This window comes from Danio rerio, chromosome 22 (assembly GCF_052040795.2).
Source record: "Danio rerio strain M-AB ecotype USA chromosome 22, GRCz13ab, whole genome shotgun sequence".
Lineage (NCBI taxonomy): Eukaryota > Metazoa > Chordata > Actinopteri > Cypriniformes > Danionidae > Danio > Danio rerio.
In genome coordinates this window covers 40,693,844-40,754,791 of record NC_141042.1, presented here as the reverse complement: position 1 = coordinate 40,754,791, position 60,948 = coordinate 40,693,844, and the positions used below count along the sequence as shown (strand labels likewise).

At 37.9% G+C, this 60,948-nt stretch overlaps 3 protein-coding genes across 8 annotated transcripts; 1 reads left to right on the top strand and 2 right to left on the bottom strand.

The window, feature by feature from the left end:
- Nucleotides 1-381: 381 nt before the first annotated feature.
- On the bottom strand, nt 382-5,084 carry LOC562053 (uncharacterized). Its single transcript, NM_001386817.1, is given in 3 exon segments — nt 382-755; nt 1,136-1,249; nt 4,332-5,084. Coding segments are annotated over 3 exon segments (804 nt in total). The 5' UTR covers nt 4,963-5,084; the 3' UTR covers nt 382-696.
- Nucleotides 5,085-8,782: 3,698 nt separating this feature from the next.
- Nucleotides 8,783-20,730, bottom strand: LOC147838655 (uncharacterized). Its single transcript, XM_087304674.2, is given in 5 exon segments — nt 8,783-9,475; nt 9,761-9,846; nt 9,969-16,393; nt 16,395-19,443; nt 20,537-20,730. Coding segments are annotated over 5 exon segments (9,699 nt in total). The 5' UTR covers nt 20,598-20,730; the 3' UTR covers nt 8,783-9,397.
- Nucleotides 20,731-23,763: 3,033 nt separating this feature from the next.
- On the top strand, nt 23,764-47,611 carry ttc14 (tetratricopeptide repeat domain 14). 6 transcript variants are annotated; one of them, XR_015521177.1, is made up of 14 exons: nt 23,764-24,312; nt 25,381-25,499; nt 26,941-27,140; nt 29,713-29,797; nt 31,638-31,767; nt 33,286-33,441; nt 33,602-33,673; nt 36,729-36,848; nt 37,880-38,002; nt 38,874-38,991; nt 42,092-42,198; nt 44,286-45,521; nt 46,082-46,386; nt 46,648-47,611. XR_015521177.1 is itself a non-coding variant. In NM_001014314.2 (12 exon segments), coding segments are annotated over 12 exon segments (1,998 nt in total). In that variant the 5' UTR covers nt 23,800-24,178; the 3' UTR covers nt 44,920-45,101.
- The last annotated feature ends 13,337 nt before the right edge of the window (nt 47,612-60,948 follow it).

The window sequence follows — 60,948 nt, the reverse complement described above, 5'->3', positions numbered from 1 at the left end:
AAATGAGGCAAAATGAAATGTGAAAATAAAAATAATTAAATAACAAAAAGTACAATTAATTCAAATTAAAAAAATGAAAATGAAACTAATTAAATAACACAAAGTACAATGACAAAATTAAGTAGAATGAAATAAAAAAATATAGTATAAAATGAAAAATTCACTAAAATTAAAATAAAGTACATTAAAACACAATAAAATAAACAGAACTATTAAACTAAATTTTAGTAAGACGTCAAAATAAAATAAAAAAACTTATTTATACTACATAAGTAAAGAAAAAGTTAAATCAAATAAACATCACTTGGCAAATATTTGAGAAATGATTAAACAGAAGGATGAATGATTCAAGTTCAATGAAATCAGCACAAACTCATGTGATTTTCTGTCAAAGTTCGGTCAAATCAACAGTGTTTTTATTTAAAATAACAGCAATTAATGCATCTCAGTCAGTCACAGTGTTCAGCAGCGCTCACATTAGATTAATTAACCCTAATAAACTCTCTACGTCCCACATATCATATCAATGCATCATGAATAACGCAGCAGCAGCAGATTTTCTTTGTCTTTATTTCTCCATTGTCTGAATCCTCCAGCCGTAGTGCAGGAGTAAATGACCTGTGTAGCACACAGACACGCTCTCCGAGGGTTGTTTTTCCTCCATTGTGCTCTTTTTGTAGTGAAGATAACCTGGCGTCAGTGAGCCACGGCACGCATCTGCAGGGGAATCGCTTCTTCAGCTGGATTTGGATTGGCTGAGAGGGAAAAGAGTATGCGATTTAATCAATAATAGTGAAACAACTGGTTTGATCCTGATCACGGTAATAATTTTCTATTAGTTATTGTATTTACTAACATGGACAATACATTCATTACTGTATTTATTCATCTTAAAGTGATAAAGTGCATCTATGCAGCTGTTATCGCAGATTATTAGACGGCTGTCTGGAATACCTGGATTCTGATTGGTCAATTGTGATATTTCAAGGTGTGTTATTCCCAAATAACAACCACTGCAACTAATAACACAGACTCCTCTGGTTAGATCATCATCTTGGCTGTCAGTGAATACGTCTATAGGCATATTTATATGTTTATCTGTCACGTCAACACGTATGAAGAATAAATGTCATACCTTTTTGCTGATTATTAGTGTTGAAGTCAGCCTGCCCTCTGTGTCCTTTCCTGAAGATTCCTGGTAAACACTTCAGGGGCCAAAACAAACTGCTTTTACTGCCAGCGCCGCTCTCTGGAACCGAGAAAGACCTCATTAAACGCTTTTCTTTCTCTCTTTCTTTCTTTCTAGGGGCTCAATTCATTATAACTCTCCAAATCATGTGACTCTGCCAGAGTTGTGACTAGGGATGCAACGATTATAGATTTTGGTTGTACGATTATAGTCGGAGGAATAATCACGGTTTCACTGTTATTGTGCATTCATTGATTTTAAAATGACTAGTTTCTAAAATCACATGAAAACTCCTTATATTGTAAAGTGTTATTTATTGCTGCTCAGTAACCAAATAATACTGTACAACACTAAATAATAATAATGAACATACAATAGTCTATTTCTCTTTGGACTTCAAAATAAGTGAAAAAAGTTTCTGAGATTTAAACAAGTAATAATCTTAAACTGAAAATAAATTGAAAAAATGAATAAATTAATAAATGAATAAACAAATAAATAAATAATACATAAATAATTCATTCATTCATTCATTTTCAGGTCAACTTAATCCCTTTATTAATCCTGTGTCGCCACAGCGGAATGAACCGCCAACTTATCCAGCACGTTTTTACGCAGCGCATGCCCTTCCAGCCGCAACCCATCTCTGGGAAACATAAACACATTAAAAAAAAATAAAAATAAGCAAACAATTAAATAAACAAACAAACAAACAAATAAATAAAAAAAATAATTGAATACATAAATAAATAACAAATAAACATTAAATAAACAAATAATAAATAAATAAATAAATAGACAAATAAATAAATAACAAACAAACCAATAAATAAATAATACTTAAATAAATAAATAAATAAATGAATAATAAACAAATAATAAATTAATTAATTAATAAACAAATAAATAAATAAATAAAAATGATAAATAATAAATAAACAAGCAAACAAATAAATAATGAAAAAATAATAAACAAATAAATAATTAACAAATAAAAAAAATGAATAAATAAATAAATAAACAAACAAATAAATAATGAATGAATAAATAATAAATAAATAATAAATAACTAAATAATAAATAAATTAATTGATTAATTAATAAACAAACAAATAAATAATAAATAAATAACAAATAAACAAATACATAAATAAATAATAAATTAATTAATAAATAATAAATAAATAAACATTGAATAAACAATTAATTAATTAATTAATTAACAAACAAATAAATAAATAATGAATAAATGAACAGACAAATAAATAAATGAATAAATAATTAAAAGACATAAATAATAAACAAATAATAAATGAATTAATTAATAAACAAACAAATAAATAAATAATAAATAAATACACAAATAAAAAATAAATAATAAATTAATTAATTAATAAACAAATAAATAAATATCAAATAATAAATAAATAAACAAACAGTATTTGTCAAATGTAAATCTATTAGAAGTATTTCTCTTTTAAAGGGAAAAAAAGCCATGCGCCTCTATTGGAAGCAAATTTTCCTGTGCAAAAGATGCAAAATGTGAACGGCCCTTAGTTAATAGCATCAGCCATAGTTAAACCTTGTGTGTGTGTGTGTGTTAATCTCATTGTACAAGCTCAGAACCTTAAACTAGTGCACAGTTGGCATAACTTTATTTACGCTGTGTTGAAAAGCGTCTACGATTAATTAACCTTGATGAATTAAATTGCGGTTAATAGTGAAATCGCTTAATCGTTGCATCCCTAGTTGTGACCTACATAGTAAACCAAAAATATCCCCATGATAAACAGAGGGCTCATTTACATCTGATATTATTCAATTCAAGTTCATTCATTCATTCATTTTCTTGTCGGCCTAGTCCCTTTATTAATGCCACAGCGGAATGAACCGCCAACTTATCCAGCACATGTTTTGCGCAACGGATGCCCTTCCAGCCACAACCCATTTCTGGAAAACATCCACACACTCTCATTCAAACTCACACGCTACAGACAATCTAGCCTACCCAATTCCCCTCTAGCGCATGTGTTTGGACTGTGGGGGAAACCGGAGCACCCGGAGGAAACCCACGCCAACACAGGGAGAACATGCAAACTCCACACAGAAACACTAACTGACCCAGCCGAGGCTCGAACCAGCGACCTTCTTGCTTTGAGGCGACAGCACTACCTAATGCGCCACTGCGCCACCTCATATTCTTTTTACTCTACAAATGATGAGCGTTTCTGCAGGTTTCACAAAGTCAAAATGAAGACTTTAAAGACATTTTTAAGACCATTATGAATGAAATTTAAGACTTATAATATATTTTCTATTATAACTAGTTTGTATTAGCCACATATTGTAAATAAACTGTCAAAACAAGCAAATCCTAGTTTTATGCGCATAATATAACATCTTTAAAAACATCTATAAAAACTGTAATAAACTAAATGTACACACAGCAGTCTGTCCAGGTCAGAGTCCTCAGCATATGTGAATACAGATAACTTTCAAACAAATATTACTGCAAGGATGATGATTAAATCATACTGATAACAGAGTTATAAATACAGTTTTATTAGGCGACGAAGTGGCGCAGTAGGTAGTGCTGTCACCTCACAGCAAGAGGGTCACTGGTTCGAGCCTCGGCTGGATCAGTTGGCATTTCTGTGTGGAGTTTGCATGTTCTCCCTGCATCCGAGTCGGTTTCCTCCAGGTGGTCTGGTTTCCCCCACAGTCTAAACACATGCGGTGCAGGTGAATTGGGTAGGCTAAATTGTCCGTAGTATATAAGAGTGTGTGTGGATGTTTCCCAGAGATGGGTTGCTGCTGCAAAGGCATCTGCAGTGCAAAAACCAAGGTAAAAACTTGCTGGATAAGTTGGCGGTTCATTCCGCTGTGGCAACCCCGGATTAATAAAAGGACTAAGCCGACAAGAAAATGAATGAATAAATGAATATAGCATATATGTTTTCATGGACGTAGAAAAAATAAGACATGTTTACAATTATTAAAGACAAAATCTCAGTAAATTTAACACTTTTTTAGGCCTAAATTTTTGTTTTAAAACTCTGAAGACCCGCAGACAGCCTGAATGAATGTGCAAATAAACCACAGTTCAGTTTTGTCATGAAGCAATGAATGCTGAATGTCTAACCTGCAGACATTGAGCTCCTGACAGCCCTGCAGGCGTTCAGTCGGATGTCCTGCAACAAATCCGGGCGCTTGCTGACGTAGCGCCCGGTCCATATGGCCTGCTGCGGGTGTCCGATAAACACCGATCGCAGCGATCGATCCAGAATCAGCAGTGAATCGCTGCTCTCCGATCGATCACCGGACGACTGAACGAGTCCCAGAAGAGCCGGCGGGAGCGCGTTTCTCCTCAGCCGCGCCCGCACGTCCTTCAGGATCTCCCGCAGACACACTTGATTAGTTTTATCACACACGTAATCCTGCGTGAAGATGAATATGACGAGCGAGCACGTCATCGCTCTCTTCTGTCCGCCGGTGTTTCTGCTGACGGTTTTACGGTTTAACGGCTTCTCTGGGGGTTTGGGCGAACTTTGAACACACCCTTCAGGATTGCACATGTTTGTTTGGGTTTTGATTTCGCCGTTGGTGCTAGCCACGCTGATGTCTCCGTTGTTAAACATATCAGCGATGAAGTCCTTTAAGACGGGGTCTCCATCAGGTCCGCTCGCAGCGCTGACTAAATGAACGTTACTTTTCCCACCGATTTGATGCAGAATCTCCTGGAATGGATCGTCATGGTCGATTTCCGCTGCCATTAGCTGTGAAACGTATTTAATGCTGATTGTTTACTATTAGACAAAGTTGTCGTTATTTATAAAACTTCATTTTACGCCGAAATCTCGCTGTGAAAGTGGGAGAGGGAGGAGGAACGTCTCCGGCTCTCACGCGTGGGCGGGTTTATTTGCACATGATTGACAGGCTCGCCTTGAAGGTGGAAACTGTTCGTTTCTTCTGATTGGCCTAGTATATGTGTAGGCGGGGCTTATTTACGCATGAATGACAAGCTGGCTGGTATGTATGAAGTAGTGTGCTTCTTCTAATTGGCCAAACCGAGGAATGGGCGGGACTTGTTGCGAATATACTTAATATAATTTTATTTTTAATCTGTATTATCTTTTTATTATATCAAAGTTCTTAATTGCTTTAAAGTTTTATTGTTGTAAGTGCTTAATTTAATTAAAATTATTTAATTAAATTATTTTAACATTCATTCATTCATTCATTCATTTTCTTTTAGGCTTAGTCCCTTTATTAATCCATAAAGCATATGTTTTTACGCAACGGATGTACTTCCAGCTGCAACCCATCTCTGGGAAATTATTTTACCATATAAATCCTAAATAAAAGGAGGACAATTGTATTATTATGGATCCTCTCAAAGATTTCTTCATTATTTTGAATGACAGCCTCAAAACAAAAGAGCCTTTTTATTTTGATGAGTTAGGATTGTTATAATTAAGCCATTACACTTACATTATTATGAGCTATTTTCTTTAAATTCACGTATATCCTTCATTAAAAGAGAATATAAAATGTTACGGCTATTAAAATCTCTATTAAAAGGCATTAAGCAGATGGTTGTTGTTTTTTTAATAAATAACCAGCTTTGTAATCAATGATAAACTGAAGTCCTGGGTAAACAGTGCTGCTGACCTTTAACCAGTCTGTCTGTTTGCAGTGAAAATGTTTGATCAGAATGACATACGATGATACAATCAGTGTGTGGTTATTGATACTGTAAATTTGCTGACATTTATTGTGACATCTAACAGTATCAAACCGTTCAGTGTTAACTATCAATATCAAATACATTACAAAATAATAATGTTTCGTTGTTTTAACACAGCTAAGTCAAATGCATGCTCAAATACAGTGCCAAGACAAAATGACCCATAAAAAAGCCACTAAATTATGCTTGCTTTGACCCACGTCGCGTAATAATAATACGCAAGTCTATATGTCCTGCATTTGATTCAGAAGTCAGACTTTTGTGTGTAATAGTAACTGCACCATTTAGCTGATTGATATATATACATATATATATATATATATATATATATATATATATATATATACATACATATATATCGCTTAAAGTGACATTTAAAGGCTTAACTAGGTTAATTAGGTTAACTAGGCAGGTTAGGGTAATTAGGCAAGTTATTGTAAAACGATGGTTTGTTCTGTAGGCTATCAAAAAAAATCTAGCTTAAAGAGCCCATATTATGGGTTTTTGAAAATTCCCCTCCATGTAGTGTGTAACACAGCTCTAAGTGAAGTGAAGTATCCAGCTAAGGCTTAAATCTGTAAGAATACAGTGTTTAAAACGGTTGATTCATCTATAAAAGAGTCGACTCATAGTGCTTCAAACGAGTCGCCTTGATACCGATTCATTAGGTGTTTCACCATGAAGTACGAACGAAACCAAGTTATTCACGTGCACGCGCAAACCCGGGAGATTTCAAACCTGAGGCCCCGCCCTCTGACGCAGAAACCCAGACACACACACACACCCACAAACACACGCACACAAACATGCCGGTCGATTGAAGTCACACTGCAGATGGACATTATCGATTCTCTACCCAGAGATGAAACCTCAGCATTATAACCAAGCAGTTGGAAACTTCTGGAAACTACATGCTACAAAGAATACTTCATCTGCGTTTGTTAAAGGAAGGATCAGTAAAGAGTTACTTACTAATGGACGTCAGGATGAGTTTCTTCCTCCATTTCTCAAGTGTAAGTACGTGCGATTAAAGTTGCCTAGTTGACTCTAGCTTGCAAATGTATTTAGTTGTGATTTGTTACTTGTAACCGAGTGTACTGCATCAGGTTAACTGGCTATATTCTCTTATCGCGTGCAAAGTCACGTTAAAAACGCGACGCGTGCTGTTTGTTTACGGAGCTTCGTGGTAGAGGTCTGCCCGCGATTGATTCGGAAATTTATTCCCGCGCCGCAGAAATCTGGCGCGGGGACAGCCGCGGGAATAAATTTCCGAATCAATCGCGGGAGCGGTCGGTAACAGGTTTAACTTGGGACGGGAGCGGGCTGTCTAGCAATATCGTGGATATTGCTATGCGAATGAGACAGAGCTTTGCCTGCCTGTGTGTCTGCTTGGCGCTTGTGTGTATGTGTTAGTGCGCGCGTATGAGAGAGAGAGAGAGAGAGAGCGAGCTCTGTCTGGCTGTCTCTGGACTGTATAGCTGGGTGATTTTCGGTTATGTTCTCCCCCGCTCTTTAGCGGGATCGGGCGCGGCAGGCAGAAAACGGGGTGGTTCGGGCACCGGGACAAGAAATTCTAAATATAAGCGGGAGCGGTCGGGTTCAGGCTAAAACCTGGCGGGTGCGGGCGGAAGCGGGAGCGTTGTCGTCCAGAGGTGTGTGTGTGTTTGTGTGTGTGTGTGGCAGCTAAAATCCACGCCTACACTATGGAGCGCGTATGAACTGTGATTACTTTTATATTGCTGATTAGCTATTGGGCATTTCATTCTCTGACTGAAGGCAGTCGACCAATCGCAACAGACTGTCATCGGTCCAATCAGCGCAGATTAGCTTCGCGCCAAGGAGGGGTTTGGGAATAAATTAATCACTGGACGATTCATACAGGAGTCGCTGGGATAATTAGGTAAAAATAAATGCAGATTATAAGACCATGAAAGTGTTTTTTGACTTTGCATGCATATTAGACTGTTGTTGGAGACCCTTACAACCAAGATATGACCCTATTTCATGTATAATATGGGCTCTTTAAAGGGGCAAATAATATTTCTTTCTTGATCCCGAAAAGTAAGAGTTTGCTTGCCTGTGTATAAACAGGTGAAACACAGCTCTTCAGCTCATAAAAATAGAGCATTTTGAAATGCTGGTAATCATTGACATAGTAGAGCAGAAATAAATGACAAAGTTAGTTCTTAACCCAGACTCATTCTGATTATGTACCCATTTCAGAAAAAAAAGTATGTCCCATGAGCTACTTTTTTGCAGTTTTTGTTTTCGAGAATCCACCAGAGGCCGCTGTGTATGCTTGTTCAGATCTCAAATTTCTCTTGCGAGTGCCATTCACGCCTGCTATTTTCATGTAAAACCACCAGAGGCCGCTGTCGACTGACTGACTGACTGACTTACTGATCCCCCCACTCTCCCCCTTGCCTAAACCCAATCAATAAAAAGCACTGATTGACCTGCTTACCCACTTTCCTAAACCCAACCAATAGTGTTTTCAAAAGTAGAAAATGAAAAGCCCTCTCTGCAGCCTGATTTTACCATAATTTCAGAGTTAACCACATTCTCACCCTGTTATTTACTTCATCGTGATTTGCTCTGTTCTCAAGACCGCCACTGTACGTGTCGAGCTAGCAAACTGGTAACAGCGAGAAATCCATATGGAGGTAAGCAGTCAGCTGGTAAGCGTGAAAAGGAACGGCCTCACACCGCCCTGTAGCATTCATTTTAAAGATAAAATGTAGCCATACGTACTTCTGGCTACATAATTCGCGATCTCCAAAAATATAAATAGGGCTACGCTTTCAGAATGAACCTGTGTTGTTATTACTAGTACATTTACATGTATGCTACATCCAGAATTTTTTTATTGCACTTTTTACCTATAGTCCTAAAAGACTTATCTAACTAATATGTCAGCTTTACATCATTACACACTACACAACTAAACATATTAATACAATTAAATTAAATAAATACATTGAAAATATGATGTTAACCCTTTTCCCCTCATTGCAAATGTAAGATGTACAATTATTATCACAGTCAAACAATATATATATACAATAGAAATAAATAAATGACATTTTAGTGTTTTAAGCAGAAACTAAAAATATTTGGGGCGACACGGTGGCTCACTGGTTAGTCGCCTAACTGCAAGAAGGTTGCTGATTCAAGTCCCGGCAGACCCAGTTGGCGTTTCTGCGTACAGTCTGCATGTTCTCCCTGTGTTGGCGTGGTTTTCCTCTGGATGCTCCGGTTTCCCCCCCAGTCCAAACACATGCGCTATAGGGAATTGAACAAGCCAAATGGCCGTAGTGTATGTGTGTAAATGTGAATGTGTGTGGGTGTTTCCCAGTACTGGGCTGTGGCTGCATAAACATATGCTAGATAAGTTGCAGATTATTCTGCAGTAGTGACCCCTGAAAGTAGGACGGCACATGGTCGGACAGAAGTTTTCTGTATCAGGTCAGCAATTTTTTGGATTTCTTCACAGTTATCTTGATGGTCCCAGTGATGTTTGTTTGAAGGTGCTTGACAAACTGCAATGAAAATGATGTATGCATTACGGTTAAATACACAGTATTGTTTCTTAAGTTATCCCCAAAATAAAAACAAAAGTTTCTACAAATGATTACTGGGCAAATAATTCCAGCTCTATTTCCAATATTGGAAATTAATATACATATTTGAGTAAAAATGAGTGTATACAAATGATAATTAGGATAATACTATGAATCTTGCATATGTAAGTGATTGCTTGATAAATGTATTGTATTGTTTGCAAGTTAATGCTTCTAATTGCACAAAAAAGTGTCAAAGCTTACCTTTTCGATAATTGTAATGATATCGTCATTGCTCAGCTCAGCAAAAGACCTCATTTTGAAAGTTGCATAAGCCAGTGCGGTCATATCTAACAAAAAATAAATAAATCACATCAGCATAAATGATGAAACATACACAATAATGTGATCAAAATGAAGTGAACCACAAAAACTTCAGTGAACAGTTCAAGAGGTCATAAAGTTAGCTTACTTCTTGAAGTTGCTGTTTGAGGTGCAAAAGTTAATGCAGTTGATTGAGTGGTAGATGCTGGTGCAGCTGATGTAGATGTTAACAAGGATGCTGGTACAGTTGTTGTTGGAGCTGTAGATGTTGATGATGTTGGTACAGTTGTTGTTTGAGTTGTAGACATTGATGATGTTGTTAGTACAGTTGTTGTCTGAACTGTAGATGTTGATGATGTTGTTGGTACAGTTGTTGTCTGAACCATAGATGATGGCACAGTTGTTGTTTGAGCTGTAGATGTTGATGATGTTGTTGGTACAGTTGTTGTTTGAACTGTAGATGTTGGTACAATTGTTTGAGTTGTAGATGTTGGTACAGTTGTTGATTGAGTTGTAGATTTTTGTAAGATTGTGAATTGAGTTGTAGATGTTGATGTTGGTTCAGTTGTTGTCTGAACTGTAGATGTTGGTGCAGTTGTTGTTTGAGCTGTAGACAATGATAATGTTGTTGGTACAGTTGTTGTTTGAGTAGTAAATGTTGATGATGTTGTTGGTACAGTTGTTGTTTGAGCTGTAGACGTTGATGATGTTGTTGGTACAGTTGTTGTCTGAACTGTAGATGTTGGTGCAGTTGTTGTTTGAGCTGTAGACATTGATGATGTTGTTGGTACAGTTGTTGTTTGAGTAGTAAATGTTGATAATGTTGTTGGTACAGTTGTTGTCTTAACTGTAGATGTTGGCACATTTGTTGTTTGAGCTGTAGATGTTGATGGTGTTGTTGGTACAGTTGTTGTTTGAGCTGTAGACATTGATGATGTTGTTGGTACAGTTGTCTGAACTGTAGATGTTGGTACAGTTGTTGTTTGAGCTGTAGACAATGATGATGTTGTTGGTACAGTTGTTGTTTGAGTAGTAAATGTTGATGATGTTGTTGGTACAGTTGTTGTTTGAGCTGTAGACGTTGATGATGTTGTTGGTACAGTTGTTGTCTGAACTGTAGATGTTGGTGCAGTTGTTGTTTGAGCTGTAGACAATGATGATGTTGTTGGTACAGTTGTTGTTTGAGTAGTAAATGTTGATGATGTTGTTGGTACAGTTGTTGTCTTAACTGTAGATGTTGGCACATTTGTTGTTTGAGCTGTAGATGTTGATGGTGTTGTTGGTACAGTTGTTGTTTGAGCTGTAGACATTGATGATGTTGTTGGTACAGTTGTCTGAACTATAGATGTTGGTAGAGCTAATGTTTGAGTTATAGATGTTGATAATGTTGTTGGTACAGTTGTTGTCTGAACTGTAGATGTTGGTACAGATGTTGTTTGAGCTGTAGATGTTGATGATGTTGTTGTTTGAGCTGTAGATGTTGATGATGCTGTTGGTACAATTGTTGTCTGAACTATAGCTGTTGGTACAGATGTTGTTTGAGTTGTAGATGTTGATGGTGTTGTTGGTACAGTTGTTGTCTGAACTGTAGATGATGGTACAGTTGTTGTTTGAGCTGTAGATGTTGATGATGTTGTTGGTACAGTTGTTTGAGCTATAGATGTTGGTACAGATGTTGTTTGAGTTGTAGATGTTGATGATGTTGTTGGTACAGTTGTTGTCTGAACTGTAGATGTTGGTACAGTTGTTGTTTGAGCTGTAGATGTTGGTACAGTTGTTGTCTGAACTGTAGATGTTGGCACAGTTGTTGTTGGAGCTGTAGACGTTGATGATGTTGTTGGTACAGCTGTTGTCTGAACTGTAGATGTTGGTACAGTTGTTTTTTGTGTTGTAGATGTTGTTTGGGTTGTAGATGTTAATAAGGATGTGGGTTCAGTTGTTGTCTGAACTGTAGATGTTGGTACAGATGTTGTTTGTGTTGTAAATGTTGTTTGAGTTAAAGATGTCAATAGGGATGTTGGTACAATTGTTTGAGTTGTAGATGTTGATGTTGCTACAGTTGTTGATTGAGGGATAAATGTTGATGTTGGTTCAGTTATTGTCTGGACTATAGATGTTGGTAAATTTGTTGCTTGTGTTGTCGATGTTGATGTTGGTTCAGTTGTTGTCTGAAATGTAGATGTTGGTACAGTTGTTGACTGAGTTGTAGATGTTGATGGGGATGTAGGTACAACAGTTGATTCAGGTGAAGATGTTGATGTATATGTTCGTTCAATTATGGATTGTGTTGTAGATGTTAATAGGGACAATGGTACAGTTGTTGTTTGAGTCGTAGATGTTGATGTTGTTGGCACAGTTATTGTTGTCTGAACTGTAGTTGTTGGTACAGTTGTTGTTTGAGATGTAGATGTTGATGGGGATGTAGGTACAACAGTTGATTCAGGTGTAGATTTTGATGTATATGTTGGTACAGTTATTGATTGAGTAGTAGATGTTAATAGGGACCTTGGTACAGTTGTTGTTTGAGTTTTAGATGTTGATGTTGGCTCAGTTATTGTCTGAACTGTAGCAGGGGTTGTCGTTGATTCAATTGTAGATTGTTCTGTAGTTAATGTAGATGTTTCTGTAGGTGATGTAGATGTTGAAGTAGGGGTTGTTGGCGATTCGGTAGTGGATGTGTCTGTAGTTAATGTAGATGTTAAAACAGGAATGGTTGTTAATTCAGTTATAGAAATGTCTGTAGTTGAAGTGGGCATTGTTGTTGATTCAGTTGTAGATGTGTCTGTAGTTGATATAGATGTTGAAGTAGGGGTTGTTCTAGATTCGGTTGTAGATGTTTCAGTAGGTGATGTAGATGTTGGAGTAGGGGTTGTTGGTGATTCAGTTGTAGATGTTTCTGTAGGTGATGTAGATGTTGGAGTAGGGGTTGTTGGTGATTCAGTTGTAGATGTTTCTGTAGTTGATGCTGATGTTGAAGTAGGGGTTGTTGTTGATTCGGTTGTAGTTGTTTCTGTAGTTGATGTAGATGTTGGAGTAGGGGTTGTTGGTGATTCAGTTGTAGATGTTTCTGTAGGTGATGTAGATGTTGAAGTAGGGGTTGTTGTTGATTCGGTTGTAGATGTTTCTGTAGTTGATGTAGATGTTGAAGTAGGGGTTGTTGGTGATTCGGTTGTAGTTGTTTCTGTAGTTGATGTAGATGTTGGAGTAGGGATTGTTGTTGATTCAGTTGTAGATGTTTCTGTAGGTGATGTAGATGTTGAAGTAGGGGTTGTTGGTGATTCAGTTGTAGTTGTTTCTGTAGGTGATGTAGATGTTGAAGTAGGGGTTGTTGTTGATTCGGTTGTAGATGTTTCTGTAGGTGATGTAGATGTTGAAGTAGGGGTTGTTGTTGATTCGGTTGTAGATGTTTCTGTAGGTGATGTAGATGTTGGAGTAGGGGTTGTTGGTGATTCGGTTGTAGATGTTTCTGTAGGTGATGTAGATGTTGGAGTAGGGGTTGTTGGTGATTCAGTTGTAGATGTTTCTGTAGGTGATGTAGATGTTGAAGTAGGGGTTGTTGTTGATTCAGTTGTAGATGTTTCTGTAGTTGATGTTGATGTTGAAGTAGGGGTTGTTGTTGATTCGGTTGTAGTTGTTTCTGTAGTTGATGTAGATGTTGGAGTAGGTGTTGTTGTTGATTCGGTTGTAGATGTTTCTGTAGTTGATGTAGATGTTGGAGTAGGGGTTGTTGTTGATTCGGTTGTAGATGTTTCTGTAGGTGATGTAGATGTTGAAGTAGGGGTTGTTGTTGATTCGGTTGTAGATGTTTCTGTAGGTGATGTAGATGTTGGAGTAGGGGTTGTTGGTGATTCGGTTGTAGATGTTTCTGTAGGTGATGTAGATGTTGGAGTAGGGGTTGTTGGTGATTCAGTTGTAGATGTTTCTGTAGGTGATGTAGATGTTGAAGTAGGGGTTGTTGTTGATTCAGTTGTAGATGTTTCTGTAGTTGATGTTGATGTTGAAGTAGGGGTTGTTGTTGATTCGGTTGTAGTTGTTTCTGTAGTTGATGTAGATGTTGGAGTAGGTGTTGTTGTTGATTCGGTTGTAGATGTTTCTGTAGTTGATGTAGATGTTGGAGTAGGGGTTGTTGTTGATTCGGTTGTAGATGTTTCTGTAGTTGATGTAGATGTTGGAGTAGGGGTTGTTGGTGATTCAGTTGTAGATGTTTCTGTAGTTGATGTAGATGTTGAAGTAGGGGTTGTTGTTGATTCAGTTGTAGATGTTTCTGTAGGTGATGTAGATGTTGAAGTAGGGGTTGTTGGTGATTCAGTTGTAGATGTTTCTGTAGTTGATGTAGATGTTGGAGTAGGGATTGTTGTTGATTCAGTTGTAGATGTTTCTGTAGGTGATGTAGATGTTGAAGTAGGGGTTGTTGGTGATTCAGTTGTAGATGTTTCTGTTGGTGATGTAGATGTTGAAGAAGAGATTGTTGTTGATTCAGTTGTAGATGTTTCTGTAGTTGATGTAGATGTTGGAGTAGGGGTTGTTGTTGATTCGGTTGTAGATGTTTCTGTAGGTGATGTAGATGTTGGAGTAGGGGTTGTTGGTGATTCAGTTGTAGATGTTTCTGTAGGTAATGTAGATGTTGAAGTAGGGGTTGTTGTTGATTCGGTTGTAGATGTTTCTGTAGGTGATGTAGATGTTGAAGTAGGGGTTGTTGTTGATTCAGTTGTAGATGTTTCTGTAGGTGATGTAGATGTTGAAGTAGGGGTTGTTGTTGATTCGGTTGTAGATGTTTCTGTAGGTGATGTAGATGTTGAAGTAGGGGTTGTTGGTGATTCAGTTGTAGATGTTTCTGTAGGTGATGTAGATGTTGAAGTAGGGGTTGTTGTTGATTCGGTTGTAGATGTTTCTGTAGGTGATGTAGATGTTGAAGTAGGGGTTGTTGTTGATTCGGTTGTAGATGTTTCTGTAGGTGATGTAGATGTTGGAGTAGGGGTTGTTGGTGATTCAGTTGTAGATGTTTCTGTAGGTGATGTAGATGTTGAAGTAGGGGTTGTTGTTGATTCAGTTGTAGATGTTTCTGTAGTTGATGTAGATGTTGAAGTAGGGGTTGTTGTTGATTCGGTTGTAGATGTTTCTGTAGGTGTTGTAGATGTTGAAGTAGGGGTTGTTGGTGATTCAGTTGTAGATGTTTCTGTAGTTGATGTAGATGTTGAAGTAGGTGTTGTTGTTGATTCGGTTGTAGATGTTTCTGTAGTTGATGTAGATGTTGGAGTAGGTGTTGTTGTTGATTCGGTTGTAGATGTTTCTGTAGTTGATGTAGATGTTGGAGTAGGGGTTGTTGTTGATTCGGTTGTAGATGTTTCTGTAGTTGATGTAGATGTTGGAGTAGGGGTTGTTGGTGATTCAGTTGTAGATGTTTCTGTAGTTGATGTAGATGTTGAAGTAGGGGTTGTTGGTGATTCAGTTGTAGTTGTTTCTGTAGGTGATGTAGATGTTGAAGTAGGGGTTGTTGTTGATTCGGTTGTAGATGTTTCTGTAGGTGATGTAGATGTTGGAGTAGGGGTTGTTGTTGATTCAGTTGTAGATGTTTCTGTAGGTGATGTAGATGTTGAAGAAGAGATTGTTGTTGATTCAGTTGTAGATGTTTCTGTAGTTGATGTAGATGTTGGAGTAGGGGTTGTTGTTGATTCGGTTGTAGATGTTTCTGTAGTTGATGTAGATGTTGGAGTAGGGGTTGTTGTTGATTCGGTTGTAGATGTTTCTGTAGGTGATGTAGATGTTGGAGTAGGGGTTGTTGTTGATTCAGTTGTAGATGTTTCTGTAGTTGATGTAGATGTTGGAGTAGGGGTTGTTGTTGATTCGGTTGTAGATGTTTCTGTAGGTGATGTAGATGTTGGAGTAGGGGTTGTTGTTGACTCGGTTGTAGATGTTTCTGTAGGTGATGTAGATGTTGGAGTAGGGGTTGTTGTTGATTCAGTTGTAGATGTTTCTGTAGTTGATGTAGATGTTGGAGTAGGGGTTGTTGTTGATTCAGTTGTAGATGTTTCTGTAGTTGATGTAGATGTTGGAGTAGGGGTTGTTGTTGATTCGGTTGTAGATGTTTCTGTAGGTGATGTAGATGTTGAAGTAGGGGTTGTTGTTGATTCAGTTGTAGATGTTTCTGTTGGTGATGTAGATGTTGAAGTAGGGGTTGTTGTTGATTCAGTTGTAGATGTTTCTGTAGGTGATGTAGATGTTGAAGAAGAGATTGTTGTTGATTCAGTTGTAGATGTTTCTGTAGTTGATGTAGATGTTGGAGTAGGGGTTGTTGTTGATTCGGTTGTAGATGTTTCTGTAGGTGATGTAGATGTTGGAGTAGGGGTCGTTGGTGATTCAGTTGTAGATGTTTCTGTAGGTGATGTAGATGTTGAAGAAGAGATTGTTGTTGATTCAGTTGTAGATGTTTCTGTAGTTGATGTAGATGTTGGAGTAGGGGTTGTTGGTGATTCAGTTGTAGATGTTTCTGTAGGTGATGTAGATGTTGGAGTAGGGGTTGTTGTTGATTCGGTTGTAGATGTTTCTGTAGTTGATGTAGATGTTGAAGTAGGGGGTTGTTGGTGATTCAGTTGTAGTTGTTTCTGTAGGTGATGTAGATGTTGAAGTAGGGGTTGTTGTTGATTCAGTTGTAGATGTTTCTGTAGGTGATGTAGATGTTGAAGAAGAGATTGTTGTTGATTCAGTTGTAGATGCTTCTGTAGTTGATGTAGATGTTGGAGTAGGGGTTGTTGTTGATTCGGTTGTAGATGTTTCTGTAGGTGATGTAGATGTTGGAGTAGGGGTTGTTGGTGATTCAGTTGTAGATGTTTCTGTAGGTGATGTAGATGTTGAAGTAGGGGTTGTTGTTGATTCGGTTGTAGATGTTTCTGTAGGTGATGTAGATGTTGAAGTAGGGGTTGTTGTTGATTCAGTTGTAGATGTTTCTGTAGTTGATGTAGATGTTGGAGTAGGGGTTGTTGGTGATTCAGTTGTAGATGTTTCTGTAGTTGATGTAGATGTTAGAGTAGGGGTTGTTGGTGATTCAGTTGTAGATGTTTCTGTAGGTGATGTAGATGTTAGAGTAGGGGTTGTTGGTGATTCAGTTGTAGATGTTTCTGTAGTTGATGTAGATGTTAGAGTAGGGGTTGTTGTAGTTGATGTAGATGTTAGAGTAGGGGTTGTTGGTGATTCAGTTGTAGATGTTTCTGTAGGTGATGTAGATGTTGAAGTAGGGGTTGTTGTTGATTCAGTTGTAGATGTTTCTGTAGTTGATGTAGATGTTGAAGTAGGGGTTGTTGTTGATTCGGTTGTAGATGTTTCTGTAGGTGTTGTAGATGTTGAAGTAGGGGTTGTTGGTGATTCAGTTGTAGATGTTTCTGTAGTTGATGTAGATGTTGAAGTAGGTGTTGTTGTTGATTCGGTTGTAGATGTTTCTGTAGTTGATGTAGATGTTGGAGTAGGGGTTGTTGTTGATTCGGTTGTAGATGTTTCTGTAGTTGATGTAGATGTTGGAGTAGGGGTTGTTGGTGATTCAGTTGTAGATGTTTCTGTAGTTGATGTAGATGTTGAAGTAGGAGTTGTTGTTGATTCAGTTGTAGATGTTTCTGTAGGTGATGTAGATGTTGAAGTAGGGGTTGTTGGTGATTCAGTTGTAGTTGTTTCTGTAGGTGATGTAGATGTTGAAGTAGGGGTTGTTGTTGATTCGGTTGTAGATGTTTCTGTAGGTGATGTAGATGTTGGAGTAGGGGTTGTTGTTGATTCAGTTGTAGATGTTTCTGTAGGTGATGTAGATGTTGAAGAAGAGATTGTTGTTGATTCAGTTGTAGATGTTTCTGTAGTTGATGTAGATGTTGGAGTAGGGGTTGTTGTTGATTCGGTTGTAGATGTTTCTGTAGGTGATGTAGATGTTGGAGTAGGGGTTGTTGGTGATTCAGTTGTAGATGTTTCTGTAGTTGATGTAGATGTTGAAGTAGGGGTTGTTGTTGATTCGGTTGTAGATGTTTCTGTAGGTGATGTAGATGTTGGAGTAGGGGTTGTTGGTGATTCAGTTGTAGATGTTTCTGTAGTTGATGTTGATGTTGGAGTAGGGGTTGTTGGTGATTCAGTTGTAGATGTTTCTGTAGTTGATGTAGATGTTGGAGTAGGGGTTGTTGGTGATTCAGTTGTAGATGTTTCTGTAGTTGATGTTGATGTTGAAGTAGGGGTTGTTGGTGATTCGGTTGTAGTTGTTTCTGTAGTTGATGTAGATGTTGGAGTAGGGATTGTTGTTGATTCAGTTGTAGATGTTTCTGTAGGTGATGTAGATGTTGAAGTAGGGGTTGTTGTTGATTCGGTTGTAGATGTTTCTGTAGGTGATGTAGATGTTGGAGTAGGGGTTGTTGGTGATTCAGTTGTAGATGTTTCTGTAGGTGATGTAGATGTTGAAGAAGAGATTGTTGTTGATTCAGTTGTAGATGTTTCTGTAGTTGATGTAGATGTTGGAGTAGGGGTTGTTGTTGATTCGGTTGTAGATGTTTCTGTTGGTGATGTAGATGTTGAAGTAGGGGTTGTTGTTGATTCAGTTGTAGATGTTTCTGTTGGTGATGTAGATGTTGAAGTAGGGGTTGTTGTTGATTCAGTTGTAGTTGTTTCTGTAGGTGATGTAGATGTTGGAGTAGGGGTTGTTGGTGATTCAGTTGTAGATGTTTCTGTAGGTGATGTAGATGTTGAAGAAGAGATTGTTGTTGATTCAGTTGTAGATGTTTCTGTAGTTGATGTAGATGTTGGAGTAGGGGTTGTTGGTGATTCAGTTGTAGATGTTTCTGTAGGTGATGTAGATGTTGGAGTAGGGGTTGTTGTTGATTCGGTTGTAGATGTTTCTGTAGTTGATGTAGATGTAGAAGTAGGGGTTGTTGGTGATTCAGTTGTAGTTGTTTCTGTAGGTGATGTAGATGTTGAAGTAGGGGTTGTTGGTGATTCAGTTGTAGATGTTTCTGTAGTTGATGTAGATGTTGAAGTAGGGGTTGTTGGTGATTCAGTTGTAGATGTTTCTGTAGGTGATGTAGATGTTGAAGTAGGGGTTGTTGTTGATTCGGTTGTAGATGTTTCTGTAGTTGATGTAGATGTTGGAGTAGGGGTTTTTGTTGATTCGGTTGTAGATGTTTCTGTAGGTGATGTAGATGTTGGAGTAGGGGTTGTTGGTGATTCAGTTGTAGATGTTTCTGTAGGTGATGTAGATGTTGAAGTAGGGGTTGTTGGTGATTCAGTTGTAGATGTTTCTGTAGGTGATGTAGATGTTGAAGTAGGGGTTGTTGTAGATTTAGATGTTGTTGTTTCTGTAGTTAATGTAGATGTTTCTGTAGTTGATGTAGATGTTAAAGCAGGGGTTGTTGTAGGTTCAGATGTATATGTTTCACTAGTTAAAGTATATATTTCTGCAGGTGTTGTTGTCGATTCAGTTGTAGATGTATCTGTAGTTGATGTAGATGTTGAAACAGAGTTTGTTGTTGACTCAGTTGTAGATGTTCCTGTAGTTAATGCAGTTGTTGAGGCAGGGGTTATTGTTCGTTCGGTTGTAGATGTTTGTGTAGTTGATTCATCTGTTGAAGCAGGGGTTATTGTTGGTTCAGTTGTAGACTGTGCATCTGATGATGTAAAAAATTAGTTTAACAAAGAGCTTAAATTAAGAAATTAACAGAACAGGAAACAATACAAAATGTATATGAAATGTTACCTAAAATAATTTTTTGTAAGGGTTTCACATTAAACTGTTTCAGCATAAGTTACATGCATTGGTAAACACTGTAAACAGGATGTACATACTTTTAAATTTAAGTTGCAATCAAACGATACAACTTAAAATCAGGAACTTAATTGCCTTTAACCTTTAATAAACAGTCCAATTTCAGTGAAAGAATTAATAAATCATGTGCTAACCAGAAAAAATATATATATTTTGCAAAAAAGAGAACTTAATTATGAGTATTGCAAAGCAATAGTTTTGAGAATGTTAAAAATCTAGTGATGCACCGAAATGAAAATTCTGGGCCATAACCAAAAATTCTGGATGCATTTGGTGAAAAACAAAACTGAAAAATTATTTGTAATAATTATTTGTTTATTTAATAATTTTTTATTGTTTAATGAATACACTGAAATTCCTCCGGATTTCTTAAACCTTTTAATTATGTTATGCACTTTTGAAAGTGAAGTCTCCAAATGTCTTCCTATCATTTTTTGAGGAACATTGTTTTTCAACATTGCTTTATTTCAGCTAGAATAAAAGCAGCTTTCAATTTTTTATGAACCATTTTAAGGTCAATATTATTAGCCCCTTTAAGCTATATATTTTTCGATAGTTTACAGAACAAACCATCATCATACATTAACTTGCCTAATTACCCTAACCTGCCTAGTTACCCTAATTAACCTAGTTAAGCCTTTAAATGTCACTTTAAGCTGTATAGAAGTGTCTTGAAGAATATCTAGTCAAATATTATTTACTGTCATCATGACAAAGAGAAAATAAATCAGTTATTAGAGATGAGTTATTAAAACCTTATATGTTTACAAATGTGTTTAAAAAGTCTCTCTGTTAAACAGAAATTGGGGAAAAAATAAACTGGGGGGCTAATAATTCAGACTTCAATTGTGTATATATAGCGCTTTTCTGGATATGCAATCATGAATTGTCTTCCATTCTCATCATATTTACTCAAATAATTATAGACGTCTTACCTGTTATCGTTGATCTGCTGATCAGTAAAGCCAATCCAACATATAAAATCAATCGAAGCATCCTCCAGGAGTATTGCTTCTAAGCGTAATGCAAGAAAAATTACCCTTGGGAAGCAACCGAACATGAGTATTACTCTATCACTTAGTAATGAAACATTCTCTTATGCTTAGATTTGACAGCTGACAGATCCTTAAACCCCACCCACCATATTTTATACTAACATAACAGGTTCTCGGAATTTCTATAGAATTTGTTGAGATTTTTGCAGTAAAAACTACAATTATAGTTTAAGTTTGAAAAAGAAAATGCAAGCACTAAAATAGATTTATCCAGCAACTTAAATTATAAGTTTTGAGTTTATTATTAAAGCCATTAGCAGTAGCATATTATTAAGTAGCCATTATCACTATTTTAGGTATAAACAGTTTCACTTTCAGACTGCATTGTTGTGTCAATATACAATGCCACAGTTCCTGCTAATTACAGTAGCTATAACCAACCACACCTGTACGATAAGGATCAAAAGTGTCAACATTGATATTAGGAGATTTAGATTTTAAGATTTAGTTAAAACAATTAATTAAAATTAAGTTTCCTAACATGTTTATATTCACAATACCAATATTTCAACTTCAGAAGAGATAAGAAATCAATATTAGTGCACTGTAGCTGTGATTTTAAGACAAACGATTACATATATCATCGTGTTTTTGAGTGATTTAATCGTTTTTTTATTCGTTTGCAGGTGAAATAATCAGAATAACTTGCATATTATCTTCTCTTTATAATTGCAGCCCACATTTTTCCTTTCAGTTGGGTTTGGAAATCCATGCACACTAGTTTGTCTACTTTTGCACGTAGAAGTTTCAAGCTTGTACTCTGTTTCATCATTACTATGCTTAATTTACTCCTCTTTGTTTTGTGAGCAACACTATAGGTGTTGTGAATGTATTTCCAAGAAGTGCTACTGAACACCGATCAGGTAAAATATTGCTTTTACATCCTGAGAAACTGAGAATTTTCAATTGTTTTCGCCACACACACAATATTGCACGGTGGATGGAAATGCATTGGAATCAATTGTTCAATAAGCAGCATTGTTCAGTTGTAACGTTATCATGATCTGATTGTAGAGGAGAAACCTCTCCTGCATTCCATGCTTTTGTGTAAATAATAAACCTAAATGTGTGTTTTGTGTTTCTGCTGATACAATTGAAGGCCTCTTTGCTTGGATGATCTCCACATTCCAGTAAACCTGAATAATGACAATGTGTTAAAGTGTGTCAGCAGTGTCATGCTATATGCGGAACGAGTAATATTGTTATGAGGAAATAAAATTTGCACCCAAACTTGATGCAACAACATGACCTGTGATAAGCATTATGGTCACAATAATTGTTTTCTCATTCTTTCACAACAGTGAAATGCAATGAGAGACATTAAATTCTTTTCAAAAGGAGCTGCTGCCTAAAAATGTTGTCTAAACTAACAACAAAAAAAGTGAATTTATAGGATTAGTTAGTAGAAAAAGGTGCAGAAATATAACATAAACATTGGTAAAACAGTCCAAATGAAGCTTGATTTGCGCACCAAAAAACAAACAAACTGTAAAATGACTACAAAATGCTGTGCCTGAGTGTGAAATCATAGAAGTTTTAGCCACTAGAGGGAGTGTATTCACAACAAACAAAGGCGTAGTTTGAAGAGTGCATGACTGAGTGTTGAATTATGGGAGTTTTGCCACTGGAGGGCATGTATTCGCAACAAACAAAGGTGTAGTTTGATGAGTCTGTGACTGAATGTGGAATTATTAGAGTTCTGGCCACTAGAGGGAGTGTATTCACAACCAACAAAGGCGTAGTTTGAAGAGTCTGTGACTAAATTAGGGATCATTAGACATTTGGCCACTAGAGGGAGTGTATTCACAACCAACAACGGCCTAGTTTGATGAGTCTGTGACTGAATGTGGAATCATTAGTTTTGGCCACTAGAGGGAGTGTATTCACAACCAACAAAGGCGTACTTTGATGAGTCTGTGACTAAATTAGGGATCATTAGACATTTGGCCACTAGAGGGAGTGTATTCACAACCAACAAAGGTGTAGTTGGATGAGTCTGTGACTAAATGTGGAATCATTAGACATTTGGCCACTAGAGGGAGTGTATTCACAACCAACAAAGGCCTAGTTTGATGAGTCTGTGAATAAATGTGGAATCGTTAGGGTTCTGGCCACTAGAGGGAGTGTATTCACAACCAACAAAGGCGTAGTTTGATAAGTGCATGACTGAGTGTCGAATTATAGGAGTTTTGCCTTTATGTTTTCACAACCAACAAACATGTATATTGATGACTCTGTGACTAAATGTGGAATCATGTACTTCTGGCCATTAGAGGGAGTGTATTCACAACAAACAAAGGTGAAGTTTGATAACTCTGTGACTGAATGTGGAATCATGGGAGATTTTGACCACTAGAGGGAGTTTATTCACAACAAACAAACGTGTAGTTCGATAACTCTGTAACTGAGTGTGGAATCATGGGAGTTTTGGTCATCATCAACTCATCAATTTCAATAACTCTTCTGTTGATGAGCATCATTTCGGTTTTGTTGTGCAGTTAAATTCATTGAATTTCTACAAAGTATGTTGTAGACTGTAAACTCAGACTACTCTGCTCTCATCCATGTTTATTTTCCTCATTTAAATATTATACAAATTATTAATTAAGTTATTGATATTTTAGCAGTTAGTAGTTTTGAGAAAATATAAACAGATGGTTCAATATAATCCCAACATATACTGTATTTTATAATAAAAGTGATTTGATTTGAGGAACTCCACCATTATGGGATCAGAAAAATATCAATAATAATAAAAGTTTTATTGTCACTTCACCAGCAGGATGTTTGTTAAGATGAGGGTAAAGCAATGCAAAAAAACAGTGACATAAGACCATATACAGAATACAAATATACATAATACAGTGTAAAAATACAATGGCAATATAATGACACAAAATAAGCAAAACAAGCATTGCAATCAGCAAAATTAACATCAAAACCTACTTTACCAGCATATGCTGTTTTTAAGCGGTTAGGATAGCATATTTTAATTACATATTTATAGTTATATAGTATGAAATCCTTATTGCTATTTTTTTACCCGACTGTGACTTTTATTTTGGAAAACCTGCTTCTTTTTAGTCGGTGACTTTAATTTTGAAAACAAGACAACAACAAGCCGTTTCACGCTAACCGCCGCCTCTCGTGCTTTCTTGTTTGTCTTGCGCTCTTGTCGAGTTTAAACAAACTGAATTCAGACTATCTACATTTAATACATTGCTGAAGAATAAAACCAATATAATGTTTTAGTAATTTCCGAAATTGTTAAACGCTTTTTTCCGGTTAGCTTCCGGTTTCCACGTCTCCCAGTTGGCTTTAGCACGCTTACGTTTGCAGCTATTTCTGCAAGAATTCAGACACTTTTATAACTTCTTTAGCGTTTGAGAGAATAAACAAACGATCAACATATCTCCTATTACTTATCTACTGATTACTAATACTTATTCAGTCTCTACTCTACGTCTGTGGTGGTATTGCAGCACACAGGGGTGTAAATATGTGTGTTTGCAGACACTGAAGATGGACAGAGATTTACTCCGACAGTCTGTGTCGTTTCACGGGGAAAACCTGCTGTCGCTGTTGAAATGTGAACAGAATGAAAACCCAGACTTTAAACATTTGGCCTCTGATCTCTACAAAAGCCTTAACCAAAGGTAAGAGGAGTTCACAACTGCTGCACGTGGCTATTTTTATCCCTCATGCCTGCGCTGTGTTGACAAAACTCAAGACTCCTGAAATAACCCATAAAGCACAACTGAAGTCAAGAAAAACATAACATGACTTCATTGATTCGTAGTATTTCTGTGTAATGTAATTCTGTATATTCTAGATAAATAATATAAATATTTACACTTTAGAGTCTATATATAATATTATATAATAAGTGTGTGTGTGTGTGTGTGTGTGTGTGTGTGTGTGTGTGTGTGTTTAAGAATGACCCAGTACCCCAAAACCTACTGTAAGTGTCAATTTGTTTGGATATTAGATTTCTATATTATCTAAAAGCTAAAATAAGCCACATAAAATAGAGGTAAAGTTGGTTTTATATTTGCACATTCAGACTTTCCCCTTAATAACATTATTTCATAAAAGTAATATTTCCAAACTCCAAATAGCAAAATCATATTAGCAGCCAATGACTATCAAAGTATAAAATTGTTCACAATCAAATAAACAGTGTTAATGTTGTTTTCAAGTCATGCTTGCATGCTAATTCCGATCGAATATTCAAAGTAACATGGTAAACAATATAGAGACTTCTAAATGAACGAATGTGTGAATATAAAACCAACTTTACTTCTATCCACATAAATAAGTTTTGTTTGCTTTTTTCGTGATAAAACTAGAGCAAATCTGTAATCTGATCCTGAAAAAATTTACATTTTAGTCATTCAAACTAAGTACTTGTCAATGCATGGTGCTAAATACAAATGTAAATATCCTGAGGGAAGATGTTCACCCCTCACAGATCTCTCTTTTAAATGAATATTTTCCAAAAAAAAATGCTTTTACAATAATATATTTGTTCATATACGTTGGATTAGTCAGTACCAAAGCTAAAACTGTATTTAAACTAACAAAATAACTGAAGATCACAGATGAGTACTCACAAATATTGGGGGAGAATATTAAATAGAAATTAAATAATAGGAAAAATCTAATTGTATAGTTTGTATGTGTGTATAAAGAAATTTAATTAAATGTTCTTTGTTTTTAATCAGGGATAAAGATGAGCAAAGTCCCGTTCTGGAGCAGTTTATAGCAAGGAAAGCCGATCTTCTGTTCGCACCGTCATGGAAAATCTCAGAACCAGCAGACGAATGGCAGGAGGAGTTAGGAGGTTCTCAGTTATTCATAATCAGATTTCTGCTGTATTCGTTCTTAAACATCTTGAAAAATGAGTTTGCTGTGTTTTAGGAAAGTTGTCAAACATGTGTATAAAAGAATCCATTAATTAACCGTTTGCCATAGTTCGTGATTCATGTTTTATTATTGAGTTCATCTCTGTGCCACCGACTTTTAATATTGAACACCATCAACTTTTTAATGTTGAAATTAAAGCTGTCACTTGCTAGTGAGCATCTCTCTCTCTTTAGCATGAACAGCCCTGAGTGAGAAGCAGCCGTCTGCCATTAGAGTGTTTGATCTACCTAAGATAATGTCACCAATTAAGAGGATAATAAATGTGGAACTTTAGATGAAGCACAAATGAACAGCGACAGGAGTCATCATAGACACCAGCATTTGACCCTTTTCACACATATAACATTCATTCATTTTCTTTTCGGCTTAGTTTCTTTATTAATCCGGGGTTGCCACAGTAGAATGAACCACCAACATATCTAGCATATGTTTTACACAGTGGATGCCTTTCCAGCTGCAACCCATCACTGTGAAACATCCACACTCTGTCAATTTTAGCATACTCAATTCACCTGTACCACATATCTCTGCACTGTGGGGGAAACCCACACGAACATGGGGAGAACATGCAAACTCCACACAGAAATGCCAACTGACCCAGCCCAGGCTCGAACCAGCGACCTTTTAGCTGTGTGGTGAACGTGCTACTCACTGTGCCACTACACAGATAACAGTAGTCTTGTATTTGAATCTGCCACTATGCTGAAACAAAGGCATTGGTAGCTCCGCCCTCTTTTAAAAAGAGCCCAATCTCATTTGCATTTAAAGCGACAGTCACCAAAACACCACAATTAGGATCAAAGCCTAAAAGGGTCAGTTTCAGAGAGTTATGAAACGTTATTTGTGTGGTATTTTGAGCTAAAACTTCATATACACACACTCTAGGGGCATGTTTACGTCTTATTAAAAGGGGCATAATAGATCCCCTTTAATTCTGCATTGGCGTGAATCATGCATAAAAGACTTTTGTTGCTGCCAGTTGGTCCGGGATGCCCTTAACCTGTTTCACTGTGCGTTTTCTTGTAATGGACAGAGATGTTTTTATTTATTTTTATTTTTAAAAAGTCATTGATAATAATACCCGTGTATGAGTGGACTTGACCCGAGAGTATAAAGGATGAGCAAAGGATTCATACGGTCCTAGAAAGCCTGGAAAATGCCTTGTCAAAACTCCAGCACTTTTCCAGGTTTTCTAGGACCGTATGAACCCTGTGCTCGTCATTTACTCACTTGGAAATAACGTCATCATTCAGCGTTCACCATGTGCATGTAGACGTATAACATGACTGAATATTTACCTGAAAGTAATGGGATTTTAGTAGTAAAAATGTGTCTGAAATATTGTGCTGCTGTTTCAGAGGCGTTTGCCGTCATGCCTCCGCTGGAGCAGTTCATGGAGGTGTCGTTCGAGGAGAGACGCGAGCTCTTCTACCGAGATGTGGAGCGTGGAGACATGGTCATCGGCAGAATCAATTCGGTGCGAGACTTCGGCTTATTCGTGACGCTGCTCTGCACCGCTGGTGGACTGAAGAGAGACATTGAGGATCTTGAGATCAAGGTGTGCTTGCATAGTTTGTCTCTTTATTGTTGTGGCTATTTATTAGACATTCTGACTATATGATAACCTCACAATGTGGTTTCTACTTTAAGATATGCTCTTTTTAAATGTCTGGGTAAAAACACAACTACCCCCCCCCATTTAACACAATATATTTTATTTTAAAGGGCACATAGGTTACCCCTTTTTTCATATTTATTATAAGTCTTTTGTGTCTAGTATTTGTACACCTATAACGCTCCATTCACACGGGCCGTTAGTGTCAACGCTTCCCATTCACTTTGAATGGGTGATGTCAGGCGTTGCCGAACTGCATTGTGGATCCGCCGGCGCCGCTTCAGAGGCGTTGCTCGCTGCAGAAGTTGGGACTAGCTCAACTTTTCAAGCGCCGATGCAAGCGTCAACCAATCAGATCGCTGTATGCAAATACATTAGCTAGACAGTGGCCTATTGCTGACTGAATTTCATTGGTTGACACTGCTATGATGATCGCTTCAGCCCCAACTTCAGACACGCCTTCAGTCAAGCGTTGACGATAAAGTCCGGTGTGAATGGGGCGTAATAGCAGCACACACACACACCACTCACATTAGTTTTTGTGAATTGTGGGGACGTTCCATTGGTAAAAAGAAGCTGCACACTGACACTTTAGCAAGCCGACAAAGCCACCAAAACAGCCCTAGCAGGAAAGCTGAAGAACTGTAAAATCCCACCTTCAAATCTAAAGCCACTAATAAAAGGCTATATTCTTAACAAATGGCAAACACAAAGGGATCAGTGCCCAGAAAACAAACCTTTTGAAATTTAGCCTGAAATAGGAAAAAAATCTCATTTATTTTTTAAGTCAAGACACGATGAGATTGTTTATAGAAGATGCCACATTGGACACACGAGACTCGCGCATGAACATTTACTCAAAGGAGGAGAACCCCCAAACTGTCTTTATTGCAGCAAAAACCAAACTGTTAAACATATTGTTGAGGAATGCCCCATTTTTAATGTTATCACACAACAATATTTATCTAGAGAGACTTTAAAGGAAATATTTGAAAATGTGAATCCATCTACAATTGAAAAATTTTTATCAAATAGAAAACCTTAAAGTGTTTTAGATTTTTATCTTATATATTTATCATTATTGCTATTTATGTATTTTACCTTGGACATTATTTATTGCTGTTGATGACTTTTAATTGTTAGAATATTTTTATAATTATAGAAAATTGGTATTTATAAAACGTGATAAACTTGATCTATTTTCTTTTTGCCATGACATAGCCATAGAAGCTGAAATGGCAATAGAATTAAAACTTTCTCTGACACTTTAGCTCTCAAAAGTCAATTTAATTGGACAACGTTAGACCTTCAAGGTCTACTTCATCAGGTCACATCCCATATATGTTTCCATTGGTTTTTATGCTGTACAAAAACTGTATTTTCTAACGCACCCTACACCAACCCTCCCCGTCACAGTGTATTTCCACTACAGCATAAAGTCTATCCTTAGTGCTGCTAGTTGGGATAAAAACACGTTATTAAATGTTGTATTTCTTTAATGTTCAGCATCTGAAAGCACATTCATTCAATCATTTTCTTGTCGGCTTAGTCCTTTTATTAATCCGGGGTCGCCACAGTGGAATGAACCACCAACTTATCCAGCAAGTTTTTATGCAGCGGATGCCCTTCCAGCCACAACCCATCTCTGGGAAACATCCGCACACACACACTTATACACTCATACACTACGGACAGTTTAGCCTACCCAATTCACCTGTACCACATGTCTTTGAACTGGGGGGGAAACTCCACACAGAAACACCAACTGAGCTGAGGTTCGAACCTGCGACCCAGCAACCTTCTTGCTGTGAGGCGACAGCACTACCTACTGCGCCCCTGCATCGCCCTGAAAGCACATGCATGACTAAAAACATAACTAGTTAAGACAAAATATGCTTTATTTAAGTTCTTCCTCTTTTAATTTTGCTGATAATAAACTATTTAATGCAGTTTATCACTGCTAAAAAATGTGTTTTGTGTCTCATTCTGTGAATCATTATTTCCAACACTCGACTGAAGTCAGTTTGGAGTAAAAACAAGTCTTAAAATGAGTGATTTTCACATTCAGCATCTAAAAGCATATGCTGGTGATGTAGTATTGATTGCAGAACTGGCTTTACTGGTAAAACATCCCTGAAAATGACCTTTTATTAATCACTTTGTATTAATCAAAGCAGTGGCAATTAAAAAAACAACTTTAAGTTTCACATTAAAGTGTCTCTCAGGTGATCGTTCTTGATTTTAAAATGATTTAGAAGTCTATTTACAGAAAAATAGTAATAGTTTCTGGTGTAAACATTTCTATATTCATAAGGAAATGATTGATTTAAGGGTTTTTCTGGGAAGTTACAATATTGATGTAAATAATGTCAATATTATCAGTCACAGTGTGCAGTATACACAAGAGTTTTTCCACTATTATTTATACAATTCTAAATGAGTAGCTTTCTAAACTGCATTGTGGCTGTTTTGTTGAATTGAAAGTGTTTTAATAATGAATATTCTCTTTTCGAAGGCCCTCTGTCCAAAAAGAGAAGTGCCTTCAACCGGAAACCACGATGATCCTTTGTCGTATTACCAGATCGGGGATTTAATCAGAGGTGCGTTTTTTATATTTATTTTCTCGTTCTCAAAAACTTGTATTTGAGCGTTTAATATGTAAAAACATGCTCATATGTTCTGTCATGTTCTTTGATTGTGTGCTCACCTTCAATGTTTAAGCGATATTTAAAACTGTTCAACTTAATACAGTTTTTAGCAAAGAAAAATAGTAGCGTAATGCCTCTAATTTTATAATCAGACTTGATATAAACAGTCTGCAGAAACACTTTGATTGACATTCTCCCTTTGTATGATGTCATCAGAGGACGAAAGCCCCGCCCACTAGTGACCATCTCTCCCTCATTAGCATACAGCTATGCTAACACTCTTTCCTCTAAAAAAAAAAAAAAGCACAATCTCACTTGCATTTAAAGCGACAGCCATCAGAACACCACAATTAGGATCAGACCCTAAAGGGGTCAATTTTAGAGAGTTAGAACATTATCTGTGTGACATTTTGAGCTATAATTTCACACGCACACACACATGCACTCACTCTAGGAAAATCAGAGACTTTTTTACATCTCATAAAATGAGGCATAAAAGGTCACTTTAATAAAATCTAATCGCAGTATACGATTTCAAATGACTCTTTATTATAAATTTGTACACTTTAAACACATTTTAATTTAGTTTAATATTAATTTGAGGGTTTTCAAGGTTTGAAAAGTGCTGAGATTTTGGATAAATTGCTTGTTGTTAAAATGCAGCTGTGTCGCTTCTATATTAATTTATATTACCAAATAGTTTCCCATTTAAACACAACATTAAACGTGATACATTTTTGCTTTTGCATGAAATTAAAGTGTAATTTAACATTTTAAAATTGTAAGACAACTTGCTGCACAGCTTTTGAGTTGACTCAACTTTTAAGCCAAATATTGTATTTGACTCGGTTTGAGTCGACCTAAAAAGCTCTGCAGCAAGTTGCCATTGCTGTGGCGTCATTTTAAAAGTGGGCGGGACAGCTGTATGAAATCCAAAAATTTGCATTCCTATTCACCTGTTTCTAAATAGTCATGCTCTAAAAGTGAGGCAGATGCAACCCCCCATCCCACCCGGTGGCTACGCCTCTGTGTCCAGGTATATTTTCTGGAGGAGTTGATCTGGTGCACCTCTGAAAGCATCTAGTGGACTCAGACACGGCGCCGAACAAATATACGCTGTTTTTCAGCCTTCCTAAAGCACATAAAGCACAGCTATCCTCTCAATAAAATCCATGTTAGCCATTTAGCATTGAAACTAGTGTCGCCAGACAGACAGAAGCCCCGCCCATCATGCAAATCCGTGTCTTCTGTGAATTTAATGCGCTAATGAAGCAAGTAAACTCAAAATGTTCACTCGTCTATTTACGCATGAATATCGATATTTATTCGCGCATGCCGCGTCTGGTGTGAACAGCATAGCAATTGCTTTGTATAATCAGCACTTGCCTCTTCTCGTTGAATCGCTGAATGCCTGCTCAATTGTAAGTCACTTTGGACTAGTGATATCACAACACTGAAATTTCTGAACCAATTTGATACTGAATTATAAAACGTCTATTTCCCGCTAACATTTGAGCGCTGTTGAGCACGTACTTAAACACCGCTGAAACAAATGACTTGAGAAATGACTCGCAAAGGTCATCAGTATACCGCTGTTCACTGAGTGCAAACACAGATACATGGACTCTGGGGCATCAGCAGATCGCTCATATGTCAGGTCACAGACAGAGCAGCTGATAGGCGTGGCTTTAATATGCTTCTTGTATCTGTGCTTGCGCTCTGAACAGTATCCTATGAGATGGCCCTATGAGATTCAGATATGATTGGTTAAAGTGTTGGTTTTGTGTTCCAGCTGGAGTGAAAGACATCGACCGCTACCATGAGAAGTTAACCTTGTCTCTGCACTCGTCCTCTGTGTCTCCGCACATGGAGAAAGTCAAGCTGGGCGTACTGAACAAAGAAGATCTGCCTCTTCACTACACGTACGTCCAGCGCTCTACACTGTGTCCGTATTTTCTGTTCATTTACGTTGTGAGTTGCATTATAAGATGTCGACTTTTAATGTTCAATATTTAACTCTACCGTTTAACAAAGTGTCTTTCATTGTCATTTTTGTAGTGTTAGGTAATAATATTTAGAGAAATACGCCTGTAAAATAACAGAAAATCTGCTGCAGTTTATTACAAGGTTTTTGTAGCGTATCATACAACACTAACCCAGAGAATATAGCACTGGAAACTATTAACAGTGTTCATTAAAGTCACTTTTTACACCATTACCAGTTGTTGGAAGTAAGATCAAGCTCTCTTAATGCAATAAAAAAGCGAAAACTGCAGATTTAAGGATGTTTTGCTGTGTATATGTAACCCCGCCGGTCCTACACCACCCAACCCGCTCCGAGCTGGTATTGAACCGGCGACCTTCCGCATGGGAGTCGGTTACTCTATCATGAAGGCTAAAGACCATGGCCTCTAGAATCTGTCGCTAGAGCACCTTTAGAGGTCAGAGGAGTGAGGTTTACCTGCATAGCAGCTACTGGCTAGCCTCCGTTATACTCACCCCCCTAAACCTCACTCCCATCCGGGTCACGGCACCAATGTAACCCCGCCGGTCCTACACCACCCAACCCGCTCCGAGCTGGTATTGAACCGGCGACCTTCCGCATGGGAGTCGGTTACTCTATCAAGAAGGCTAAAGACCATGGCCTCTAGCATCTGTCGCTAGAGCACCTTTAGAGTTCAGAGGAGAGAGGTTTACCTGCATAGCACTTACTGGCTAGCCTCCGTTACACTCACCCCCCTAAACCCCACTCCCATCCGGGTCACGGCACCAATGTAACCCCGCCGGTCCTACACCACCCAACCCGCTCCGAGCTGGTATCGAACTGACGACCTTCCGCATGGGAGTCGGTTGCTCTAACAAGGTGGCTGAAGACCATGGCCTCTAGCGACTGTCGCTAGAGCACCTTTAGAGGTCAGAGGAGTGAGGTTTACCTGCATAGCAGCTACTGGCTAGCCTCCGTTACACTTACCCCCCTAAACCTCACTCCCATCCGGGTCACGGCACCAATGTAACCCCGCCGGTCCTACACCACCCAACCCGCTCCGAGCTGGTATCGAACCGGCGACCTTCCGCATGGGAGTCGGTTACTCTATCAAGAAGGCTAAAGACCATGGCCTCTAGCGTTAGTCGCTAGAGCACCTTTAGAGGTCAGAGGAGTGAGGTTTACCTGCACAGCACCTACTGGCTAGCCTCCGTTACACTCACCCCCCTAAACCTCACTCCCATCTGGGTCACGGCACCAATGTAACCCCGCCGGTCCTACACCACCCAACCCACTCCGAGCTGGTATCGAACTGGCGACCTAACCCTAGCTCCATTACATATATTTGCTTTCTATTGCTTTTAAATGATGTATGCTGCTTCTTATACCTTCATATATTTGGGGTGAAATGGTTAACACATTCGTCACTTGGATGTTTGTGCTTTCTCATCTTCAGTCGAGGTGAAATCGTTTCCTCTGACAGCAACGAGACCTTCGAGAAGCTCCTGGACGAGTCACTGGGTTTGTCGAACCCGTTAAACGTGGATTTCCTTCTGGGCAAACTGGGAATCAGTGACACACAGACTCCTTCACTCATGAGGGGTTTGCAGAGGTGTGTGTTTGGCCTTTATAGATGCTTTTATTTCAGTTAAGCTGGTTTATATATGGTTGAAGTTGGAATTATTAGCTCTCCTGAATATAGAGAGGATTTTCTCAACACATTTCTAAACGTAATAGTTTTAATAACTCATTTCTAATATGTCTGTTCACAGTAAGCGCTTCAAAGAGGAGGATTTTGCTACGACTATAAGAAAGAAGCAGTCTGTTTCCTGGGCCTTAAAATGGTTTGTTTTTACCTGCTTTTCTTCATGATTTTCAATTAGATCATTATTTTATCGATTGACTGGATTTTTTTGCTTACATTTTTACTTTACATTTTGTCATAAAGTAACTCTTAGACATAGTTTTATGAGACAGAATGAATCCTATAGAAGCAACAACAAAAAATCCAAAACAAAGTTTTTATAACCTTGCTTCTCTAATGTGAGACGTTGCTCTACTTTGTGTCTTTAAAGACTTGTTTTTAGTGGTCGACGGGTTATCAAAACTTGGTTTTGGATTTATTTAGCTTGTCTGCTTTACATATTTTCACATAGTGAGACGTTTAGACACTGCTTTAATTATTTATATTTGTCAGAAATGACAAGAAGGCAAGTTTTTATAACCTTCGTTCTTTAATATGTAAGGGTGTCATGATCCTCCAAATCCTCAATTCGATTACATTTTCAATTCTAAAGGCACGATTCGATTTTCGATTATGAATAATTAATTAATTAATGACCAATTATTTATTTGTAGCCTACCGTTTAAACTACCTGACCTGCATGGTCTTTGTTTTACCCATAAACAAATCATACAGTAAAATGAATAAAGGCAAGATACACACATAATTACCTCCTGTCAATCACTTTTTTCTGCGGGACTCGTGAATAGGCAGTGATCTGTGTCGTTATAATGGCGTCGGTAAAAAAAGACGCACAACCAACAGGAACCAGCCAACAGTATCTGAGGTGTTCGCTAAAATGACTAAGTACAAGTGAGTGAAAGATTGAAGCAGTCCTCTGACTGCCTGGACCTGCTGTCTCGAGCGCATGGCTGTGTGTGCGTCTGTGTCTGTGTGGTCAATGATGTGCGTTTTCAGAGGTAGAGAAGAGGAGGGCTGCTCAGAAATGCTACATGCCACTGTGGATGTCAAATCGTTGTTGTTCTAAAATGCCATTTAAAAACAAAGACAGTGTAAACAGGGGCTGAGTGTGTACTTTTCGCGAGCGGATTTGCAACGGGGGCGGGCGGAGGATTGCGATGCCGGTGTTGTCTATTGGACAAACTGTACGTAATACGTACATAGCAGAGCTTGCAAAACTGTGTTTTTTTTGTCGACAACACGAACGTTGTCAACATAACTCACTGGAAGTCCAAAATGCTTAAACACCGGCGACTTCATTGAAAGAGGAGAGGGTTTAAGTTCTGTCGACGGGTCTCCTGCGTCTGCAGTTTAACAAGCACTTCAACAAGCCTGTTTTTTTCCCGCTTGGCAAGCCAAGCTGACGTGACATGGGGACGTGGCAGCATCGACGATTCTATTTTTTGATTCGATAATCGAAATTGAGCATAAATTTCGTTCGATTTCGATTAAAAATTGAAATCATGACACGCCTACTAATATGAGACGCTGTGCCATTTTTTGTCCTTAAATAGTTTAAAAATAGTGTCCTTTTTAGTTTATAAAAACTTGGTTTATGATTTTTTTTTAGCTTACATTTTTACTTTACATTTTGTTACTACACATAGTCAATTTTAGACATTGATTTATGTGACAAAATGAAACCTAGACAAGCTAAAGAATCTAGAAAGAAGTTTTTATAACCTTGCTTCTCTAATGTGAGACGTTGCTCTACTTTTGTGTCTTTAAAGACTTGTTTTTAGTGGTCGACGGGTTATTAAAACTTGGTTCTGGATTTATTTAGCTTGTCTGCTTTACATATTGTCACATAATGGCGTTTAGACACTGCTTTAATTATTTTTATTCCTCAGAAATGACAAGAAGGCAATGGAAACTGTTTTGATTGTCTAAAATTGGCATTGCTTTGGGTCTCTGATTGCTTTAAAGTCCACATGAACCCGCATTTGTTTTGCATTGTGACGCAGTTCCTAGAGAAACGAAATATTAAATGAGGAAACAGCAGTGGGCGTGGCTTGTTTTTTCTGTTGTGAGCTGATTGGGTGGAGTAAAGTAGGCGTTTCATTCAGAAAGATGGAGAAAAGGCTTTGTGGAGAGTTATTACAACCTAACAGACTCCTCCCGCTCCCCATTTCTGTTTGTTCACTAAACTGACTGCTGGAGGGGCGTGCTTAAGTGTGTTGGCCCCGCTCAGTAGACTGTAGGAACTATGACGTCAATTTGTATGCAAAAACCCGGGAGCGAGTTAGCATTTTAGCAGCTCCAGTTCCCTCGTGCCAAAGTCAACAGGTTTTTTTCCATGGGATTTCAATGAAATCGCTTAAATAATGCAAGATGCATTCACGTTTTTTTCTACGACATAAAACACATCAGTTACAGCACACTCTTGATTTATTAAATCGGTTGCGCTTCTTTTAAACGACGGTAGCTATCAAGTTGCTAAATGGGACTGCAGGCGGTGTCGGGGACATTATACGTCATCAAGCTGAGCTGGTCTGGAGCTCAGCCCGCTTGTGTTGGGCATTTGGATTTGTCTGTGATTTAAGCATTTTCATGAATAGTAGAGTTTGTAGTGTTTTTTTAATTGGGATTTCATATTGTGTGTAGATAATGCCTTCACATGTGACATTTAGTTGTTGATCATTTATTTTAATTAAACGATATAATGAAGAGACAATAACTTACCAGTGCAGCCTGTCTCTCTCCTGCTCTCAGCAATGCAAACGTGTGAATAAATGTGTAAAAATACTCACATATTAACTGTCTTTTTAACGTGATTGAGTGATTTTTCGGCGGTTTTTCAGCATCTAAACACATTTAACTCTGTCATTACTGCAATATTTACACTCCTCTTTAAAATGTATAGCAGATGTGACTGTATGGGCTGCAATTAAACTGAATTTAACTGAAAACAGACAAGAAGTGCATTTTCAGATCTCGATTGAAGATTACAAGGACAAACTTTTTCTTAATGATATGCACAGATGAATTGTTCACAAAACTAGCTATGTGAGCTAACAAAGTCAACATGGTTAGTTTTAATTTCATGTGTACTTTAAATAACCTTAACCTGTATAATCCTGTATAGAACCTGTGTATTACTTAATAATTGCTGAAATATAAAAGTGTTTGACAGTATGATTTCTTCATGATTTCAGTGTTAAAACCGGCGTGGGTCATTTTAAGTCTGGCCGTCATGTAGATGCGATGAACGAGTACAACAAGGCTTTGGAGATCGACACCAACAACGTGGAGGCTCTGGTGGCCCGCGGAGCTCTGTGAGTCTCCACAAACCCACCATCATATTCACACACATTCTATTCCAAATATTTCCCAAACGATGTTGAACAGATTCAGAAATTTTTCACAGTATTTCCTCTAATATTTTTCTTATTTGTTTTATTTTGGCTAGAATAAAAGCAGCTTTTAGTAAAGTGGTTTCGTTTGAAAGTATAGAATCTATATTTTATGCACATATGAAACTCAAATTTGAAAGTGTACCTTTTAGGTTGTGTGTGGTCTAGCGTGCTGTAATTAATGTTGGTGGTTCCTGCACATGTCTGTAATCATAGGACAAAAGAGAAATGTCTCCACCATAATCTATGCAGAAGTTATTGTGTTCCAACTGATGAGAGGTGCTGTACAAGCCACAGAGAGCGATCACTGTGTTCATATTTCACTATTCTTTTGTTTGATCAAACATAATTCAGTGTGTTTGGAGCACGTCAGACATATAAAAGGATTACTTATGCACATCAGCTCACAAACAGAGGAGAATGGCCCTGAAGCGCACAGCATAAGGTGAGAGATGACAGCTGTCTGTGCTATCTGGGGCTGCTTATTGATCATGAATGTATTGTTTTCACTTCTGCACCATGGAAACACCGAGATTCATTCAGCAACTGTTTGATATGTGAATATAATTCAGTAAAAAGAACGCTAGAACCGTATGAGCACCGGCAAGAGCTTTCATTTGAGCTATAACTTGTTCATGTGTCATATGAAAAATATGAAAATGAACCAATGCTCAATACCCAGCTCGGGTATTCAAAATACTGTGTATTTAAGTGTAAATAACTTTTGTACAGTAGAATAAAAACCAAAGTGATGCAGATATGTGCATAAAATATAGATTCTACACTTTCAAACGAAACCACTTACAGGGGTCTGGTGCAATGCAGCCCTTTAAATCTGAAAGCGAAAGTCGATGACGTCACGGACCTGGTACCGGGTCTGCAGAGTTTAACTGGTTAAAGGGTTAAAACATAAATGAATAAGTGGCTGAAAGTGTGTTTTTTTTTTTTTTCAGATACGCCACCAAAGGCAGTCTGTTGAAGGCGATTGAGGACTTTGAGCTGGCTCTGGAGAACTGCCCCACACACAGAAACGCTAAGAAATACCTGTGCCAGACGCTGGTGGAGCGCGGAGGACAGTACGTCTGTTTATTCCCGCTTTACATCTTTTATACCTCACCAAACACAGCTTTACAGTCACTTCATTTACGCTGAATTACACTGAATCATTCTGCTTTCTTTAAATATATAGTCAAAACACTACTTTCATTAATAATGTTTATAGCCCAGCATGCCATGCTATCGAGTCATAATATTTATATTTCTTTCTTTTTTTTTGATGCTATATATTTTTAGATGTGATGCAGATGAGTTTATTAAATCTTGCAGCCTATAATGACTGATTTTACAGCAACTTTTCTCAAACTTTGTGGAAGTTCTAGTATGATCTGCTGTAAAAATGCACAAAATAAGCTTATAATATTAATGTTTTGACCCACTGTATATATTTTTAGACCTGATTTTGGGGTGCAAAAACATCAAATTTTGCAGAGACTTTTCCAAAATTTGTGCATTTTTTAATATGATTGCTGTAAAACTTCAGACAATTGTCAAATTTTTACTTTTTTAATGCAGATTTTTACAAATCTTCTGCATTTTCAGTGTAATTTGATGTAAAAATACAGAAAATAATCTCAATATTTTGCTTTCTTTGTATGTACTTCATATTATTAAAGATGCTGATTAATCATAGCTATTACAATGAAGTTACACAATACCTGAAAAGTGACTAACTTCCCTGCATTCTGTTTTAAATAGATACGGTAAGTAAATGTGTTCTGTCACAAATGTCTCCATTAGGCTTGATAATATATTGTTTAAGCTAGAGCCCTGCATTTGAGTCCCCCCTCTTTCATGCCCCTAGTGCTGGGTTTTAATTTAATGAAATGATTGAGAACATTCAAACTTGCTTATATGTGTTTTGCTATCTCTCTGATGATTTCTGCACAGAGTTGAGGAAGAAGACAAGCTAGTGACGGCAGAGAGTCTCTATAAAAGAGCCCTGGTTTTAGACGACACGTTTAAAGAGGCGGCAGAGGCTCTGGAGAAACTGCAGATCCGCATCCAGGTGAGCTGGAGAAACCTGTCCGCCAGTCCGCATTCACTCAGACAGTCAGCTTCTGGTATGCCTCAATTTAGGCACACGCTGTACTGTATCTCTTAGTTCACACAGGGTTCCCACACTTCTTGAATTTCAGACATGTGGATTCAAGGCCTGGAAAGAACTTAAGCGCAAACAGAGATCCTTGATAGTGCTGGAATTAAATTCATTTTATTATTTTAATAACTGTACTCAATTGTCTAAAACTGATTGGAAAAATGCAGAAATTCCTAAACTGAAATTCTTAAAGGTGCTTTATGTAAGTTTCTGACTCCTCTAAAGTATAAAAACACCATAATATGTTTGCAGATATTTCAGAAGCATGCTCAGTGAACATTCTTGTTTATCAAAAAAACATGGCTGAAGTCCAATATTCTGCTTTGAACGTGCTTTCTGTGCCAGAATGGTTGTTTTTGTTTTGGCCATTTAACCCGCCCAATGCCAGTTTAGCCAATTATATTTCAGCATGCCGGGTTGCCTTGCTGGAAAGCTGCACATTTCATTCATTCATTCATCCATCCATCCATCCATTCATCCATCCATTTATTCATTCATCCATCTATTCATTCATCCATCTATTCATCCATCCATCCATCTATCCATCCATCCATCCATTCATTCATTCATCCATCTATTCATTCATCCATCCATTCATTCATCCATTTATTCATTCATCCATTCATTCATCCATCCATTTTTTCATTCATTCAGTCATTCATCCATTCCTTCATTCATTCATCCATTCCTTCATTGATTCATTCATTCATCCATTCATTCATCCATCCATCCATTCATTCAACCATTTATTCATCCATCCATTCATTCATCCATCCATTCATTCATCCATCCATTTATTTATTCATTCAGTCATTCATCCATTCCTTCATTTATTCATTCATTCATCCATTCATTCATCCATCCATCCATCCATTCATTCAACCATTTATTCATCCATCCATTCATTCAACCATTTATTCATCCATCCATTCATCCATTCATTCATCCATTCCTTCATTCATTCATCCATTCATTCATCCATTCATTCATCCATCCATTCATTCATTCATCCATCCATTCATTCATCCATTCATCCATTCATCCATTCATTCATTCATCCATTCATTCATTCATTCATTCATTTATCCATTTAATCATTCATTCATTCAAAGTATGTGTCCGTGTCTGAAATGCAACCTCAGGTGGACATTAGCAGACTCCGAAATGAGACGCAGATTCAGAGTTCCACATGAGGTGGTTATTAGTTAGCGAAAAATATAAATCATACAAGTGTAAACATCAGGTGAGCAGGTTACACTGTACCCGCTTGTCCTAACAACATGTTACGTCAGGGGTGTCCAAACTCGGTCCTGGAGGGCCGGCGTCCTGGAGAGTTTTGCTCCAACCCTAATCAAACACACCTGAACAAGCTAATCAAGCTCTTACTAGCTATACTAGAAACTTCCAGGCAGGTGTGTTGAAGCAAGTTGGAGCTAAAGTTAGCAGGGCACTGGCCCTCCAGGACCGACTTTGGACACCCCTGTGTTTTGTGATGAGATTTGCAGTGATAAGCAATTTGGTTGTTTGCACTAGACAAAACACGACTGATGTAAATACAGCCATTCAGAAGCACAAAATAGTGCACTCACTGCATTCCAGCCGCATGGTAAGGTTTATAATCGAATTAATACATATTAAATGTCTTTAACATTAATAAATGTAGATGCTGAATCACTGATATGTGCTGGTTTGCACAAGTCTCAGCTCTAAAGTTAAATTTCAAACAGTTTATTATATTGTCAAGATCTGAGTGGAACTATCTGCTGCTACTTTCAATAGTATGGTAGATTCTAAAATATAAATTTCAGGTGTTGATTAGGACAAAAACTCCTTTTAATATGGAGAATATGTCTTAATCGCATGCTTTTTCTTTATAGTTAGAACACGACTTGAATCAGCCTTTAGGCTTGATAGTTAGGCACACTGCTGTTGATGTTGTCAATCTGGCAACCTGTGCTTGCACGTGTTTCGAACCAAGCATGCAATACCTAGTTCAACCACTGGGTGTCAAACTTGCATACTGCACCTTTAAGCTCAATAGCACTGACAAATAATGCACATTTCAGCAATATTTCAGAAACCACATTTAAATATCACCAGTTTTGGGATATTTGAACATGCCTTGTTAAAATGGTCAACTTTTGAAATTACTCAAACATTTTTATGTTAATATTAAGTGTAAGTGAAATGTTAAGTAAAGACTTCCATGGCGCGACATATGCTGGGGTGTGGATTACAAAAGTGCTGGGTTTAAAATGAATGAAAGTCCTTCCATGAAAGTGTGGGAACCCAGTTATCAGTTTATTAAAGTTTATATATATATTTGGAAGTTTTTAAAGACTTTATGTCCCTCTAAATGTACAAATAATTAAACAAAAATGCTTTTAATTGTAGTATTCCCAATTAATATCCTAAGGGACCAGTTATGTAGTTAAAATGGACTTGAATCGAGTGTGCATGTGTGCTCTGATCTATTCTACCAGTATTAAAGTACAGAAATTAAACAGTCATACATAAAATAACACTATAAATGGTTTTAAAATAAATCTGTTAATCTTTAATAGATAATCTAAGCCACATTGTGATTATCAATGCTCAAATGATATATTGTGCAGCCCTAGTCTGAGAGTTTGACTCAATCTACTTTGTGAAAAGCTTCAGAAATAAAGATGAATTGAATGCTCAGTATTGAAGTACTGATGAGGTATTCTTGTCATCTATGTGTCTACCTGATCTCGGACCTGTGAAACCTGACTGATGGGACTTTTAACACTGGGTTAACATTAACGCCCCATGTGGACTTGAAACCCGCCACCTTTGGTTTGTATTCTGTTCCTGGCTCTACGGTAAATGCATCTTCCGATCATTGATACTTGTAAAATGTTTTGTCATTGCTTACCATCCTGAATGCTTGGCCTGGGGGTGTGAAAAATGGTGCAAATCAATGCATGCTTGACGAATATGCTGCAAATTATTCCCCATTTTACCCTGTCAACGAACTGCTTTAAAGAAATCACTTAAATTGAAAGAGCTGGAAGCTGCGAAAGAGCAGGAAAAAGCTAAGACCGCGGAGACGAGTGCTGAGAAATTGCGTAAGATCCTAAAAGAGGAGAAAAGGTAATGTTTACACCACCCTACACACACACACACACACACATGAATGATGTTTACTACTTTAATGCTCATGTTTGGTCACATACACACACCGCAGGTCAATATATAATTAATTAATTTAGTCAGTTTTCATTGCAAAATGTTCAGCGCATGCGCGTGTTTATGGAGCTAATAATAAGCCAAAACAATCTGAATTTGAACTGTGTTAAATTGAACAATTGTAAGTTAATAATACTGATAATGTCCTATTAGAAATGTTTTGAATTTGTATTTCTTAACTTGATAATTGAACATCTGTAATTGAAGACAACGGCTGCGTCCGAAACCACATACTTCCATACTAAATAGTACGCTGTATGCGAGCAGAGTAGTATGTCCAAATTCATAGAATTCGGAAATCAGTATGCGAGAAGTACCCGGATGACTTACGACTTCCGGCAAGCTTCTGGAGTGCGCATCCCATGCACGCTGCGCTATCCCATAAAGTTTTGTTTTATGTTTACCTCATAGTTAAAGTTGCTGCACGTCCGCCGGTTCCTGCCTCAAAATGAGCGAGTTTAAGCCACTTGTACATTCAGGAAGTGTTCAGGAAAAACAAAACACCAGCGAAGAAACTCGACACAGAGGAACATTTACACCTCACTGCCAACTAGTGGTTTGGAAGTGTATTGCAGAGCAACAGAAACAGCATGCAGAAGTATAAATGCACAGCTACACGCGTTGCATGCACTGTGGGTCACGCCGATGACTTGACGCAGAAGTATAAACCAGGCTTTAGGTGGACGTAGGAAACTTACTGAATTTACTCAGAAACATATTGCAGGAAGGTCTCTGTTGTGCTTGGGGTTGAAAGAGTGAGAAATAAAGATTACACGGATATATAGCTTGCCTGAGACCCGCAAGTATTTATTCAGAGAATAAAAGGTAATCTGTACAGTGCATCGTTGTGTATGGAATATGGTTAGTCTGCGTCAGGGGTGTCCAAACTTTTTGGGCCGAGGGCCAGATGCAAAAAAAAAAAAAAAAAAACGTTGCGGGCCAGATTTTACATACATCACACAGACACGCATATATATATATATATATATATATATTTATTTATTTATTTTTTTCCCAATTTCTGTTTAACGGAGATAATTTATTTTTTTTATTTAAATTTTTTTTTCCACACATTTCTAAACATATTAGTTTTAGTAACTCATTTCTAATAACTGATTTATTTTATCTTTGCCATGATGACAGTAAATAATATTTGACTAGATATTTTTCAAGACACTTCTATACAGCTTAAAGTGACATTTAAAAAGCTTAACTAGGTTAATTAAGTTAACTAGTCAAGTTAAGGTAATTAGGCAAGTTATTTTATAACAATGGTTTGTTCTGAAGACTTAAGGGGCTAATAATTTGGACCTTAAAATGGTTTATAAAAAATTAAAAACTGCTTTTATTCTAGCTGAAATAAAACAAATAAGACTTTCTCCAGAAGAAACAATATTATCAGACATACTGTGAAAATTTCCTTGCTCTGTTAAACATCATTTGGGAAATATTTTAAAAAGAAGAAATAAATCAAAGAGGGGCGAATAAATCAGACTTCAACTGTGTAGATAGATAGATAGATAGATAGATAGATAGATAGATAGATAGATAGATCATAACAAGAACTGCTGCTTAATTGAATGCATGTGATAGCGACACCCGGTGGTTATTTATTGAATTACATTCATTTTTTGTATAGCGGGCCAGATTCTATTGATATTTTTAAACTGATTGTGGGCCGCAGATGGCCCGCGGGCCGTAGTTTGGACACCCCTGCTCTACGTTATTGCGGATTATTTTTAGAACGTAACTCTCGTGAATAATGATGCACCACTGTATTTGTAGAACCATCCAGAAGGATCAATTAAAAAGTCATGTGGTATTGTCTAAAACCGTATAGTGTGTGTGTGTGTGTGATCATACAAATCTGTGAGTATTTCCTCCATCAGAACATGGTAAGAACTCATTTCTGTTTTACTTCATAAAGCATCACTGCTGCCGCTTTCCCCTAAATCTGCTGGTTTCACTCTTTGTTTTGGCTTTTCTCACAGAATGAAGAAAAAGCGAAAGCGTTCGACCTCCTCCTCCACATCCTCAGACTCGTCTTCCTCCTCATCGAGCGACAGCTCTCCGTCAACCAGTCGCAAAAAATCCAAAAAGCGCAAGCACAAGCGCAGACGCTCGTCCCGCAGCAGCAAAAAACACAAGCGGCGAGTTTCCTCCTGCAGCGATAAAACAGCAGAGGACGATAGAGACTGGTTTCCGGCTCCTGCAAACACCTCAGCCTCATACATCAACCAGAATCAGTCGATCAGTAAACTAATGAGCGAATCGGAGCCGGTTTGGGGGGCTGAAAGCAGAGGTAGGTTTGAAGAGGATCTGGAGGGAGGTTCAGATCAAGTCAAACCTGCGGGATTCAGATCTGGAGTCAATGGGGAGCCATTGAAAGTGAACGAAAGAGTTGGAAACCGTAGAGATTCATCCTCCTCGACTCAGTCCGAATATTCACACAAGTCTGAGCGCCACTCTGAGTTTTCAGGAAGAAATCCGAGTCGGTCAGAGCGAGCCGGGAATGATGGAGGGAAAACCAACAGCGCAAACACGAAGAAAGATCTTCCTTTAAACCTGCTGGACATCTTCAGTCAGATCGCAGAGTTTCAGAAGGACAAAAAGCAGAAGAAGTGAAAGCTATAGATGTGTGTTGCGTTCAGTTTGGAGGAGTGAACTAGTTTTCATGACTGGTACTAACAGGGTTAAAGGGATAGTTCATGAAAAACTGAATTTTGCCATTATTTGCTCTTGCTTTAAATTAGTTTGAGTTTTTTGTTGAACACAAAAGAAGATATTTTGAAGAATGTTGGAAACCTGCAACCGTATTTGTTCACTTATGGTGGCTGAGAGAGTGTAATGCTCTGCAATTTAAGAAATAGCATGCGATCACAAAAATACACCAGCAAATTAAGAAAAGATCTGTGTTAGTCTGACAGCAAATGTGCTGCAAATCCTTACAACACGAGCAAGTTGAGTAAACACACTGCAATTTTCTCACAACACATGTAAATAGCATGACGGAAAAGTTTCAAGGGGACCCTAAAACATGACTGATCTGGATGTTTACGTTGTTTATTGAGGATAATAATACTAAGGCTAATAATTTGCATATGTTGTGTAAAAATGCAGCAATTTTTTTTTTATTTGTTTATTTTAACATCCCGATTACACAATTCCCTTAACATAATGGTTATTTTGGAGGAGTAAAACTAGTTTTCATGACTGGTACCAAACAGGTTAGGGTTAGTTCACACAAAAGCTGGATTTGTCATTATTTACTCACTCTTTACTTGGTTTAAATTAGTTTGAGTTGCTTTTGTTGGACACCTGTAACCATTGACTTCCATAGAGTTCGTGTTTTAAGGTGGCGGAGAGAACTAGACATGCTGCAATTTAAGAAAACATGTGCGATTACAAAAAAAAATGAAAGAAAAGGTCTTCGTGTGTCACAAATCCACACAACACAAGCAAGTTCAGGAAATCTGCTGCAAACTTTAATAATGCAAACAAATGAATCAAATGTGCTGCAATTTCTCACAACACATGTAAATAGCAGGGAACACAACGGAAATGTGTCAAGGTGACCTTAAAACATGACGGACCCGGATGTTTATGTTGTTTATTGAGACTAATAATACTAATACTAATAATTTACATATGTTGTGTAAAAATGCAGCAATTTTGTTTTATTTGTTTGCATTTTCTTTGTTTATTTTAACATCCTGATTACACCATTTCCTCAAAGTAATGGTTATTTTGGGCGAGTAAAACTATTTTCATGACTGGTACCAAACAGGTTAAAGGGTTAGTTCACACAAAAACTAGATTTGTGATTATTTACTCACTCTTTACTTGTTATAAATTAGTTTGAGTTTCTTTGTTGAACACAAAAGAAGATATTTTGAAAAATGTTCGACACCTGTAACCATTGACTTCCATAGTACTTGTTTTTTTCGATAACTGAGGGAACTTAACGCGCTGCGATTTCAGAAAATGTATGCGATTACAAAAAAAATAAGCAAATTAAGAAAAGATCTTCATTAGTCTGACAGCAAATGTGCTGTAAATCTTCACAACACAAACAAATTAAGAAAATGAGCTGCAATTTCTCACATCACATGCAAATACAATGGAAATGTTTCAAGGGGACACAAACATGTGACGGAGCCGGCTGTTTTGGTTATGCTTACTGAGGCTATTAATATACAAAAGTAATTTTTTGTGTTGAACACAAAAGAAGATATTTTGAAGTATGTTCCCTGTAACCCTTGACTTCCATAGTACTTGCTTTTTATGATAGCCGAGGGAACTTAACGCACTGCGATTTTAAAAAAATGTATGCGATTACTAAAAAAACATCAGCAAATTAAGGAAAGATCTTCATTAGTCATTGACTTTCCTAGTATTTGTTAAATACTTTAGTCGAACTTAAATTTAAGAGTAAACATGCGATTACAAAAAAACAGCAGAAAATTAAGGAAAGATGCTCGCTAGTCTGACAGCAAACATGCTGCAAATCCTCACAACACAAGCATTTAAGTTGAGTGTAAATTTTCACAACGCAAACAAATTACGAAAAAGCGCTGCAATTCCTCACAACACATGCAAACAGCACGTGTTTCATGGGGACCCTAAAACATGACGGAGCCGGCTGTTTAGCTTATGCTTATTGAGTCGAATGCTATACAAAAGGCGAGGGAATGGTGTCATCAGGATGTTAAAAATAAACAAACTCGCCTTTCAAAGATCAGCTACAACTGCACTGAGCAATATTAGCTCAGTATAGCTATTGATATTAGCCCTCTCGTTCGCACACACATAGCAATAAACAATCCAAACACAGCATCACGCTGTCTCATTCACACACATACATACGCATGCTCGCTCGCTCGGGAGCGATATTGTTAGAATGGCCATTCCCATCCAAAAATACACCAGTTACTGACCGCTCCCACGCTTCATTCAGAAATCTTCATTCGCTGCAAGAAATCTGGTCGGGTCCCGTGGCTACTGCGGTACAGGCTCGGGAATGCAGACCCCTAACAGAAACTCATTCAGCGTTTGAAACCAATTTAAAGAGAGTAAATACATTTTTGGGGGGGGGGGGTGAACTGTCCCTTTAAGCCTCCAGTATTGTGATTTACATATGCTAGATGATTATAAGTTGATCAAAAGCGTTTAATTCGGCAATTTGAGGATGGATTAGATTGATGTCGGGAGAAATCTGAAGCAAAAGCTGAGCGGTTGCCAAATGTGCTGCGAATGACGCCTCAGTGTTTTGAACTGCATTCAGTGTTCAAATAAACCAATGTGCTGATGAAGGAAACGCTGCTGTGCCGTTTTGATTTTTGTCTAAGATAAACACAAGTAAATTCAGATTTCCACTGATGTCATGTACACATGCTGGGGGTGTAAAATACGGTGCTTGATTCATTTTAAATGTGTTAGTGAGGGAGCACTCAACCTAATGTGAGTCCTAATGCCCGAGTATAGTGCAGGGGATGCTGTACTGTCAGTGAGCGCCGTCTTTCAGATGAGGTCCTGACTCTCTGTGGTCTTTTGGCAGTTCTGGTAAGGAGTATGGTGTAACCTAGGGGTGTTTGTCCTGGCCAAATTCTTTCCATTATCGCCTCCCAATCATCCCCATTCACAGACTTGCCTCTACCACCGGCCCAACCCCAATTCTACCCCTTCACAATTGTCTTTAGCTTGAATGCATAGGGCTAAGGGTAAGGTCTAGATAAATACTTCAAACTATTTTTTAGGACCACACCTGAAACCAAGGAGTAAAACAAAAATTCCCAGAGTACACCAGCTTCAACTGCACAATGGCTGCCCACGAAAAGAGACCCACAAATTAGTATTTTTTTTGTCATTATTGCAAAATTTCACAACAAACAAGCACATGTTTTAATATATTCATACCCGCATTCATGTTTTACCGACGTGTATGGTAATATAATATATGCCTTCAGTGATTTCCTGAAGATAAACATCAGAAAATAACACTATAACTACAGCAGTCGCCATCGTCTGATCTCATATGAAGCAAGAGATCATGATGACGTGTGCTGTCTCATTCCTTAGGGGTACATTTTGAAGCCCTCCCCTTCACACTCTGTTTCAAGGGCCAAGGGGAAGTGGTACAAAAATAGAACTGGGATTGGGCCACTGTCGCTCCACTCCACCTATAGCAGGCACTGGCGCCGTTGTCCTGTGGCTGTCCTCGCATCATTCCAGTGGATGCTGCACACTGGTGGTGGTGTAGAGAAAACACCCTCCCACCCACCCAGATAAAACATTGAATTACGACTAATTTATTTAAAATTAGGACAAAAGCGTTTAATTATTAGCAAGTCGAAATTAGCAGATAAACGTTAAAATTATGACTGTCAAAATTATTAATTATCAAGGAGAAATTAGGAGATAAAGGTCAAAATTATATCCAAGTCTAAATCAAAAGATAAAGTCCAAATTATGACTATTACAAAAAATAAGAGTTAGTTTAAATTATGTCTTGGAAAGTCAAAATTATGACATATAAAGGCAAAATTATGACTTAGCAAGATGAAATTAGAACATATAAGTCGAAATTAGTCAAAAGTCAATATTAAGTTAAAATTAGGATATAAAAGTCAAAATTATTCATTAAAAGTCGAAAATTAGGAGATAAAAGTCACAAATATTAATTAAAAAGTCAAAATTAGCAGATAAAAGCAATAATTATTATTAATTATCAAGTTGAAATTGAAGATAAAAGACAAAATTATGACTTAATTTCAAATTAGGAGACAAAAGCCAAAAATATTAACTATTAAGTCAAAATTAGGAGATAAAAGTCAAAATTATTCATTAAAAGTTGAAATTAGTAGATAAAAGTCAAAAATATTGATTAAAAAGTCAAAATTAGCAGATAAAAGTAATAATAATTATCAACACTATATTAGGAGATAAAAGTAAAAAATGTGACTTATAAAGACACAATTAGGAGGTAAAAGATGAAATGATGTCTTAGTATGATGATTAAAGTCATGAGATAAGTAAGACATGACATGTTTTAAATGACACCCCTGCTGAAAAGTCCAGCTTAAAACAACCTAGGATGGTTGGCTGGTTTCAGCTGGTGGACCAGCCTGGTTTTAGAGGGGTTTTGGCCATTTCCAGGCTGGTTTTAGCTGGTCATGCTGGAAAATGACCAGCTAAAACCAACTTGACCAGCCTGGTTTAAGCTGGACATTGCTGGTTTTGGCTAGGCTGGTCAAGCTGGTTTTAGCTGGTCATCTCACAGCCTTACCAGCTAAGACCAGGCTGGAAATAGCTGGAAACCAGCCTGAAAGTGGCCAAAACTCCTATAAAACAAGGCTGGTCCATCCTAGGCTGGTCAAGCTGGTTTTAGCTGGTCATCTCAAAGCCTGACCAGCTAAGACCAGGCTGGAAATGACTGGAAACCAGCCTGAAAGTGGCCAAAACTCCTATAAAACAAGGCTGGTCCATCCTAGGCTGGTCAAGCTGGTTTTGGTCATCTCAAAGCCTGACCAGCTAAGACCAGGCTGGAAATGGCTGGAAACCAGTCTGGAAGTGGCCAAAACCCCTCCAAAACCAGCCTGATCAACCAGCTAACCATTCTAGGCTGGTTTAAGCAGGATTTGTCAGTTGATTTTACAGTTTCTTAAAGGGATAGTTCACACATAAATGGAAATTCGCTTTCTATTTACTCTCCTTCAAGTGGTTCTAAGCCTTTGAGTTTCTTTATAATGTTAAACACAAATAAATGTATATTTTTAAAGAAAGCTGAAAACCTGTAAACACTGACTTAATACTACCACCAAAAAATACTATGGAAGTCCGTGGTTTCCGGTTTTCCGAACATTTTTTACAGAAGTTTAACAGAAGAAACAAACTAATAAATATTTGACAGAATTTTCATTTGTGGGTGAACTGCCCCTTTAATATTCATATTTTTTATTTGATCATTGCGGTTGGCTGTAATGTCAAGCATGAATATAAAATGTGTTTTTCCCTCAGATGCGGTGTGCAGTCCATCAGAGGGCAGTGTAGCGCTGAACACCGCTGGCCTTTGCCCTTTATTGCCCAGAGTCAACACACTGTAGGCATTACTGAGCCGAAGACATGACCCACAGAGAAGATCATACACTGTAAAACATATCTGTTCATCAACAGCTTCAGGATTGTGTGTGTTTTAGGTTTATTTACGGTGGTGAATTGCATTATGGGATGTTGATCGACTTTTTTGTCAGACATGAACATTATTGAGCATGTCTGGGGTGAGATGAAGGAGGAGGCGTTGAAGATGAATCCAGAGGATCTTGATGAACTCTGGGAGCCCTGTAAGAAGGCTTTCTTTGTCATGATGACTTTATTAATCAGTGGTTTGAGTCATGTCAGAGATGTATGGATGCAGTCCTCCAAGCTCATGATGGAGTCAGACACAATATTCATTCTGTCTCCACTGCAGCAGGACTTTATAATCTATACTGGACATTATTTCTGTTCAGTGATGAGACTTTAGTCTGAGCAGAGTCAGACTGCACTGTCCTCATCAAATCATTCATAATCAAAGCATGATCAGATTTTATTGAGCTCAAATAAGCAAAATCTAGAGGCCTTCACCTTCCATAAGACACTTCTGATACCAAATCACCAACTAGAAGTCATTATTAGCTGCTCCTTAAACTACTTGGATCTGCCCACAAGACTTTAGTCAGGCAGTGTATGTTCAAAAACGTCCTAAAGAAAACACTTTTTTTTAGTTTTTTTTTTTTAGTAAAACATTTTTAAAAGAGTTCAATTTGACAGGAGGGCGAATAACTTTGACTGAAGGTCCATCAGTCCTTGAATCCTCATAATGGCTGCGGGTTTGAGGACAGACCTGACTGCGTTTGATGAAACGGCAGATTCTGCGCACAGGAATTACCCGTCATCCTCTCTGCCACTCAGTGATGGAGAACTGGAGCTTTCAGAGGAGAAATGTGGTTTGTATGAGGTTATTCGGATAATCGGACGGAGAACATGCTGACGACGGAGAGGCTTTCAATTCAGGCTGAAACAGGGAAAAGTCCACTTCTGCTCCAACTGAACTCCTGGAGCATGACTGTCTGCTCAAAGTCAAATATTACCTGTGCCTTAAGGATTCTCCTCAACAATGAGAAAAGGTGAAGGCCTTTTTTACTTCTTGGACAAAAGAATACATTAGATATAAATAGCAGGAAAGGGCCGCTTTGTTCTGCAGACTTTGGTGAAGCAAATCTCGCGTTCGTTCCTTTAGGAGTTGTTTTCAGCTGAAAATATCTCGATGGATATGTTGAGTTAGATATTGAGGCCTGCTTTCAGAGATCTCGGGTTTAGGTAAAGCTATTCAAAATGCTGGATCCACACAATTCCTACATGTTGATTAATATAAATTAGAAGATAAAAGTCAAAATCATTTATTATCAATTCAAAATTAGGAAATAAAAGGCAAAGTTATGACTTATCTATTTAAAATTAGGAGATAAAAGACAAAAATATTATTATTAAGTCAAAATTAAGAGATGAAAGTCAAAATTATTCATCAAAAGTCGAAATTAGGAGATAAAAGTCAAAAATATTAATCAAAAAGTCGAAAATAGGAACAAAAAGACAAAGTTGTGACTTAAGAATTTTAAATTAGAAGACTAAAGCCAAAAATATTCATTAATAAGTCAAAATTAGGAGATAAAAGTCAAAATTATTCATTAAAAGTCGAAATTAGGAGATAAAAGTCCAATATATTAATTTAAATGTGCAAATTAGGAAATACCGGTAAGTCAAAAATACTAAATAACAGGTCGAAATTAGAAGATAAAAGTCACAAATATTAATTATCAAGTCAAAAATAGCAGATAAAAGTCAAAAATATTAATTAAAAAGTAGAAATTAGGAGATAAAAGTCACAAATATTAATTATCAAGTCAAAAATAGCAGATAAAAGTCAAAAATATTAAATAAAATGTCGGAATAAGGAGATAAAAGTCACAAATAATAATTATTAAGTTGAAATTAGGAGATAAAAGTCACAAATATTAATAAAAATGTTGAAATTAGGAGATAAAAGTCCAATACATTAATTATCAAGTCGAAATTAGGAGATATAGGGCAAAATAATTAATTATCAAGTCAAACTTAGGAGATCAAAGTCAAAAACATTTATTAAAATGTAAAAATTTGCAGATAAAAGTATTAATTATTAATTATCAAGAATTATCATGTCCAAATTAGGGGATACACGTCAAAAATATTATTCAAAATGTCGAAATTATGAGACAAAAGTCAAAAATATTAATTATCAAGTCGAAATTAGGAGAACATTTTCAGAAATATTAATAAAAATGTCGAAATTAGGAGATAAAAGTCAAAAATATTAATTAAAATGTCGAAATTAGGAGATAAAAGTCAAAAATATATATAGAGGGTGATGCGGTGGTGCAGTAGGTAGTACTGTCGCCTCACAGCAAGAAAGTTGCTGGTTCGAGCCTCGGCTGGGTCAGTTTGCATTTCTGTGTGGAGTTTGCATGTTCTCTCCGTGTTTATTTCAAACACATGCGCTATAGGAAAATTGAATGAATTTGAAGTGAATGGAGTGTATGGGTGTTTTCCAGTACAGGGTTGCGGCTGGAAGGGTATCTGCTGTGTAAACCATATGCTGGAATACTTCATTCCGCTGTGGCGACCCCTGATAAATAAGGGACTAAGCCAAAGGAAAATTAACAAATTTTAGAAAACAAATGTTTTACATGTTTATCGCCTACTTACCTCATAATGCACGCATTATTAGAGATTTATGATTAAAGTGTTATTAAAATCGCTGAACATATTTACACATATTGATGTTAATGACCCAGAACATGAACTGTAAAGCAGGTAGTCCTGCTGCTTAGCAAAAACCGCATCAACACACATGTATGAAATCGCATTCAGGACGTCCAAGCGTGTCCTTTCTGTCCAAATACGTCCTCTTCTTATCAGCAACACACTCTTTTACCAGGCGAGCTTCAAAAGCACATTCACACGTTTTATTTTAAACTCCTTTACCTCAAAATAAGGCGTCCGGAATTATTACAGTAAGCAAATCCGCGCGCGCGCGTCAAATCGTTATGCAAATGAGCAGATATTGTGGCGTCGCGCCATGTTGTTGTTGTGGTCGATGACGCAACGCGATTACCGCCAAAGCACGCATTCAAGCGCAGGTGAATACACGGGTTCAGAAAAGTTGTAGCCTGGAAAAGATTTGGGTTAATTTGGCAAACACAGACGCTCTTTCTGTCTGTCTATAGAAAAGGATGGAGAGCTGAAATTTCCAGAGGAGAAGGAAAAAAAAAAGTGCTGACTCCAGTTGCCGGGCTAAATCCAGCACAGAGATATGAAGACTTTCTAATTTGCTTCCCCTCTTTTTAATAATAGCTGTGCATAAGTAATTTATGAAAGGCCAGCCAGGCACCGGGCATGGGAAAATTAAACTCATTTTATCGTAAAGCAGGTGGATTTCTATTTATCATTAGCATGCATACAATTTCCCCCAATGTTATTCCTCACACTGATGGAATGTAGGGGTGTTGGGGGGGCTTGTGCACAAGTGAAATTTAAAGATAAAAGTGCCTGGCGCTTGCAATTTTCTGCCCTCCCACAGCCTCGCTTCTTATTACAGCACGGATTCATTTGAGTTAAAATGACATTAGGATTCAGATCAGATGAAATGTCGTTAGCCGAAGCTTGAAACTGTGCCATCTACAAAAAAACAGAGCATGTTTTCTATCAAAATGTGCATGTTTCGAGCATGTGGAAACGCTAATTCAGAATATATATATAGAAATGAAGCGCAGACTTAAGCAGATTACGGGCATTTAGAATGGGTTGTTATCATAATATTCGGCGCAGCATTTTGCAAACTTGTGTTGGCCAGTTTTAAGCTCGCCGTCGAAGATCATAGTTAATTCTGCTGATTTATGGTAATTCTGCCGCGCGCTATCACACGTGGCATCAGAAACACTAACAAGCTTAGCATAAGCTTCTGCTGAAACCTTATGAGGTTTGGATTCCCGGACGCGCCGCAAAATCCCGCTTCAGCAGAAACCAGGCCACTCCGGCTGCAGAAATTAGTGCTACTGCATATACTTTTTCTCTTTTTGCAAGGAAAGGTAGTCTGAGGCCGGCCTGCAGAAATGACAATTTGATATATTAAGCAGAAAGTCAACTCTGCTCGACTCAAGCCCATAGCCCGCCTGCTGAAGTGCTTCTTTTTTTTCTCAAAAAGTCAACCTTTTTACAATTATAGCCTCATTTTCTATTTATTTATGAGATTTAAAAACATCTTAAGCACTATTTTTAGCTGAATTAGCTTGTCGGATGGACATCAGAACCACACTTTTTAATGTACCAAACATAGTTCATTTAATTTTCCTTTGGCTTACACTCTAAAAAACACAGACTGGGTTGTTTTTAACCCTACTGCTGGGTAAATAGGGGACAGAACACATCAGGGGTTAAACTAACCTAAGTAATTGGGTTATTATTTTTAACCCCGGCGAGGCAGTAAGTAGTGCTGGCGCCTCACAGCAAGAAGGTCGCTGGTTCGACCTCGGCTCAGTTGGCGTTTCTGTGTGGAGTTTGCATGCTCCAGTTTCCCCCACAGTCCAAAGACATGCGATTCAGGTGAACTGGGTAGGCTGAATTGTCCGTAGTGTGTGAGTGTGTGTGTGTGGATGTTTCCCAGAGATGGGTTGCGGCTGGAAGGGCATCCGCTGCGTAAAAACCTGCTGGATAAGTTGGCGGTTCATTCCGCTGTGGCGACCCCGGATTAATAAAGGGACTAAGCCGACAAGAAAATGGATGAATGAATTTTTAACCCCATAAATGGGTTGTTTTTCTTCCTAATTTTTGGTTATTTTTTACTTAAATATTTGGTTAATTTGATCCAAAAAATGTCTGCGCAAGATGACCCTGCAATTGTGTTGTTTTGACTCGGCATCACTGAAGTACGGTGGGGGATACAGGTGTACAAAAGGTGCTACTAAGAATTTTTTAATTCAGAAAGGTCTGACTAAGGGCTGCTATGAGCATACATCTCATTTTAATCATCTGAAAATCTGCGTTTATTTTCATTGCATTTAAACAAATTAGTACATAATATGTGGTATCCCGGTCAGCCCCTGCTGTGAGTTGATTTGACCCAAAGAGCTGGGTTAAACTACCCAAGACTCTGAAAATAACCCCCCAAAAAACTACCCAAATGCCTCAACCCAAGGTAGAAAAAATAACCCCATATATTTTTAGAGTGTAGTCCCTTATATATCAGGGCTTATCGCAGCAGAATGAACCGCCAACTTTACCAGCATATGTTTTACGCAGCGGATGCTCTTTCAGCCACAACCCAGTATTCATACACTCTCATTTACACACACACACTCATACACTAAAACCAATTTAGTTTACCCACTTCACCTATAGCACATGTGTTTGGACTGTGGGGGCAACCGGAGCACCCGGAGGAAACCCACGCCGACACGGGGAGAACATGCAAACTCCGAAATGCCAACTGACCCAATCGGGACTTGAACCAGCGATCTTTTTGCTGTTAGGCCACAGTGCGCCACCGCGCCACCTTAAAATATATACAAAATAATCACAATATGTTGTCTGATGAAGGTCATGGGACCAAAGCATCATATATAATAAGATATTCATACAGCAAGTATTTTGCTTGTTTGTTTTCCCTTTCCTCTGGAAATGTCTAAACAGTTTAGCACTAAAACAGCAACCTGGATTATACTACTATTCAATATAAGTGCCCTAACAACCGTTTACAGTATTACCACCCTAGCAACGCTACAGCATGCATCACTCACACCATGGTGAGCTCTAAGCAATGCCTTAACAACCATAACAAATGCTTTGAAAATGCATAGAAATGCCTTCCCTGCAAGCATTTGTGTGTGTGTGTGTGTGTGTGTGTGTGTGTGTGTGTGTGTGACATTAAAAAATAGTCCAAAACTAGACTAGTCATAAAATGCACAGGAATGAATGACTGCCCATGTGAAGTCTGCCTAATGGCTGTATTGGATTACTAGTCTAGTTGTAGGCTATTTTTACACACTCACCGGCCACTTTATTAGGTACACCTTACTAGTACCACGTTGGACCCCCTTTTGCTTTCAGAACTGCCTTAATGCTTCGTGGCAGAGATTCAACAAGATATTGACATGATAGCATCACACAGTTGCTGCAGATTTGTTGGCTGCACATCCATGATGCCAATCGCCCAGTTCACCACATCCCAAAGCTGCTCTATTGGATTGAGATCTGGTGACTGTGGAGGCCATTTGAGTACAGTGAACTCACTGTCATGTTCAAGAAACCAGTCTGAGATGATTGAGCTTTATGACATGCTGCGTTATCCTGCTGGAAGTAGCCATCAGAAGATGGAGACACTGTGCTCATAAAGGGATGGACATGGTCAGCAGCAATACTCAGGTAAGCTGTGACGTTGACACCATGCTCAGTTGGTACTAATGGACCCACAGTAAGACAGTCCTAAAAACCACCAAAGACACCCTAGCAACTACTTAGCACCACCCTAGCAACCAGTTAGTAACACTCTAGCAACCACATAACAACATCCTAGCAATCATGATTTGTTAATGCTAAAGTAAGGACAGTCCTAGAAACCCCCAAGAGCACCCTAGCAACCACTTAGCAACACCCTAGGAACAACTCTTTAATTCTAAAGTAAAAACAGTCTTGGAAAACACCATAGCAACCACTTTGCAACACCCTAGCAACCACTTTGCAACACCCTAGCAACCACCTAACAACATCTTAGCAATGATGATTTGTTAACACTAGAGTAAAGACAGTCCTAGAAAGCCTTCGGAGCATCCTAGCAACCACTTAGCAACACCCTAGCAACAAGTCATAATTCTAGAGTAAAGACAGTCCTGAAAACCACCAAGAACACCCTAGCAATCACTTAGCAACATCCTAGCAATGATGATTTGTCAATGCTAGATTAAAGACCGTCCTAGAAACCACTTAGCAACACCCTAGCAACCATGTAACCAAAAGAAGAGCTCCTGCGACTAAAAGAGATCACATGTTCCGATTGGAAACATCATTTCAAGGACCTTTAACCCTTTCCCTCCTCATTTCCCCGGCCGTGTGCAGTAACTCGTCAGTCACTTGTAGCAGGTTACTCAGAGATGTGATTATTATGAACTCTCCGCATTATCGAAATTATACATTTTGGAGCCGTTCTGGTGAGACTCCACAGAAAAAGACCAGGGGAAGGACGAGGACAGTCTCATGTCATTAAAGGAGATGAAATAGTGGAATTAGCTTCAATCTAATTACAAGCCACACTATGTATTACTTGTAGAGTAAAGACAGTCTTAGCAACCACCAAGAACATCCTAGCAGGCACTTAGCAACATCCTAGCAACAATTCATTAATTCTAAAGTAAAGGCAGTCCTAAAAATCCTTAAAGACACCCTGAAAACCACTTAGCAACACCCTAGCAACCAAATAACAACATCCTAGCAATGATGATTTGATAAAACAGTCCTAGTAATACAGTCCCAGAAACCCTCATGAGCACCCTAGCCACCCCTTAGCAACACCTTAGCAACAACTCATTAATTCTAAAGACAGTCCTGAAAACCACCAAAGACACCCTAGCAACAACTTAGTAACACCCTAGCAACCACTTAACAACATCCTAGCAATGATGATTTGTTATTGCTAGAGGAAAGACAGTCCTAACAACCCTCAAGAGCACCCTAGCAACTCCCTAGCAACAACTTATTAATTCTAGAGTAAAGACAGTCCTAAAAACTACCAGACATTCTAGCAACCACCTGGCAACACACTAGCAACAACTCACTAATTCTAGAGTAAAGACAGTCCTGGAAACCACTAAAAACACCCTAGCAACCAATTAGCAACACCGTAGCAACCACTTAACAACACCCTAGCAATGATGATTTGGTAATGCTAGACTAAAGACAGTCCTGGGAACCCTCAAGAGCACCATAGTAACCACTTAGCAACTCCCCAGCAACAACTCAATAATGCTAGCGTAAAGACAGTCTTAGCAACCACCAAGAACACCCTAGCAACCACTTAACAACTCCCTAGCAATGATGATTTGTTAATAGTAGAGTAAAGACAGTCCTAGAAACCCTCATGAGCACCCTAGCAACCACCTAGCAACACCCTAGCAACAACTCATTAATTCTAAAGACAGTCCTAAAAACCACCAAAGACACCCTAGCAACAACTTAGTAACACCCTAGCAACCACTTAACAACATCCTAGCAATGATGATTTGGTAATGTTAGACTAAAGACAGTCCTAGGAACCCCCAAGAGCACCATAGCAACCACTTAGCAACTCCCTAGCAACAACTCAATAATGCTAGAGTAAAGACAGTCCTGGAAACCACTAAAAACACCCTAGCCAACAAAATAGCAACATGTTAGCAATAACTTGTTAATTCTAGAGTAAAGACAGTCTTAGCAACCACCAAGAACACCCTAACAACCACTTAACAACTCCCTAGCAATGATGATTTGTTAATGCTAGATTAAAGTTAGTCCTAGAAACCCTCATGAGCACCCTAGCAACAACGCATTAATTCTAAAGACAGTCCTGAAAACCACCAAAGACACCCTAGCAACAACTTAGTAACACCCTAGCAACCACTTAACAACATCCTAGTAATGAGGATTTGTTAATGCAAGAGGAAAGACAGCCCTAACAACCCTCAAGAGCACCCTAGCAACCACTTAGCAACAACCTAGCAACCATGTAACCAAAAGAAGAGCTCCTGCGACTAAAAGAGATCACATATTCCAGCCGGAAACATCATTTCAAGGACCTTTAACCCTTTCCCCCCTCATTTCCCCGGCCGCGTGCAGTAACTCGTCAGTCACTTGTAGCAGGTTACTCAGAGATGTGATTATTATGAACTCTCCGCATTATCGAAATTATACATTTTGGAGCCGTTCTGGTGAGACTCCACAGAAAAAGACCAGGGGAAGGACGAGCACAGTCTCATCTCATTAAAGGAGATGAAATAGTGGAATTAGCTTCAATCTAATTACAAGCCACACTATCTAATGTAAAAACATGCCTGTTTTTTCCCCTCCGCTCTCATTCATTTGGACTAGTAATTAGTTTTGGCCTATAAAATGCCACCCTTTAATCATCCAAAGGCAGATGTGATTTGCAGTGCAATTTAATCTTGCTTTAATGAAGAACTAATGGATGCATTGCAAATTACTTTTTTTTTTTTTTGCTGCCGTACAGGAGGGAGAAAAAAAAATCTATTTCCTGCTTTTTGAAAAGATCAAGAGTATCTTTGATAATAGCCGGAGAGGGCCGAGAGCTCCACTGCATCGAGCCAACAAGCTCTTTTACTCGACGCACTATTCAATAGAAAGGAGGCCACAATTAGCAACAAAGCAGCGAAAATGCATCCGTCCAGCAGAATTGCTCAAACCCTCGGCTCCCGGAGCCTTGTTAGCGGCAGGGCTAAAGTGTCACGCAGGAACAATAGCACATGATAAATTACCCTCCCCCCGAATGAAAAAGATGTACGGCTAATTTTCAATTATAGCTAAAAATGCGGGAGAAAATGGACGGATAGATACATGCCTGCCTCTTCACTTTGGTCTGATTATAAAGAAATAATTAGCATTTTTTTGAGTATTTGGGTCTCATATTTGGGTCTCGCTAGTGAGAACATTCGTGTTTACAAACTACAAGCCAAAGTGTGGATGTTTAAGATGTGAAATGAGTTCATTTAGTAATGATAGGGCCTTTTGCTTGATAAGAATGTTAGCAAAGAAATATAAGCGCGCACTTGTAGTTTACTTCAAACTTTAATCATTTAAAATACGTTACAAAAGCAAGACTTTTATTTTGAAATTACTAAAAAGTCTATTTTAAAACAAAAATCTTGCTTTTGTTATGCATTTGAATGATTCAATTGCAATATTTTGTCATGATTTTTGGTATTCAAGTGTCTGCCTCTTCACTTTGCTCTGATTATGAGGAAATAATTAGCATTTTTCATTCGTTCTGTGAGTTTCGTGCTCCATATTTGGGTCTTGCTTGCAGGAAACACTCCTGTTAACAAACTACAAGTCAAAGTGTGAAGATTTAAGATGTAAGATGCGTTTATTTAGTATTGAGAGGATGTTTTGCATGATAAAAGATGTAGTGTATGCTAGCAGATTGAATATAAGTGCGCACTTGTAGTTTACTTCAAACTTTATTAATTTAAAATCCATTACAAACGCAAGACTTTTATTTTGACATTGCCTAAAAGTCTGTTTAAAAACAAAAAGTCCTTCTTTTGTTATGTATTTTAAACGATTAAACTAAATTTATACATACAACCATTTCATTCTTTAATTTCATGCCACAGTAGAATGAACCGCCAACTTATCCAGCATACGTTCTATGCAGAGCATGCCCTCCAAGCTGCAACCCATCACTGGGAAACCTCTATACACACACATTTACATACATGCAATACAGACAATTAGGGCTACCCAGGTCACCTACAGCACATGTGTTTGGACTTGTGAGGGAAACCAGGAGGAAACCCATGCGAACATGCAAACACC